Source organism: Nicotiana sylvestris, chromosome 4 (genome assembly GCF_000393655.2).
Source record: "Nicotiana sylvestris chromosome 4, ASM39365v2, whole genome shotgun sequence".
Taxonomy (NCBI): domain Eukaryota; kingdom Viridiplantae; phylum Streptophyta; class Magnoliopsida; order Solanales; family Solanaceae; genus Nicotiana; species Nicotiana sylvestris.
The window spans coordinates 52,075,212-52,147,300 of NC_091060.1; the positions used below are offsets into that span (position 1 = coordinate 52,075,212).

A 72,089-nucleotide genomic window follows, 5' to 3' on the forward strand; every position below is an offset into this window, starting at 1 on the left:
GGGCATAGTCAAAAGTAATGTAGCATTAGGGGAACAGGAAGATGATAACACAAACAACTGTACTGAGGCACTGAACCAGCACCTTTCCAAAGATTAGTTTTCACAACTAGTTCAATTGATTAAACAGGTTAAAATTGGGGATACAAGAAGTCAAAATTCAAAGATCAATGCCAATGCGGTTGCTGGTACTATTATCAAATATTCTAGAATATGTTTTTCAGTTTTTAATTCAAATACATGGATTATAGATTCAGGTACTTCAGAACATATGTGTTTTGACTCAAATGTTTTTGTTTCTCTAACCCATCTTCTTGTTCCTTTACATATAAATCTTCCTAATTCTTTCAAGGTAACAGTCACTCACATAGGTAGAGTCTCTATTCTTCCTTATTATGTCTTAGAGAATGTAGTTCATGCACTGATGCTACTTCTAATGTAAATCTATGGCATTCTACATTAGGCCATTTACCTTTTCAATCAATGAAGTATTTTGGTTTTGTCTCTTTTCCTCCTAATTCTAAACATTTCTATGATATATGTCCTAAAGCTAAGCTAACTAGAAATCCTTTTTCATTAAGTCAAATCAAGTCAAAGAAAGCATTTGAGTTAATTCACGTGGATACATGGGGACCTTACAAAGTTTCCATATATAATGGTTACAAATATTTCTTGACAATAGTGAATGACTACAGCAGGGGTACATGGACTTTCTCAATGAGTACTAAGAGCAATGCATTTGATGCATTAAAGAATTTTCTCACAATGGTTGAGAGATAGTTTGGTGTTAAAGTGCAAAAGCTAAGAACTGACAATGCTTTTGAACTTGGTAAAGGTACACAAGAGTCTGTATTTTTGACTTCCCAAGGGATACTTCATCAAACATCTTGTGTTGCTACCCCTCAACAGAATGAGGTAGTGGAGAGGAAACATAGGCACCTTTTGGAGATTGAAAGAGCTCTCCTTTTTTCAATCAAAGGTTCATATTGCCTATTGGGGTGAATGTTTACTAACTGCAACTTTTTTGATAAACAGGTTACCTTCTAAGGTTCTTAAAGGCAAAACACCCTATTCTATATTATTTCACCAGTCTCCTTCCTATAACACTCTTAGAGTTTTTGGGTGTCTTTGCTATGTTTCTACTCTATCTAATGGAAGAAGTAAATTTGATCCAAGATCAAAGGCTTGTGTGTTTCTGGGTCATCCCCTAGGACAAAAGGATTATAAAGTTTTGAAAATAGATACAAAGAAGGTCATAGTTTCCAGGGATGTGTACTTCTATGAAGACAAATATCCTTTTGCCTCAAATCCTACACCTCCATATCCACATCCCATCCTTTACAATAATCCATCAGAAGATGTCAATTTTCCTACATCTACATCATCTTCTTTAGAACCTCATTCCCATGTATCTTCATCACCAACTCCAAGCACTGAACATTCACCTCTATACCATAGTCCTCCACCTGCAACATTTCAAAGCAACTTTGAGGGTTCTTCGATATCTCAAATTAGATCCAAGTCAGGGTATTTTTTTGAATTCAGCTTTATCTCTAAAACTCATTGCTTTTTGCGATGCTGATTGGGCATCTTGCCCAGAAACCAGACGTTCTGTAAGTGGTTTCTACATCGCCCTTGGAGATTCACCCATTTCATGGAAATCTAAAAAGTAGGCATCTTTATCTTTATCTTCTACTGAGGCAAAATATTGATCCATGCGGAAGGTAGTGACAGAGTTAACATGGTTAACTCGTCTTCTTCAAGATCTATCCATTCAGCCTTCTTTGCATTTACCAGACCTCTCTAACAACAAATTGGCGATTCATATCGCCTGTAATCCCGTCTTCCACGAAAGAACCAAACACGTAGAACTTGATTGCCATTTTGTGCGGCAATAGTTCCTCTCTGGTCTTATTTCTCTATCTTTCGTGCCTTCTCAATCTCAGCTTGCCGATCTTTTGACAAAACCTCTTTCAGGGCCCTCTCATCGATCGATTCTTAGAAAGTTAGGAGTGTCATCTTTCCCCTCCAACTTTGGGGGGGGGGGGGAAGGGTGTTGGAAATCAATCGATCTCACCATTGACAGAAGAAGAAAGAGGAACAAAGGTCAAACAAAAGAAGCAGATAGGTTCGCTCAAAGGGAAATGCTCGGACATAACAAAGCCTTTTGATTTTTTGATCTCATATGAGAGAAGACATGTGTCATCATCTCAGCAACTAAAGGAATTCTAATTGATCAAATTTGAACCGTCTATAGTGGAGCTCAACTCAAGAAGCTTCTCACATGTGTAGGAAAGCTCACACGTACTAAAAATAGTAGAGAATATTATTTGGTTAGTTTGTTAATTTTAGTCTAATGTAAAAGTGACAAGTGTACAGATATTATAGGATTCTTTTATTTTCTATTTTCTTTTTTAATTTTCTTTTACTAGAAATATACTTGTATATGAACTACTCAACCGGGGTAGTTGGGCTGCAGTGCCAGAGACATACTGCGCGTAAATATGAAAGAATAATGAAGAACACATGTAGAAATTTTCTGTATTTTGATTGCTGCATAGAAAAATCGAAATTACAATTACATGTTCGATGTAGGTTGTTTAGTTAGGGCAATAAACATTCACGAAGGATAAAATTCTCAAAAGGCGTTGGTTGGTTTCACCATAAAATTTTACATGGCTGTTCATATTCTTCCATCGTGTTAACTGATGACATGTGTACTTGGAGCTGGATCAGGATTTGATGTTTATTAGTTCTGAATTTATTTTCGAATCTATAACTCGTTTTTGTTATTGAATTCACAATTAGAAGACTTATAAATAAAAAAAGGTCAGCTCGGTGCATAAAGCATCCCACATTCTCGCAGGATCGGGAGAAAAGACGCACCCCAAGGGGTGTGATATAGATAGCCTACCTAATGCAAGTATTAGTGGATGTTTTTGCCGCTCGAATCCATAACCTATAAGTTACGGACAACTTTACGTTGCTCCTTGATTCCCTTTTAGTTAAAAGACTTATAAATATTTAATCGATTTCCTAATATATAAGTCTAAGAAAAAGTCACAGTACAAGTTAGTAAGTACGAGGTTCTTTTCAACCTATAACCAATATTGTAGTTTCTGTGGGAAGAAGCCGATTTCCTGTTGTTGATTCCAAAAGATGGATTAGAAAATAGAAAATGGTCAAGTTGACCCTATACCATCCAAAAGTGAATAATCTTTCTGTTAATTAAACTTACTTTTGGACTAATTTTAGCTTTGCCGTCACAACACGTTCTCATTTTACTGTTAACTCATAACAAGGATAATTCTAAACCATAATCAACGACTAAAAGTTGAGGACAGATAGAGTCACCCATTCACATTAGATACGAGAGACAATGTGCTAACGAAAAGTATAAATATATCAAAAGTATAACGGATAGCAAAGTTGAGCAATTTCGCATAATACATGGGCAAATTTGGGCATTTTCCCTCTAGAAAACTCTTCCAATCTCTTCCCTAACTACCTTGGTTCTAACTTAGACAGTTAGACTCATGCTCTTTCGGCTATGGACTCTCCCTTGGGCTTTCTTCTTGGGCCAGCTATATGAGAATGTAAATTTTGAAGGGTAATTAGTGAACTGCATATGATAAAAGGGTACTTTAGTAGGATGCAGTTAATCATTTTTAATTGTTTTGAAACGAATAAGCAGAATATAGTTTCAACCTTCTCAACTTGGCCTCCACCCCAAATTAATTTGGATAAATTATGTGAATATGTTGTATTTATTCTCTTCAAGCTCAATATTCAGAGAATTCATCATTATTAGATTAACTTTACACTAGTCGACCTACTTAGTCCTTCCTATGTAATTTTTTTCTGGTTTAGAATCAACAAATCTTACGGAATTCCATAATCAGAATTAAGGGGAAATTATGTTCACAATCGAAGATATTGTTTGGCAAATATTTTGATGATGGTAGCACAAGATTAAAGTATAATTTATCTTGCTAATGGGAGTAACTTTACTACAACTTCTTGTGCTAGTATACTTAGTGTATATTAAACGGACCAAGTAAAAAAAAGATATTTTTGTACTGAATAAGTATAAAGCATTTTCTATAATTTATTAAATGAGCTTATACTCCTAATCTTGATATAGTTATTATGATCAATGTGATTTGTTTAATGTTTTGATTTATTAAAAGGCACAACTCTATTCAGAGTTAGTGTATGCCTAATAGATTCGACAATAACGAATAGCGTTTATGAAATAATAATTAGCTCATAGAACCCGTGACTCGGTCTTGAGTTTGATGATACCCCTTTATGTAAGCTTATAAGTTTTCATGTGAAAACTCAGCCGGTGGATTTTGTATCCATCACATGAAATAGTTTAAGCGGAATTATAAAAGATTTAATTAGTTGATTAAATTAAATTATCAGTGATTTAGTTTAATTAACTGGTATTTGTAATTTTAACATGAGGAGTTAAAATAAGTATTAGTGAATTTTTGAAATTCATATTGAGGAGTTCGATTGCAATTTTTTAGTAGAATAAACTGCAATTAATTTTAGTAGAATCTAATTCTTCCGAATTTTCGAATTAATATTATAATTAGTAGCCTCTTATTGTTTATGTGGTCCCTGCTTACCTAGTAAAAACATGGATAGACTTGGGTAAAGTGTGACTTGGGAGAAAAGACACCCTTTTCAGTTAGAGTAGGATTCTACTTGCACTAGCAGAATCCTACACATTTTTGAGCCCCTTTTTGGCTGAATTTCGGGTATATAAGGAAGATATTTTTCACCCAATAACTCACTCTTTAGAATTGTATTGTTTTGCCCGCTCAAACAATTTCGTCGAAGGTCTTACAAGGAGCATGGTAGAAGACTGCATCCCTGGATTCTTGCTCTGTGGAGGACACGTGCAATGTTTTCAAGAGGTTAGTGCTTCTGATCTCCAAATTATATCATTATCTGGTTTACATGTTTGTGATATCTGCATTGGATGCTTGCTTCCGCTGCGCGTGTTCTATCACCTGGGAGTATTTATTATATTTTTAATGAACATATTAATATTAATAAGGTCAATTTCATTGTTAATTAAAGCTAAAATATGAATTTTTTTAATATGTGTAAAAACGGTTAAAAAACCAATTAAAGCGGACCGGAGAAACTAATACGATACCACATAGTCTTGCTTAATATGGCTTCAAATTGACCCAAGACCGTAGAGACGCCAACTAACTTAAGTTTTTCAGGCGTGTAAGTCAAGAGGCATTAATGAAAGAGGAAGAAAATAATTGATAGACAAAAGGTTACTCATAAAATTAGTGTCTTTACATTCACACGGAAATTAGACCTTCTAGAAAATAAAAATAGGCTGAGAAGACGAAGAACGAAAGGTAAAAGTTAAAACACGCAAACGAGAAAAATATGGACCACTCTATATTTGGAAACCGGGCATTTAAAACGAAAAGAATGGGGCTCTATTTTAAGAAAGGTAAGTAGGAATTCGTCCCAGATAAACTACTGATCTAGCTCTTTCGCATCGAGGAAAACCCCTATTTCCTCTTTCAGGTTAGGCGCCCTTTGCTCGAACGAAAGAGGGGTCTTTGCCGGGACCGATGCTAGTAGTTAGATTCAATATTCAAAAAGTCTTAAATAGAAGCCAAATCCAGCCCTGGTACTCTTGAATAAGGCAAGGCTTTTCCCTATTCCCTATCAAAAGCACTTTCAGTAGAAAAATGAATTCGTCTCAAATCAAAAGAAGAAGACTCCGCACCTTCAACTAATTCAAGCAATTCAGTCAGTAGGAAAGTCATATCACTGAACATTGGATTATATACAACCTCGTGAACATTACAACCAATCAATCGAGAGTCTTCTACTACTCCGACTAGAGTCGGCAAATGAGGGGGGCGAATTAAAGTCGAGCCTAAATCAATAAAATGGATCAATAATATAACCCGTTTAAAATTTGTTTGGCCGAAATAAGTTGGTCAAAGATGAGGTCAAAGATGAGGTCAAATAATGAAGAAAGAATTACAAGAAAATACACATCACTTTGCACCATAATAAAAAATGGCTCATATTTTTAAGTTTTACCTCACTTAGCTCATATTGTACATTTTTGAAAATAGTAGCTCTTGCAAATTCAAAATTTGTGTTCTTGCAACCATTGCTTCTAAAAGCGATGGAGTTAAATTTGTGTTCTCACAACCATTGCTTTCACTCTCTCTCATTCTCACTTCTTTTACATATGTTTTAAGGGGACGCTCGCCATTACTGCTTCTCCCCCTATATCACCTGGTTGCAATGTAAAAAAATTAAAGAGTAAAAGTCCACCATTGAAGGCCATTCAAAGCTTTGATTTCGAATAAGACTTTTTGAGTTTGTTAGTTGTTTGGATTGGGTATTGTTCCAATTGATTGAAAATATCAAAAGAAGTTCAAAATTTAAATTTGAAGTGATTTGGAGTAGATTTGAACAAGATTTGAGTTAAATTTCATAAAGGACGCAAGGAAGAAGACGAAGTCAGTTTTTTGTACAATTATGTATAATCTTGTATAATAGTGTATATGAGTGTATAAACACATCTTATATATTATTATACACTTTTATACACCTTTATACAAGCGTCTGTAGACGAACTTCTTCCACGATTTTCAGTTGCAATTCTTGTTCAAAATCAGTCCAAATCTCCATTAAATGACTTCAAATTTTATATACAACCTCCTTATACTATTTCTAACAAGTCTAAATAACACTCCACTCCACTCCAAATTTCTCACAAAATCAAATTCAAAATTTAAACCCACATATTTAAGCTTGTTAAAAATCTAATTCTTACCACCCAAATAAATTTGATTTGTTGAACTAATATTTGAGTCACAGTTACTTATTCGAAAATTAACTTAAAAGCTTGAGCAATCTTTTTAAAAAATTAAGTAGTAATTTTGAGAACCTATTGGAGTTGGATGTTGAATCTTAGCACATTATTGTTGGGCTAGTTGGTTGTAAATTAAAATAGGGGTTTTGACACAGTTACCCACAAAAATAAAATTATTTATTCTTGTCTACCCATTTATTTTTCTACCCATAAACTAATTACATTTCCTACCCATAATAGTTTTTGTGGGGAATTTTTTCTTTATTCTCCAATTCTTTTTTTATTTCTATGCATCTTTTTTTCCTTTTTTTCTTTTTTCCTTTTCCTTTTTCTCGTTTTCTTCTTATTTTTTTCTTTTATCCTTTTCTAATTTTATTTAACTTTTTTTTATTCTTTTCTCTTCATAATCTAATTTTATTTACCGTATTCACAATTTTTTATTATTCTTTTTTATACAATAAGAAAAAATAACTGATATAGTAAATATTTGTTCAATTTTTTAATATAACTAGTACAATATACCTTCTGTTTTTTTTTCTTTCTCATTTATTAAATTCAATTATTAAAGTAAAATAATATTAGTTATCACTTGATCTAATTCACTGAATATCACATTGATTGCTGCTGAGCACCATAAATTACATAATCAGTTTCTAAGAATCAACACGTGATTGCCATGCAAACCTTGATCTACTTCCCTATAAATATCAGTACACACTCTACCATTAAGACAAGAGGGGTTGCTCTGATGGTAAGCAACCTCCACTTCCAACCAAGAGGTTGTGAGTTCGAGTCTCCCCAATAGCAAGGTGAGAAGTTCTTGGAGGGAAGGATGCCGAGGGTCTATTGGAAACAGCCTCTCTACCCCAGGGTATGGGTAAGTCTGTGTACACACTACCCTCCCCAAACCCCACTAAGTGGGATTATACTGGGTTCTTGTTGTTATTGTTGTTATACTCTACCATTAGCAGTAATACAACTAGTTATAGAGAAAGAAAACATAATCTACGGCAACCAAATCTCCATATATACTAGTTAGAATAAAAATGACAATAAAATATTAAAAAATACAACAAAAGTATAAGTAGCAAAAAAGACTTCTAGTACCATGTGATGCCAATATGGTATATATGTATACCAATAGAGCATGTGATTTCTCTAGAATATTGCTACAACTATCTGTGACTATACTACTGTACCAAAACATTAAAGGACACAATAAAAGTATGAGAAAATTACATGCTCGTATTGCAAGCTAATATTCACAAAACAACTTGCTCATTTTGTATACTAAGAGGGTATATAATTGTATGGAGTTGTTACATTAATTGCCTATAACTATAAAATCTATTACATAATACATATAATTTATGTCCATCGGCACACAAAAATTCCAGATTGCAACTCATGTTCATATAAATAATTCCATAATAGAATTCACTTAAGATGCAGCTAAAACAACCAAAACAATGTTCAACTACCATATGATACCAATATGGCATATAGCTATATCAACATGGTATACAGTTTTACTAGTTAATTCCCGATAACTATATGACTATACTACCATTATATAACACACATGCATAAAGAGAAAATAAAAAAATAGTGTACCACATATTAATATAATAAGGTATTTCAAGATATTGTACTATATTACTATTATTAAGAGAAAATCAAATATTGTACCAATTAAATGCAGCTAATACAACCAAAAAATGATTCAACTAGCATATGATACCAATATAGTATATAGCTATACTAATAGGGTATATAGTTGAAATGAATTGTATACTAAAATGGTATATTTGTATACTATTTGACTATACAATAAAAATTCGTCTTCTTCTCTGGTTCAACTATATTTCAACCCAAATTTCTAAAATCTACTACAAAATCTCCACCAAATTGACTAAAACTTTAGCTACAACCTCCAATCAACTTTTCAAACAAACTCATAGACGTTCGGATCAAAACAATTAAAAACTCAAGCAAACCAAGTTGTGAGTTTCAAGCTTCAAGGTCCTTCAATGGTGGATTTAAATTTTTGTACAATAAATCTCCAAAAACCAGCATCAAAGGTACAATCTACACATCAAAGAACAATAACTAACGAAATACTGTTGAAATTTAGATCTGACATTTTGAACTCATTCATATGGAGTTTCAAAAATTGTTTCTTGAATTTACAAATTGTTTCAAAAATTGATCAAAGAATTACAGGGGGTTATCTTAAAGAATCCAAAACTATACTATGGACATTTGTTGGTCATTACAAGGAGAGACTAATTAATCATTACCCCTGAAAGCAATTTGACAGTGCCTGTTGTACCAATACGTCTAGCTGCTAGTGGTATGACTCTTGATGGTGATAAGACTTGGGCAAAAGAAAAGTTATAAGAATCTGTTCCCAGCCGACTCTGCAACCAACTCCTCCCTCCGGAGAAGCCATCAGTCGTGAACTTCAAAAATTGGAGGAAGGTAAAATGAGGAAGAAGAAGAAGAGGAATAAAATAAAGACGGGTAAATAATTTGGGGCGCATGGGTAGGAGTAGTAAATAGTTTAGATCCGGGCATTAAAGAGTAAATAGTTTGAAATTAATGGGTATAAAGTGAGATTTTCTTGGGCTATAAAATTAAAAGGTAGGGAGCTCCGTTGTTCTTATGTAAAAATTTTCCAATAATGAATTATAATTCAAACTTCAATCATTCACTCCTTATTTTTTTAATTTTGCCTTTTGAAAATAGAATATAAAATTCTATGTGTGTTGAGTAAATTATTTCAATTTGAGTTCTTTTATGTTAAGTAATTCCTGATCTCGTAATTTACTTTAATATATTTAAATTTGTGTTGCATTTTTATTAATATTAGTTTGGCCCAATAGCTTGATAGGTTATTTCAAATCCAACCTGTTAGATTAATTCAACAGACGGGGTCATAATTCAAGTTTATATTTAAGCAGGTGTGTACATAGGTCGGGTTAATTCGGATTTTCTAATTACCAAATCAAACAAAACTAATTGTTTCGGGTTATTAAATTTAAAGACCAAACCAAATTAATAAAAGTCGGGCTTTTTTAATCTCGAATTTTTTCGGGTTTTTCGATTTTTTCCATAAAGTCTTCATAGAACAAAACATAGAATTTATGCTCCAAAAATTTCTTTAATCCTAGTAAGACAAAACTATATAAGGTGTTTTCAATAAAATAACATAAGTATGAGATGTGTCATGACATTGTACTAAAATATTCAACAATAAAGATAATAAAATTGCATAAAATAAATTTATTAATAAGCCATAATAAAAATAAATATAATTTAAAATTACTAATAAGTTGCTAAAATAAGTACGACTAATAAGTACTATTATTTACATGATTAAACACTAAAAGAAAAATAAGTTATGTATTTTATCAAAACCATGGAAAAACTAAAAAATAGATATCCTACAGCATTTTCATTTATAATATTGATTTGATTTTGGTTTAGGATTTATTTGAGTTCCTAACATTTATGGACTATAAAATTTATTGGAGCATCCAAAAATTATAAGTCTAAGCTTGAAATAATATGTTAAAAGATAAACAATGAAAAAGCTTAGGAAATATGTATAAACTACACTACAATAAATATTTTTATGTATTAAATATATCTGAAACTTCTATACATACTATGTCGGGTTGCTTTGGTTCGGTTTGACTTTTTTTAGTTAAAACCAAACCAAATCAAATATGGTCGAATTTTTTTTTCCAGCACCAAACAATAGTCGGAATTTTTTTCTTGATTTGACTCGAATTATTAAATTGGTGCGATTTACCGGTTTCATTTGTATACACTACTAATTAAGTGGATTCGACAGATAGCTAAAATGTGTCGGTTTTGTCACCTCTATCCGTAGTCCTTTAATTACAGACTAAACAACATTTAATAACTTTAATCAAAAGCATTTGTCTAAACTAACTTTTATAAATCTTTATCTACATGTTTTACTTATTTAAAGCTCCACTAATTAAAAAGTAAATATAAATTTGCAAAAAGATAATAAGTGATTTTTTATTTTTTAATTACTCAAACATTTCAAACCATATATTTAATGTAAAAAAGTATACCGGGTTTCCTCCCTATAAAAATAGATGGCCTCTTCCCTATTTCCAATTGCAAGTAAAAGATACCTTGGTGTCATTTTCCTGTGAATTCATTTCTTGTGGATATCCATTTCTTTCTACGGCCATATATATACTCAACAAATTTTCTACTCATTCTATTGCCATGGCTAGTGATCAAGATAATGAAATTGTCACTGATCTCTATCCCCATATCCGAGTCTACAAAAACGGCCACGTTGAACGTTTCTACCATTTACACAACATATTCTACGTTCCACCTTCACCAGATCATGATCCAGACACTGGTGTTTCCTCTAAAGACATCACTATCTCTTCTCACGTTTATGCTAGGCTTTATTTACCTAAAAACACAACTTCTTCTGACCAAAAAAAAACTCCCAATCATAGTATTTTATCATGGTGGTGGACTCATTCTTAATTCAGCATTCTTTAATATTTTTCACCGTTTCCTTAATCTCTTGGTTTCTGAATCCAATTCAATTGCTGTTTCTGTTGAATACAGATTAGCACCAGAACATGATGAGACAACAGTTTATGAAGATTCTTGGACTGCTCTTCAATGGGTGGCTAGTGGAAAAGATTCGTGGTTAACAAATTATGGTGATTTTAAAAATATTTATAGTTGGAGAAAGTGGTGGAGCTAATATTGTTTTTAACATGGTTATGAGAGCTGGTAGAGAAAAATTAAATGGTGATGTTAAAATTTGTGGTTCAATTCTTGCTTGTCCTTATTTCTTGATCCCATATGAAAATGTTGATGTGAAGGATTTGATGGCTTATAAATTATGGACAAGTGTTATTTGTCCAAAAATAGAACCTCTTGATTGTCCTATGATTAATCCTCTTTGTAAAACGGCTCCTAGTTTATCGGAACTAGGTTCTTCCAATTTATTTGTGTGTCTTGCTGATAGTATCTCTGTCTTTATAACACACTAGTAAACTTTACCGTGCTTCGTGCGGTCTTGATAGACCACATTTTATTTACCAAAATAATATAGCTCTACTATCCAAATATTAAGGAATCGTTTGGTATGAGGTATAAGAAGGTATAATGGTGATATAAAAATTTAATATCAACTTAATACTCTGTTTGGTTATCAAATCAGGTATAAGTTATCCCGGTGCTAATTTTAACACTGGGATAACTTATACCTTATAGAAGATGAGGTAATTAGCACCAGTATAACTTATATCTTCTTCTTAGAAATTATGCAATTGTCATTCTTAATACAATATACCAAACAATGAATAAACAACAATCACATCATAACTTATCTCAATATAATTTATACCGACATAACTTATACTGGCATAACTTAATCTAAAAACGACTAAAGTGTTCTAAAAATTTCTTTTAGTATACAGATTCAAATAGATCAGGCTTTAAGTTTTAATCCTTTAACACTTAATCTTTATCTAATTTTCATATCTTTGAGTTTCATATCTTTATCTAATTTTTCATCCAATATATATGTGTATAAGTATTCAACTTTTCTTTTCTTTCAATAGAGAGTTAAGTGAGTTCATTCTCTTCATAAGAGAAAATCAATCTCTCTTAAACAAATAAAGGTGCTATTATTTTGTTAATTAATATAGTGTAAACTAAAACTCTTTTTTTCTTTCTTTCTTTGTAATAGTCAATCTCAATTAAGAAAATGAATAAAAACTGATAAAGTTATAGAGTCTAGGAAGAACGAAAAGGAGTTACAGTACAGTGAATTCGAAAAGTTGTAACGCAATCGGGGAAGGTAAGAGAAACAAATTAAGAGGATTATAATTGAAATGTAAATGAAATTTGGGAGTGGAATTTAAGAATGTAGAATTGGTTACGTTCCTGATTCTACAATTAGAAATCAAATGAAATCGAATAGTAATTAATTTTGAAAAAAAAAAAAAGACAAACCAGTGAATACATTTCTAGAATAATAATAATATCCTAATTATAGCGTACTCCATATTTTCACAAGGCAGCCTTCAGTTTTTAGGTGTGTGCAGCGAAGAAAAATACTCATTTTCCAGCAGCAAAAACCATCCCCGTGTTCTTTTCCTTCCCTTTCATTCCACCCCGAAACTTTTTATGGATGTCAATCTTGTAGTAATCTGTAGTCCTCAAATACTATGATCAAAGTAATCTGAGTTTCAATATATTTACACAAGAACAATAAAAGAAAGCTTGCAACATTACAAGTCAATTCTTTCACCATTGATTTTGTTGTCTCTTCTCACATTAAGCATCACTTACTTCCAAATGAAATACTTTTACGATCATTCATCAAAATTTCTCGAAATTAAAGTTGCACTCTCCGGTTTCTAGCCATCTCACCCATTATGCACTTGTCTAGTCCCGATCATCTACGTTGTGCCCATAGTCTTATGTTGGTTTTAGCCAGAAATAACACCAACAAAGCTGATTATTCTAGATCCATATTGCAGATTGCATTAGTTTTCCTAACCCTCCAAGCATGGGATCCATTTCTATACAGGATCGAAGTTGCATCAAGGTGCTACAGACAAAAGAAATTACCAATATAGAAAATACAAACTTAGGTATTTTTGAAAATATACATCCAAAGAGACGCACATTAAATGGAGTGCATTAAAGCCAAAAACTAAGAATATTAGTACGACAAGAAGAAGAAATAGAAGCTTTTACAAGAATATCATCTCACCCACAAAATTCTTTTTTTTTATATAATGACTATAACTTAGAAAAAATACGTATTTTGTTAAAATATTTACACACACATATTGTTCAAATGACAGATAATGAAAGTCTGCCCATGAGCTCTCAACATTTCAACTAATTAGATTTTCGGACATCGAATGAGGTGGACATAAATAAAAAGAAATAGATAATTAATATGGGCATTGCATCACAAGAGAAAACTTTAACTTTCAAAAGCAGGAGTCTTAACAATTTTGTAGAGTATATATCATAGACTGTGAGGATGTGAAAACAAACTGAGCTATGAAAAAAACCATTAAGAGAAGGTGCTTTCTCACTTTTGAAGAAATGGTTATGAAACTCACCAAAAAAAAAAGCTATCTTTCCGAATTATTCAGGGGAAAAAATTTAAATTGAGTCAAAAAAATAAATCACAATTTAGTTCAGTTCTCACCAAAAGAGAGATGCATCTGCTAACGATTATTCTTCCACCTATATTCATGACATATCCGCTCATTCTTAGTAGATCAAAACCCTAACCATAACAAACATAGGGTATAACAAATGATTATATTCAAACAAACCCACAAATTTTAGACAACAAACATTATATGTTCAACAATGATAAAATAGCTAGCGATAAAGTTTTAAGATTTCAATGAAATTCAGTGTGGGTATCAGAATAACTAACCTGTAGGAGAGAGAGCGGAACGTCAACTGGGGTTCTTTTTGTTGCTTTTATTGGTAATATGACGGAGCGTTTTTTTCAGTAAAGGAGCGTTTCAATATGGTGACTTTTGGATTTCCAGATACAGCTTTTGGCTTCTGAAAATTTTGAAACTGTTGCTTTCTCTGTTTCCTTATTATTAGGGGCTGTAATTGAACCTAATATTCAGATTTAATAATAAAATATGTTGAATTAAAATTAGAGGAAAAAGATGAAAAACTGAGAAATTAGATAAATACATTTGCTGGGACATGGGAGCGCCACATCAGATTTCAATTCCCCTGCTTTATATTAATATATAAATTATTGTGGTTGGTGAATAATTGATTTGTTAGGTTGGTTTTCAACTTACAACTAATACTAATGTCTTTGTATCGTTTTAATCTTATTCTAATTAAAGTTTTAGTTTGCTTAATGTTGGTTCAAAACTCTTTTCGTACCATTCTTGTGGGGTTACTTTAAGATATAGTAGAATCAGATCGAAGCAATTAAGAGAATTCCCATTTCATAAAATTGTAATTTGAGAGGTGAGTCAACATTCTTTTCAATCACACTTATAAAACATGTGAAAATAGAGCAAATAAGTCTCTTGTCTTTCAATTAATTCTTTTACTTCTGCTTCCCCTTGAATCTAAAGACAAAATTTGATAGCAAGGAAATATCTCATCTAAGAAACGTAATAAAGAATTCATCATCTGCAAACTATTAAAAGTCTAATCTCAAGAACAAACAAAGTAAATTAAGTTGGATATTAAACGCTAAAATGAACGTGTATAAACAGAAATTCAAAATAGGGTCACTTTTCGGGGAGTGCACGGTTAGCCACTAATAACACATGTATTTACTTTTAAGCCACTGTTTGAAATATCTTTAGTCTTTAGCCACTGCTTTAATAAATTTTAACTGCCTGGACGAAAATACCCTTCTGCTCATGTCCTTAACTTTTGAACTTAACTTCAGGACTACATGTCCTTAACTTTTGAACTTGGAACTCTAAGTTCAGGACTTCAGGACTACATGTCCTTAACTTTTGAACTTGTAACTGTAAGTTCAGGACCAAATGTCCTTAACTTTTTGATGTTTTATTCTTCAATACCACATAAGGGGGGGGGGAGTGATTTGTGTGGTACCCAATTTTCGTTAACTTAATTATAGAAAGACTTGGTTCTTCTATGTGTTCTAGCTACTGCTATTTGCGGAACAATAAGTAAAGAAAATAAAGAACACAGAGATTTTTACGTGGAAAACACCTCGCTCAAAAGGTGAAAAAACCACGACTTACTACTCAGTAGGATTTTCCCAAACTTCCACTAAAATCACTGAGCCAAAAACTGCATTTATAAAAACTCTTTGGTAAACCTAGGATTAACTCTAATCCCGTTGTAGCACACAACCTCAACTGTTGCGACAACTTCAAGTTAACTCTAACTTGAACACTCTAAGTACCTAATACAATTGCTTCTATAAAAGCTGAAAGATACAATGTAAAATCACCTACTACAATTGAACTAGAATAAAAGATAGACACTTGGAATTGATTCTTCTATCTGGTTCAAGTAGCTTCAGGTTTGCACGCTTGAATCACACACGAACTGCTTGCAAAATTGCCTGGCTATTTTGCTCTCAATTCACGTTTAACTTCTGCTTATGTGTGTTGCCTGTAAAAGAGAACAACACTGATATTTAATGGGTTAGTAATTAGAGATTCACTGTGATACAGATGCTACTCTTCCATGGTAGAAGAGTTCTAGTTGATCTCATGCTCTAACACTATCCTCTTCCTAAATTGTGTTCTCTTCACGTAAGAAGTCTTTCTCTCCTTATCCAATATGTAACCTTTTCAATCAGATCAGGAGATATTACTTCTGATAAGTTAGATTTATCTGCTTCACGTGCATCTCACATGTTTGGGTTGATCGTGACTGTGCTTCACAAGATGGACTTGGTCCATGTTTGAGTTCTTTTGTCAGTCTTCAAAATTTCACCTGTACTTGGGCCAACAAATTTCCCTTTTTTTGATGATGACAAACTCTGTGTTTTTCACTTACTTGGATCCTGTAAGAACTAAGCTTAACCATCAATACAAAGTTTAGAAAATTCACTTATCATCAAGGATCAGGTTAATTAGGTTATAAATATCACTTATTCAGAATATGTAAAGCACAATATATCTTCCCCCTTTTGGCATCATCGAAAAGTTGCATACACAGAGTGAGTCCCAGATTTTAATAAGTACTCATGGCCTCTGGGGCATTTGAAAGTACAATCATGGATTAATCATCAGTAATCGAGCAAACATATTTAAACTATGAATGAAATATTAACATTTAACAAGAGCAAAAATAGTAGATATCATTGATAGAAGATATGTTGCTACCACAATCCACAACCAGAAAGCAAAAATATTCAAAACATGAGCAAAAGAAAGAAAAATCCCTAATCCGGGTCACTGAAGGTACTAAACAGGTTCAGGAGATAAAGGCTAGAATTCCTAAGGCTTGGGAGAGCTAGAGGGTTGGTTTTGGGCTTGGAGAAGATTCAGCATATTGTGAAGAATCCCATCATTCTTCTCCTTTTCATTGGTAAGCTCAGTTATGAGAGCATCCCTCTCAGATTCAACCTCTGCCAAACGAGCCTTTAGCCTAGCTATCTCAGCATCCTTGGCTTCACTTTCCTAAACAAGAGCCCTGACTTGACTGTTGATAGGTGTCTTCTTGGATGAACCAGGTTCATTTGGGATGGCATTGACTAAATAGTCACAAGCATGCAGAGTATTAATGCCAAAGTAATCCTTGCTTGTGGCCATTTACCATTTCTTCAGAGGCACATTGCACCTATCCAGAATCGTAGTCAGAATAAAGCCATAGAAGGTGGCATGAGCCTTGGAGCCATTAATAACCCTGTCCAGCAGCTTGACGATGAATGTAAACTAGTTAATTTGCCTTCCACTTTCAAGTCACCCCATCAGAACTAAGTCCATATAATTTGCAATAGGCCTTCTCTCCTGCCTGGGCAGTAGGCACTTGTTGACAAACTCAAAGATGACTTTGTGTTGTGGCTTCATTTCACTCTTTTGCACAAACTTGGCCTCATTCACTTCTTCAACATCACAGAATCTCCTAGTGATTGTAAGGGCAGACGGAAGGGAATCCAGACTTGGTCATCTCTGTCTGGTGTAATCATCATATCCCTCAGCAGGGATGTCTAGAATCTCTCCCAGCGTCTCTGCATCAAATGTCACTTGAACTCCTTTGACTTTGCTTGTAACTCTGTCATCTTTGACTTCAACATTTGCCATGAATTCAATGATTTCATTTCTGGCCAATCTCCCATCCATCTGAAGGACCATGTCCTTCCAGCCCTGAGCAGCTAAGGTGTCATCCAAACGAACCATTCATGGTTCCACCAAATCTTTCAGCAATCTTCCATTCAAAATTTTCCTTTTTCCAAACTTGGCCAGCTTGTCTTGTTCACCATCAGACTCATTTTCTTCTTCACCACTCCATTCCTCATCTTCAGAAATTCTAACTTGTTTGTTTTTTACTGCAGACCTTGTCCTCTTGGCCAATGAAGGTTTAGCAGCCTCAAACATAGAGGAAAACTTCTTGGAATAAGTCTTGGTCTTTTTGGGCTTGGGGGTCTGAACCTCTATTATTGCATAGTCCTCCTGATGAACCTGTTCCATCTCCTCAACATCAATTGCTTCAGAGGACTTTGCAACCTTACCTTTTCCTTTATCCATCCTCTTCTTCTTATTTTTAGCCAAAGCCTGTTGTAGGTCACTCTCACTCTGTTTTACCCTGCTTCTTGTGGCTATTCCCTTTGGAAAAGAAGTTTCAGTAGTTGTTGGGGAGGAAGCCTTTCGTTTCTTGGAAGGTTTAGGAGCACTGGGGGCTTTTAGTGTGGGAGTTCTCCTTTTCTTTGGATCGTAACTTGCACCTACCTTTTTCAGAAGGTCTGTTAGGGTCTCTTCAACTGATAAACCAAGTTCATCTCCCTGTGAGCTTAGATTAACTAGCCCCTTAGCAGCCTCCCCTGAACCGCTCCCCCTGACTTCTTGCCACTTTCTTCAACAGTTTCCTATGCAACCCCACAAATAGCAGGTACAGGCAACTCAGTAGTGGGTGAGGAATCAGCCACTCCTTTCCCTTTTCTCATCACATCACCACATTTACCCTTTCTCTCCTTTTCTTTTTCAAATTTCTTTTTACCTCCACTCCTTCCTAACTTAGGTAATTCCACATCCCTAATAGGCCCAACCAACACAAACTTATTCTCTTAATTTTTAGTCAAAGAAAAACTTTCATTAGAAGGGGAATTTTAAGTCTTCTCAGAGTCAGAAGACCCAGGTCCTTCCCCCTCACTAGTAGATTCGAACGACTCAGAATCAGAGTCGGAATTAGAATCTTGGGCCTGACTTACCTTTAATTTCTCATTCAATTTCTTTGAAAGAGCACCAGATGCCACCGTTTTGCAAGCAAACATTTTTACTCTCCTTAGCCTGGGTTAGGGAGTCGTGCTAGGTGGAGGAGGGGTAGATGAATCAGAGGGAGTAGGATGTGGAGGAGTTCCAGGGTTGTCTTGTGGGTTCGTCATTATAGCTGATTTCTTGAGAGAATTGGTGAGTTAAACCTTTGGAGAAGAAAGTAATTGAAAGTGAAGAAGGTTTTTGACGGTTTTGAATTATGAGGGTGACAGGAAGTAATAATGAGTATTTAAAGGGAAAGACTCATTTAATGGATAACGGTAGCTTTAGCGGTCAATTAGAGGTCTAATCAACCTGAAATTGCAGGTTGAACGAACGATTAGTCTTTCCTAGATTTTAGGCAATATTTGTGGTTAGAACTTAATGAGGACAGAACTGGTTCAAAAACAAACGGATAGGATTTTCTAATGAGTTAAACAGTGGTAGGACTCTGCTCATGATTTAAATATTTATATTTCTAATTATGCAGAATATAGAAAACATACCTTGGCATTCAGATGAACCAATACTGATGAACCAGGTTCTTCATTTAGAATTCTCTTGATCATGCCTCAATTTACCACAATAGAAAAAATTTTGTGAGAGATCAGTGAGTCATATTAACACATGTCACAAGAGTATAATATTTACAGTATGAAGCTGAGTAAAAATTAATCTAGATATTTACACAAGTTCCAAATTTCCTAGCCAATTTTTTTCCATTTTTTTCATATAATTTTGTTTCATTGTGCCTTCTAAACTGGTCCCATTAGGTGATCTTAATCATCTATAATTCTAACCCGTTCCTTTCAAAAAAATTTCTACTCAGTGCTTTAATAAAGATGTCAGCAATTTGTTTATTAGTAGCACAGAATTCTATGGTAATCAATCCTTTCTCATATTTGTCCCTTAAGAAGTGATGTTTAACATATATGTGCTTAGTCCTCTTATGATGAACTGGGTTCTTTGTCATACTTATAGCGCTAGTGTTATCACAAAAGAAAGGAATGCAACTAACTTCAATGCCAAAATCTATCAGCTACTGTTTGATCCACAACAATTGAGCACAACAAGAGGCAGCATCAACATATTCAGCCTCAGCAGTGGATAAGGCCACCGAATTCTACTTTTTAGTGGCCCATGATACAAGACATGATCCAAGAAAATGAGACATACCCGAGGTGCTCTTCCTATCCATAAGAAAACCTTCATAGTCAGCATCAGCATACCCTACTAGATTGAAATTACAACATTTAGGGTACCAAAGACAAAGATCAGTAGTGCCTTTCAAATATCTCAGTATCCTCTTGATAGCAGTCAAGTGAGATTTCTTAGGATTTGCCTGAAAACGAGTACAAAGCCCTACACTGAAAACTATGTCAGGTCTGCTAGCAATAAGATAAATAGTAAACCAATCATACCCCTATACAACTTCTGATCAACAGATGAACCAGGTTCATCTATGTCTAATTTAGTAGTTGTTGCAATGAGTGTGTCTATTTCCTTTGATTCATCCATTTTAAACTTTTTAATCAACTCTTTTGCATATTTCTGCTGATGGATCATGGTTCCATTTGGGTTAAGCTCACCCATCATACTCATTTCAAACTCACTCCCTATTAATTTGGCAAAATCCTTACTTAGTTTGTTAGTGGTTGCTCCAAAAATTATGCCATCAACATATATTTGTACTATAAGAAGATCCTTACCTTTTTCCCTAAAAAAATAGAGTACTGTCAATTTTACCTCTCTTGTAGCCATGTTAAAGCAGGAATTTAGACAGTCGTTCATACCATGCTCTAGGAGCCTGCTTAAGTCCATAGAGATCCTTGTCTAATTTGTACACATGTTTCGTACACTCCTTGCTCTCAAACCCTGGAGGTTGTTTGACAAACACTTCTTCTTTTAGGTAGCCATTCAGGAAGGCACTTTTGACATCCATCTGATGAAGAGTGAATTCCATGTGTGCTGCAAAGGCTATGAGGAGTATTATTGCCTTCAGTCTTGCAACTGGAGCAAAGGTCTCATCATAATCTATGCCCTCCTCTTGGCTATAACCTTGGATCACCAGTCTTGCCTTGTTCCTTGTAACTGTTCCATTTTCATCAAGCTTATTTCTGAAGACCCATTTAGTGCCAATTACTGATCTGTCATTGGGTCTTGGAACTAGATACCAAACTTGACTTCTCTCAAACTGATTGAGTTCATCTTGCATTGCATTTACCCAATATGCATCTTGCAAAGCCTCAACAACATTTTTAGGTTTAATAAGAGATAAGAAAGCATCAAAAGCACACAGATTCTATAATTGTGATCTAGTTTTAACTCCAGATGTTAGATTAGTAATTATGTTCTCCATGGGATGAGAACTTTGCTACTTGTAAGGTTTCACAACTAATTGGTTTCTACTTGATGTTTCTTCCATTTTCTGTTGTCGAGGAACAGGGTCATGGACAGGTTCCATTAGGGGATTGGTTTCAGTTCTTCTTTGTTCAGTTCCCCCAGTCAGGTTGCCCTGGATGGAAGAACCTATTCTAACACCTGTTTCTTCTTTTGGTGCATCTTTAGCTTGAGCTGAAACTTCACTCAATTCTTTTACCAGCCCAATAGCTTCATCTTCATGTTCCTATCTCTCAGAAAGAATGTTAGTTTCATCAAAAACTACATGTATACTTTCTTCTATACACAAAGTTCTTTTGTTTTACACTTTTTAAGCTTTGCTATGTGAAGAATATCCCAAGAATACTCTCTCATCACTTCTGGGATCAAACTTACCTAGGTAGTCCTTTCCATTATTGTGCACAAAGCACTTGCATCCAAATGCCCTAAGATGGGATATATTTGGTTTTCTCCATTTAAGTAACTCATAGGGAGTCTTCTCTACAAGAGGTCTAGTCATGTATCTATTAATGATGTAGCATGCAGTATTTATAGCCTCTGCCCAGAAGCTGTGGGGCAGTTTACTAAAAAGAAGCATAGTCCTAGCCATATCTTCAAGAATCCTATTCTTTCTTTCAACTACTCCATTTTGTTGAGGAGTCCTAGGGACAGAAAAATTATGATCTATACCATGCTCGTCACAAAATTTAGCAAACTTAGCATTTTCAAATTTAGTTCTATGATCAGACTTGATTGATGCAAGTTGATTACCTAGTTGTTTCTGAGTTTTTCTAACAAAGGCAGTAAACATGTCAAATGCTTCATCCTTAGATGTTAAAAATAGTACCCAGGTAAACCTAGAATAATCATCAACAAGTATCATCACATATTTCTTACCACATCTACTCAATGTTCTCATTGGACCACAGAGATCCATATGAACTAGTTCCATTGTCCAGGTTGTGCTTACCATTTTCTTGCTTTTAAGAAATGTTCTTACCTGCTTCCCCCTTGCACAAGCCTCACAAACTTTGTCTTCCTTGAACTTGATGTTAGGTAACCCTATCACCAGGTCCTTAGAGACTAATTTGTTGAGTTGATTCAGACTTGCATGGCCAAGTCTTTTGTGCCACAGGAGGGGATCATTGTCCAACACACTCAAGCAAGTGAGTTCATTTTCTGAAAGAGTGAATAAATCTACAATGTAAATATTGTTAACACTTTTTCCCTACAAAATAATCTTGTCAGTGGTAAGATTAATCACAATGCATTTGGTAGAGGTAAATGCTATAAGGTTACCTCTGTCACACAGTTGTGATACACTGATTAGGCTATATTTCAAGCTATCTATCAAGTAGACATTCTCAATGGAATATGAGTCTGTCTTACCTACCTTTCCAACCCCAATGATCTCACCTTTCTTCCCATTTCCAAAGGAGACATTACCTCCTTTTAGATCCTCAAGTGAAAGGAACTGGTTCTTGCTTCCAGTCATATGCTTTGAGCAGCCACTATCCATGTACCATATTTGGCTACTTCCCTTCACTTAGACCTGCAAAACAAAATTGGGGGTTAGTCTTAGGAACCCACACTAGTTTGGGTCCCTTTATATAGGCAAATGGGTGAATTAAATTCCTTTTGGCCCATCCAGGCAGCCTATTTTTCTCTTGAACGAAGCTTTTGTTCTTTTGAGTGGCCTTTTTTTTGCATTATGTGAGCACGTGATTTTTGCCCTATGAGAATTACTCCCAAAAAAAATCAAAAAAAAAATAATTTTTCCGTTGTTTGCAATTTTGTGGATTTTTGTAATATTTTATGTTATTATTTGCATTTTTTGTCTGTGCATATTTATTTGTTAAATTAATGAAAATACAAAAATATAGCATCTGCACTTTGGATTCTATTTTACATTTTTGGTTAATTTAGTAAAATGTTGTTTAAAAAAAATGAAAAATTCACAAAAATAACGTATTCTTGCATTTTAGGGTTTAATGTCAAACTTTGTGATTTTTCTTATAATTTGGTATTTATTTATTTGCGATGAGTATTATTTAAAGTTAATTTGGTTTTAATTTGGTTTTAGCTAAATTATAATTTAATTTAGGATTTTTTTAGTTTTAATTGTGAAAATAGTTTGGAAATAAATAAGAAAAGGAAAGAGAAGGAAATCAAATATGGGCCAAACTCAATTTAATCCCCAAAGCCCAAATCAAATACACCCAAACCCACCCCAAACCGGCCCAAAACCTGTTCATTACCTGGTCCGCCCCTACCAGAACCAAACGACGTTGTTTGGACTCGCTTTGATTAGGGCCGTTGATCTCCTTTGATCGAACGGTCCCGAGTTTTACCCGTTACCCGCCCCAACCCGTTTCCCCATATCCGGTTTCCATTGAACTCCAAACGACCCCGTTTTCCCCCTTCTTAGTTGATCTGGATCGTCGATCCCCTTTAATCCAATGGCTCTAGTTAACTCCTCATTTCTAATATACCAAACCCCACCCCACGTGTCTCTCTTCAGAGACCTAACACATATACCGCCGCACACCACCCTCTTCCGCCCACCGAAAATCGCTTCAGGGCGGTTCCGGTGGCCCAGTCACCCCCAAAAATACACCCCAGAACCCCCTCGACCTCCTCTTCCCAAATCCCTGCTCCAATTCCTTCGAATACCCCTGGAACTCTTCAAATATTGAATTAAAGGGATGAACCCTAGCGCCGCCCTAACTTTCTCCGGTGGCGGTGCCGCCAATACCCTGCAGCCACCTCACTCCCCTCTTCCCTAATCCACGGTCCGTTACCCTCGGATCAAACCAGAAGTTGTCGAATAATGAATCTAAGTTTTAAACCTAAAACTGTAGAGTCAAGATTCGTTGATGCTTTAAGCTAATTTGGACTTTATCTGCGTGTTCTTGATAAGAACACACAGTTAAAGTCCAAATTTGGTTTAAGAATTGAAGATTCAAAGGTTTTCTTCAGTTACTATTGACCGGTGAGTTTTCTGTCCTATTTTTATATTTATAGTGTATTGGTGTTATTCTGATGTTCGTCTTTCCTCATCTCTTTTTCTTTTCTATGGTCTATTCCAAGTGAAAACTTGACTAATCATTCTGGTATAAACTGTCTTATGTCCGTTGTTTTGTTTTTCAGAATATTGGTGAATTTGTTCCTAGTTTCATTAGGTTTGTGTGATCAGTTTGTTTAAAGACTCTGAAATCATATCTCGTTGTTCACTTAGTCAGAATGATTAGGATTAGTTCAATAGTCTGGTATAACTTCTTGTTTAAATGAGTATAATAATCGACTGACTAGTATAAGTTTAATGCAAGTGGTCATTAATTAAGTCTGCTAACAAATGGTAGTGGCGCGCTACTGAATTAATTAAAAGCACTAGGTTAGTGGAGTGAATTAAAAATGAAAAGGATACTGACAATGGTCAGCTTAATGCCCTTTTAGGAGTTGGAAAGTAAGGTAATATGGGGGGAACATTTCAAAAAGCTGAAACAATGCAATTGTAAAAAAAAAGAGGAGCTGGAAAGGGATAGTTTATGAAGTATATAGCTAGGAACTTTCTGAGAGAAAAATAAAATGAAGACAGACCTAAGAGAGAGAGATAGGCATTGAGAGGGAGATAGGTACTGAATTGAGGGGGGCAAGAGAGAGAGCTTAAGGTTTTTTAAGAGCTGAAATACAGATAAGACAAACGAGTAGATAATACTGTTCCATTGAGTTTCCTATTTTGAATCTTGAAGTTTTCATTACTGCACAGTTTCTGATTCTATGTGAGTTTTAAAAATGGAATGATTTTGGGGAATTGAAAGAGTGGGTTTAAACTTGAGGATTGGTTTCTTCCTGCTGAGCTGATTTCACTGTTATTACTGGCTGAATCTGGTTGGATTTCCGTTGTTGTTCACTGCTGAATCCTCATCTTTTCTTTGTTCTTTCAACATCCAGGTACTTATTTGGATCTTGCTAATATGAGAAGTATATTTGGAAGCCTTGTAATTGGTTTAACTAGTCATAGATGAATGTTCACTGAACAATAGCATATACTTCTTCAAAGATTCACTTGTTTGTTCTTTATTGAAGCAGCCTTAGTTTCTCGAACTTTACTATAATCATCTATGTTTAGATAGTACATTTGAACTATCTATGAACTATTTTTTAGCCATGTACTTAGTTTGGACTGATTGCAGCACAGATTGTTGTATACGCGTAGCATTTTCTTTGGAGAGATTTTGATTGAATTATTTACAAACTAGTAGGGATAATCAGTCCATAATGAGTTTTCTTAATCTTATCGCACCTAGCAGTAATTATGCTCAGTAGAAATTAGTTGAGATTATTCCTTCAAGACTTGGTTTTAGACGAAAAACATTCAGCGCTAATATTGTAAGTATGAGTACAAATGTGGATGTTACAATGTTTGATCTTTGAATGAATCTTAAAAGGTGATATTAGCGTGATGAATAGCATGTTTAGTAAATCATTTTTAAGATTGACAAGTAGTGTTATAATTTGGATCATATGGTTAGTATGGAGTATAACATTGTTTCAATAATCGGTAACTCGGCTATTCTTGCAATATAACTTTCGAAGTTCAGTTGGTATGTTGTTGTGTGTAGTGTAGTTAGTTGGGTCTTGCCGGGGCCTGACCGTTTGATCTCCTATTACCCTTTCCCAGTGTGAATCCCAAGTGACCCTGCTCAGGATGTGCAATTGGGCTGTTGTCTTTGGCCCAGTTGCACCTAAGTTATCCCATTATCGATGTTATTTTCAGTCTGGTCCTCAGGTTGAGCCCAGCTTTGTTCTTACGCTTGTCCAGGAGCCGGCGTGCAACAATTGGGCCTACAGCCATCTCATGCCCTTTTTAAACAACCAAAGGCCTGGTTTCACTCAATGATAGTCTACTAATTATTAAAATTAGTTTGAACATTAGCCTAAAATAAATTTGAACTCCTTTTAAGCCTTCCTTAATCAATCAGCTACTTTAAAAGAAGATTGGAGGTGGGCCATTCTAAATAATACAAATAGTTTAAAATTTCGAATGTAGTTAAATTAATCCTTTTAATTTAGAATTAAGGTGTGTTATGCCGAACAAAATAAAATAAAAATAATAATAATAATTGCATGGACCTCCTTTAATTAATCTTGTACTGATTCTTAGAATTAGAGGCGTGCCGTTTAGTTAAAATTCCATGGCCCTCGCAAATTGCAAACGCATAGTTACCTTAGGCGCGTTATTTTAATAATTTACTTTCATAAACTCGGGTACGCATTTATGTGACCCAAATCCAAATTTCAATAATGTTAGATAAAATATCTCGAGAGCCTCGGGTGCATTTATGTGGCGTGGTTCGAGACGTATTTTAAACGACGTTGTAATTTTCATTAAAAATTATTAAAGCGGTTAAAAAGATAAATGTACCATAGGCCAAAACATGTATAAAAATCAGATAGTTAAGTCAATTATAACAGTTAAGCGACCGTGCTAGAACCACAGAACTCGGGAATTCCTAACACCTTCTCTCGGGTTAACAGAATTCCTTACTCGGATTTCTGGTTCGCGGATTATTAAACAGGGTCAATCTTTTCCTCGATTCGGGAGTAGAACCGGTGACTTGGGACACCATAAATCTCCCAAGTGGCAACTCTGAATTTTTAATAAAATAATCCCGTTTCGATTGTCACTTTAAGTTGGAAAAAACTCTTTTATACATCCCTTGCGGGGGGTGTAGTAAAAAAGGAGGTGTGACACATTACATTCACTTTTGTAATGACCAGTCTTGCCACAGTGTGTGCAGATTTTGTTTTCAAGAAGTATGATGTATTTGCTTTTGGGATCCACTTAGGTGTTGGGGTCCCATAGCCAAGTCCTCTCTTGTTGCTACTGTGATGCTCCTATAGCCAGGGTAGTGCATCAGAGGACTTATTCTATTTGCAAGTTCTATCTAGTTCATGTTTCACCTTGCCTAGATCTTCTTTTAGGACTTTTATATGCTCATCTTTCTTGTACAACCTTTTTGCGGATAATAGTAGTTATTCAAATGACAAAGAGTTCGCCCAGCCAAACCCCCAAAATGCGCCCCCTAATGCAGTGGAGGCAGTCCTTCCAGAACCCCTGCAGATTTAACCTTATCTATACCCAGAGCTACTTTCCTAGCGGTCCTGCCACCACACCGCAGAACGGGAACTCATGTGGAACCTTTTATTCTGGCGTAACAGTAGTAGAACGTAATAAAATACTACGGCCGCCTAACATAGGGGATGGAGGTACGGTAAACTCGACCATCATCCTTCATCTTTCCTAGATTTTCTTCTAAGGTGAGATGTGTGTGATCAGCTTTCTTCTTATTTGTTCCTAATTTCAATTTTAAATTTTCAGACTTAAGTTCTAAGACACTGGTGTCAAGTTCAAGAACCTAGTTCTTTAACTCAACATTTTTACTGTCACTCTCATTAGCCCTAGATTCTAGATTTTTGCACTTGGCTTTTAAGATCACACACTCCTTAGACAACTGTACTTTCTCAATGTTTATTACCTCAGACTCATCGATGAAGTCTAGCAATAATTCAGATAACCTTTCTTTAGACAAAAATTTAATCTTGTCTTTGAGATGAATTACACTTACCTCTTGTTCATCATCTGATTCTCCAATGGACATAAGTGCTTGTTCATCTTCAGCTTTATCTTCTGAATCCTCATCTGATGTTTCTCCTCAAGCAGCAACCATAGCCTTTGTTGATCTTTTTGGGTTGAACCTGTTCCTTCTTCCTATTCCTTCGTTCATCCCTTTCCTTCTTCCATTCAATTTTCCATAGAGGACAATTTTTGATCATGTGGTCAGTCTTGCCACATTTGTAGCAGCCCTCATTGATCAGTTTTTCAGGAGCCCTTGGTTTGTTGAAGGTTGTACCTCTTGAAGAACCCTTTCCTCTCATCAGGTACTTTTTGAATCCCTTGTGATCATGGCCATTTCATCATCCTTTAGATCTGCACCTTCAACTATTCTGAGAGCCAGACTCCTTTCCTTCTTGGGTGCATCCATTTTCATGGTTTGCCTTCTCAGTTCATAGGTAGTAAGATTTCTAATCAATTCATCCAACTTGAGAGTAGCAATGTTCTTTGATTCCTGAATAGCAGTAATTTTACTTTTCCAAGTTACTGGTAAGACCCTTGTCAAGATTTTCTCAACCTTATATTCTTTAAGGATAATTCTCCCAAGAGATTTAAGTTCATTTGTTAGTGTTGTGAACCTTGTGTACATCTCCTGGATAGTTTCTCCTTCCTTCATGGTGAAATTCTCATATTGAGAATATAGTAGTGTTTCTCTTGATCTCTTTACTTGAGGAGTTCCTTCATGAGACACTAGTAAAGTGTCCCATATCTCCATAGCAGTGGTACAGCTTTGAATCCTATTGTACTCGTCTGGACCTAGTCCACTCACAAGCCATTTCTTGGCCTTGGCATTCTTTTTCCATTTCTTCAAATCTTTAGTAGTGCAGTCAGTTCTTGGTTTTGGCACGTCCACTCCTTCAGCATTCTTCTTTGTAGTAGCCAGGGGACCATCTGTTACTATGTCCCAGAGTTCATAGTCTTCTCCTATGATGTGGTCTCTCATCTTGTTCTTCCACCAAGAATAGTACTGACCATTAAAGAGTGGGGGCCTAGCAGTGGATTGCCCTTCCTAGTTTTTAGGTGGTGCAGTCATCTTGATCTATTCCTAAGGTGTTAGCCTCTTTAAGGATAACCCGCTCTGATACCAATTGATGTTTTATACTTCAATATCACACAAGAGGGGGGGGGGTGATTTGTGTGATACCCAATTTTCGCTTAACTTGATTATAGAAAAACCTGGTTTTTCTATGTGTTCCAACTACTGCTGTTTACGGAATAATAAGTAAAGAAAATAAAGAACACAGAAATTTTTATGTGGAAAATACCTGGCTCAAAAGGTGAAAAAACCATGACCTACTACTCAATAGGATTTTCCCAAACTTCTACTAAAATCACTAAGCCAAAAACTGTATTTACAAAAACTCTTTTGTAAACCTAGGATTAATTCTAATCCTGTTGTAGCATACAACCTCAACTATTGCGACAACTTCAAGTTAACTCTAACTTGAATACTCTAAGTACCTAATGCAATTGCTTCTATAAAAGCTGAAAGGTACAATGTAAAATCACCTGCTACAATTGAACTAGAATAAAAGATAGACACTTGGAACTGATTCTTCTATCTGGTTCAAATAGCTTCAGGTTTGCACGCTTGAATCACACATGAACTACTTGCAAAATTGCCTAGATATTTTGCTCTCAATTCACGTTTAACTTCTGCTTATGTGTGTTGCCTGTAAAAGAGAACAACACTTATATTTAATGGGTTAGTAATTAGAGATTGACTGGGATACAGATGTTACTCTTCTATGGTAGAAGAGTTCTAGTTGATCTCATACTCTAACACTATCCTCTTCCTAAACTGTGTTCTCTTCATGTAAGGAGTCTTTATCTCCTTATCCAATATGCAACCTTTTCGATCAGATCGGGAGATATTACTTCTGATAAGTTAGATTTATCTCTTTCATGTGCATCTCACATGTTTGAGTTGATCATGACTGTGCTTCACAAGATAGACCTGGTCCATGTCAGAGTTCTTTTGTCAGTCTTCAAAACTTCACATTTACTTGGGCCAACACTTTTGAGCTTGTTAGTCTATGTTCAGGACCTATTGTCCTTAATTTTTGATCTTCTTAACCTAAGTTCAGGATCTATTGTCCTTAAGTTTTGAGCTTGTTAGTCTAAGTTTAGGACTTCAGGACCTATTATCCTTAACTTTTGAACTTGTAACCGTAAGTCCAGGACCTATTGTCCTTAACTTTTGGGATTCTTAGCCTAAGTTCATGACCTATTGTCCTTAACTTTTGAGCTTGTTGGTCTAAGTTCATGACTTCAGGACCTATTGTCCTTAACTTTTGAACTTGTAACTCTAAGTTCAGGACCTATTATCCTTAACTTTTGGGATTCTTAGCCTAAGTTCAAGACCTATTATCCTTAACTTTTGAGCTTGTTAGTCTAAGTTCAAGATTTCAGGACCTATTGTCCTTAACTTTTAAACTTGTAACTGTAAATTCAGGACCTATTGTCCTTAACTTTTGAGCTTGTTAGTCTAAGTTCAGGACCAAGTGTCCTTAATTTTTGAACTTGTAATTCTAAGTTCAGGACCAAGTATCCCTAACTTTTGAACTTGTAACTCGAAGTTCAGGACCAAGTGTCCTTAACTTTTGAGCAGTAGTACCTAGGGATTTTATCTTTTAAAAGTAAAAGAAAAAAAGACAACCCCATCCAAAAACTTTTTTTTTCTAGTACCCGTATAAAAACTAATCTTCTCATCAAGGACATGACAGAATGTGCCCTATTAATGAAAACTCAACACCAGTACAATTAAGTGTATACGCACACATGCTCTGAATTTTGCTTATATAAACAATAGCTTGAAGATAATCAATACAATAAAGTTTGAGTTCAAGAGCACAACTAATTATCAACAACAAAAAAGAAGAGAAAAGTGTTTTTTCTTGTCTTGAGAACTGAGAATTTCAACTTTGAGAAAAGCTTTCAAATTTTGTTGCCGCCGACGAAGCCATCTCAATCGGAGTTCTGAGTTCAGAGAGAAGCGAGGGTTTGAGAAGAAAAGCAATGGAAGAAAGGGTAAAAATGTCTTTTCATATTAATTTTAATAGAGTAGTGTCTATTTTCGTTCAACATTAAAATTGCTGGATAAAAAATAAATATCATCTTCAATAATGGCTACCACACGCCATTTTTACTCATTTTTTCCTATACAAATTTTTTTAATCATGATCTCTAATCTGCGTAAGCAGGTACACAATTCTTGTCCCTAAATTTAATCCTACGGTCTAGATTCTTCTAGGAAAGATTCTTTAATTTCTTTATATTTCACAAAAAAGATGACCAAATCTCCTATAGACCTCTATTTTTGTTGCAATAGACGAGAGGTAGCTACTAAACACTCTTTTTAACTTTAACTTCAAAATTCTTTATTTTTCTTCAAATTTTAATCAAGTCATGTCCAAACACATTAGCGCTTAATAAAGATATCTCATGTTCTATACTAGTCACGGTAGCTTTCATTTTCTGAAGAATAGATCAAAGAAAATAGTTGAAGATCAGGATTTAATAATGGCACCTACCTTTTCTGTCGGTTTCATGTTGCATCATTCTGCAACGTTGCCACCACCATTACTACATATCTAAGTACTAAATGAGTATTGCCCGTGCATAGCACAGGCCCAACATTTTGAATTCTAATGTCATTTTGTTTATGCTAATATTGCATTCACGTAGCGACCCTACAAAATTATAAGGGGTCGTTTGGTAGGGTGCATAAGAATAATACTGAATAGGGTGTATTAGTAATGTTGGTATTAGTTATGTTTGTATTAGTTATGCTGATATTATTTATGCTGACATATTTCTTATTTATTGTTTGGTTTGATGTATTAAAGCATTGCACAATTTCTAAAAGAATTGTTTGTTTACAAAAATGCCCTCAAAACCAGTCCATCACTCTAACTTTTTAAAAGAAACATATGTTGAGAAATGTTTTTATATGAAAAAGTTTAAAAAAATTATTTGATTTGTCTACCTATATTGTAATATAGAACTAAATATTTGTTTATAAAAAGAAAATCTGCTAAGTATTTATTATTTACTAGGGAATAATTTTATTTTTCACAATTTGGATTATTTAAACTTGCATTAATATAATAACAAGCATATTTTAATAAAGCATAAATTTTGAAGGACAATTTTGTCTTTAACTAAGCTAACACATGCATTAAAATCCATTGCATTGCTAATACCATGGTTTTCTATGCATTAGTTATGCATAGGATAATACCAAATAGAATGTATAACTAATGTTTGCATAACTAATGAATAGATTCAAAATATCTACCAAACAAAGTATTATTAATACACAAAGCTAATGCATGCATTATTTTATCTAATGCATCCTACCAAACGACCCCTAAAGGTTTAGAAGGTATAAGTTCACAACCACCAGAAGCACAGTTCCAACCTTAGAAAATAGTGACAAACATAGAACATATATTGCTCCCAGACTTATCAAAACTAAGCAAGAATTTTCTTTTCTTCCACTTCCTTTAAATATACATACAAAATCAAACTCAAGCATATGATGTAGATTCTTCTTGTTTATTGTCCCCCATATTTGACACAAATATTATTTAATAGCTGACGACACAAATCAAGATTATTTCCTTTCTGATGTAGAAGATCAGACTAAGCTGCAACTACAGAGCATACTCAGACAGAACCTTGACTCAGTTACCAAGATAAATCTTTTCTGATGTGGAAGATCAGACTATGCTGCAACCACAGAGCATACTTAGACAGTACCTTGGCTCTGATACCAATTGTTGCGGAAGCCAAATGTATAGAGTGTGAATAAGTCACAACTACTATACCAAAAATTATGACAGCCACCAAATAATAAATAAGACAATAAAGCAATAATAAAGGGAACACCAGAATTTACGAGGTTCGGCTAATTTTGCCTACTCCTCGGACACAACCAATATTTTATTCCACTCCAAAAATACAAGTGAAATAATACTAAAGAGAGAAGATACAAATGCCTTAAACAGATGAGAAGGCAAATGAGAGGTGTGTTTCAATCCTAAACATTAGGCCTTCTTTTATAGGGGAAAAATCCCCCCAAACTTAACTCCCAACCAATGTGGGACTTTGGCATTTTGCCAAACTTCAACAAATCTCCACCTTGGCAAAATTCCACATTTTCAATTCTCTCTCAATAACAAATTTTGGTTGTGTCTTCATCTTCAATCTTCAGTGTTCAACAATGTTGATCAAATCCAAACAATGTTGAAACTTGACCGCAGTCACCACCTTTGTCAGCATATCAGCAGGATTCTCTGTAGTATGAATTTTCTTCACCGTGACTCCACCTTCTTCTATGATTTCTCGTACGAAATGATACCGAACATCAATGTGCTTCGTCCTTGCATGATAAACTTGGTTCTTCGCTAATTGAATAGCACTTTGACTATCACAAAAAATTGTGATACCTTTTTGTTCAACACCAAGCTCCTTTAGCAATCCTTGAAGCCAAATTGCCTCTTTCACAGCATCTGTAATAGCCATGTACTCTGCCTCTGTTGTAGACAAAGCAACTGTTGACTGCAAAGTAGACTTCCAACTAACTGGTGCCTTTGCAAAAGTAAACACATAACCAGTAGTTGATCTTCGTTTGTCCATATCACCCGCAAAATCTGAGTCACAATATCCAACTACAAACTGATTGTCTTCCTGCTCAAAAACTAACCCGACATCTACAGTATTATGAATATACCGTAGAATCCACTTCACAGCTTGCCAATGCTCCTTCCCTGGATTGTGCATATATCTGCTAATAACTCCAACAGCTTGTGAAATGTCAGGCCTTGTGCAAACCATTGCATACATCAAGCTACCAACAACATTTGCGTATGGTACCTTTGACATATACTCTCGTTCAGCTTCATCCATTGGCGACATAGTAGTACTTAGCTTAAAATGGGAAGCAAGTGGAGTACTAACTGGCTTAGTCTTGTCATCTATGCCAAAACGTTGAAGTACTCTCTTCAAATATTCCTTTTGAGATAAACAGAGTTTCTTTGAACGTCTATCTCTAATTATCTCCATGCCAAGAATTTTCTTTGCCTCACCCAAATCCTTCATCTCGAACTCCTTCTTCAGTTGAATCTTCAACTTATCAATTTCTTCCGAATTCTTGGAAGCTATCAACATATCATCAACATATAGGAGAAGATATACAAAGGAACCATCTTTAAGCTTGTGCAAATACACACAATGATCGTATTTGCTTCTCTTGTACCCTTGCCGCAACATAAACTCGTCAAATCGCTTGTACCATTGTCTAGAAGATTGTTTCAATCCGTACAACGATTTTTCAAGTTTGCACACCATATTTTCTTTTCCAGCAACTTTGAATCCTTCTGGCTGAGTCATGTAGATTTCCTCCTCCAAGTTTCCATGTAAAAACGCAGTTTTTACATCCATCTGAACTAGTTCCAAATCCAATTGTGCTACCAAAGCCAACATAATTCTAATGGAGGAATGTTTTACAACTGGAGAAAACACTTCATTGTAATCAATTCCCTCCTTTTGAGCATATCCTTTGGCCACCAATCTTGCTTTGTAGCGAACATCTAATTGGTTAGGAAATCCTTCTTTCTTTGCAAATACCCATTTGCACCCAATTGCTTTCTTTCCCTTCGGGAGATTGGCCAATCTCCATGTATGATTCTGATGAAGGGACTGTATTTCATCATTCATGGAAATCCTCCACTTATCTTCTTCTGAACTTTGGACAGCGTCTTTATAAGTAGTAGGAACATCATCAGCTACAATTGAGGTTGCACAAGCAACCGTCTCTATGAGACGAACAAGTTTCGTTATTGTTCTTTTTGGCCTGCTGGTTGCTATTGATTCAAGTTGTTGTTGAGATTCCTGAGTTGGAATCTCCTCTACTGGCTCTCCTTCCAGAGGGTAATCTTCATTTGTTTCCTCCTCTGCTTCTTGTGTAGGAAAAATAAATTTTCCCTCAAACTCCACCTGCTTAGAAGCACCTTCATTTTGTTTGGTATCTTCTGTTACCTTATTTACCATAGCAAATTCATCAAAGGTAACATCTCTGCTGAATATTACTTTCTTTGTCATAGGACACCATAAGCGATATCCTTTGACTCCAGAAGTAATTCCCATAAAAATAGCCTTCTTTGCCCTTGGATCCAATTTTGACTCCGTCACATGATAATATGCAGTTGAGCCAAACACGTGCAAAGAGTTATAATCTACAGCAGGTTTTCCGTACCATTTTTCAAATGGTGTTTTGCCATCAATAGCAGCAGATGGTAGACGATTAATGAGGTGGCATGCATATGTAATTGCCTCAGCCCAAAATTCTTTGCCCAAGCCAGCATTGGACAACATACACCGTACCTTCTCCAGCAAGGTCCGGTTCATACGTTCTGCCACTCCATTCTGTTGTGGTGTATGTCTAACAGTGAAGTGTCGGATGATGCCATCATTTTCACAGACCTTATTGAAATGATCATTTTTGTATTCACCTCCATTGTCTGTGCGAATACACTTGATTCTCCTGCCTGTCTGATTTTCCACCATCGTCTTCCATTTGAGAAAAATTCCCAACACTTCATCTTTGCTCTTCATTGTATACACCCATACTCTTCGGGAAAAATCATCAACAAAGGTTACAAAATAGTGCTTCCCACCCAATGAAGGTGTTTTGGAAGGACCCCAAACATCAGAGTGTACATAATCCAAAATGCCTTTAGTATTATGGATCGCTGTACCAAATTTAACCCTTGTCTGTTTCCCTTTAACACAATGCTCACAAAACTCCAAGTTGCAAGCCTTTACTCCTTTTAACAATCCTTGATCTGATAGAGTTTTCAAGGATTTTCCTCCAGCATGTCCCAAGCGCATGTGCCATAGCTTGGTTGCTTCTGCCTCTTTGTCGTCACTGGATGTTACTGTCGCTGTCCCAATAACTGTACTGCCACGATAGCGGTACATATTATTATTCTTCCGATTAGCCTTCATTACCACTAGTGCACCGGAGCATACTCTCATCACTCCATTTTCTGCAATGATTTTGAACCCTTTTGATTCTAGGGCTCCCACAGAGATGAGATTCTTCTTCAAATCCGGTACATATCGAACATCTATCAATGTTCTGATCATTCCATCATGGTTCCTTAATCGTATTGAACCAATGCCATATGAGGTAAGAGGGCTGTTATCCGCTGTGTGGATGACTCCATATTCTCCTTCTTGAAATTCCACGAACCAGTCCCTGTTGGGACACATATGATAGCTACAAGCCGAGTCCATCAACCATATGTCTGATGATGTTGATGACTCTGTTGTAACTAATGAGAAGTCTGAATCATCACAATCAGCTACATTTGAATCCATAATAGCCTTTCCATTGTTATGTTTGGCCTTATTCTTCAACTTCGGACAGTCTTTCTTCCAGTGCCCTTTTTCTCGACAAAAGGCACATTCATCTTTGCTGGGTCTGGATCTTGACTTGGATCTTCCCTTCTTTGTCCTCGTTTGATTTTGAGGACGACCCCTCACAAACAGTGCTTCTCCTTCTCCGCCCTTCTGTTTTTCTCGCTTTCTTTGTTCATAGCTGTACAAAGCTGAACAAACTTCTCTGAGAGAAATTTCGTCATTTCCATGGAGTAGAGTAGTTTCAAGGTGCTCGTACTCATCAGGAAGTGACGCCAACAACATTAAGGCCAAGTCACCATCATCATAAGTTGTATCCATATTTTGCAAATCTGTGACCAACTTATTGAAACTGGTGATATGTTCATTCATCGTGGTACCAGGAACATAGGTGAAGTGAAACAGTCTCTTCTTCATGTACAATTTATTTTGACTGTTTTTCTTCAAAAATTTATCCTCCAGTGCTTTCCATAATTTACTTGCAGAAGTTTCCTTTGTGTATGGATATTTCTGCTCTCTAGCAAGGTAGGATCGAATGGTACCGCAAGCAACACGGTTGATAATTCTCCAATCTTCTTCTCCAATAACATCTGGTTTCTTTTCTTCAATGGCCAGATCTAACCCTTGTTGAAAAAGGACATCTAGAACCTCGCCTTGCCACATCCCAAAATGTCCGGACCCGTCAAAAATTTCTACCGCAAATTTCGCATTTGACACAATTCTTGTCATAAGCGAAGATGCCAATGATGACGTATTGTTGACACTTGATGTAGATTCTTCTTGTTTATTGTCCCCCATATTTGACACAAATATTATTTAATAGCTGACGACACAAATCAAGATTATTTCCTTTCTGATGTAGAAGATCAGACTAAGCTGCAACTACAGAGCATACTCAGACAGAACCTTGACTCAGTTACCAAGATAAATCTTTTCTGATGTGGAAGATCAGACTATGCTGCAACCACAGAGCATACTTAGACAGTACCTTGGCTCTGATACCAATTGTTGCGGAAGCCAAATGTATAGAGTGTGAATAAGTCACAACTACTATACCAAAAATTATGACAGCCACCAAATAATAAATAAGACAATAAAGCAATAATAAAGGGAACACCAGAATTTACGAGGTTCGGCTAATTTTGCCTACTCCTCGGACACAACCAATATTTTATTCCACTCCAAAAATACAAGTGAAATAATACTAAAGAGAGAAGATACAAATGCCTTAAACAGATGAGAAGGCAAATGAGAGGTGTGTTTCAATCCTAAACATTAGGCCTTCTTTTATAGGGGAAAAATCCCCCCAAACTTAACTCCCAACCAATGTGGGACTTTGGCATTTTGCCAAACTTCAACAATCATGACATAAAGAGATGCGTGCAATCTCCGCAAACAAAATACTCTAAAGTATTATACCCAAGAGTCGAGTTATGGACCTTTAGAGAAGAGGGCACAAAGTAAGTAAAGGCCAAGTTATTGTTACTACAATCTAAAGATGCATCGAAAATATAACCTTTTATCAAAGCAGTACAGGATCTTCCTACCCTTAAGATTTAACCACTTAACAATTAACAAAAAATCGAAAAAATGTTAAGCCTTATGTTTTCTTCGGTAAGCTAATGCTGACAAATATATGAAATGCAAATGATGTCCAGAAAAGTTGGTCAATACATTTTACTTGCCCCAATTAAAAGAAAAAAATACATTAACATCATATCACTATTAAATGACACAAAAAGTCCATTAGTTATAAAGAAAAAGCGGTGAAATAAATTAAAAGCACAAAAGCAAGCACACCAATTGATGTAAGAAACTAAATGCAAAGAGAGCTAGGCCATACCATCAATAATCAAAATGGTAAACATAAACATGGAGAAACACAACTTATACCCAAAAAGGAAGCGGAGAACAACATATTGAGGGCTTGACAGACAGAAAGAAGGGTACCAAGACAAATAGCTCACAACCTTTGCTAATTGAAGTGATAGAGAAGGACATTTGAGTACTCTTCCATGACCTTGAAGATAATCCATTTTTTAGGTTCTCTGTAATAGTTTTAATTTGCAAAAGTTGGAAGTAATCATCATGGAAGAATATTTTTAATACATATTGTATCTATGTTAAAACATAGTGTATGTATTAATGCAATAATATTTCTCATTGATAAATACACAAACCTGATAACCCATGTTCATTTGTGAACTGAACTAAGTGGAGAACAAACCAATTATCAAGAAGTGACTAATTAAGTGTGCAAAATGGCAAGATCCATCCATCACTTGTATTTTCCGGACAAAATATCTAAATAAATTAAAAACTTAAAGAATATTCTAATAAAATTACATAAAAGTGAAGACCAATAAGAAAGTATGGGTGAAGATAAAATATGTTGATCTAGTACCTAACTACATGGACATATCAATAGATAATAAGATCGATTAGGCTTAAAGATGTGAGAATGAGAATTCCCAAGAAGACAAACAACTATAATACCAAATGGCTTATTATAGTATACAAGAATTTAATGGGAGTTTTGTTAGAATCAAAAATCAACATGAGAGTACAGATTTTCAATTAGAGTTCATGAGAAAGAAGAAAAGGGGAAAAAAAACGTTTTTCAGAGAAGAAGTGTTCTTGTTATCTTTACAAAAATGGAAAATGAAGGAATGCTCTAGAATGTTAATTAGCCCCTATTTATATTGTGGGCCTGTATAGTGTAAGAAAAATGAAAAATGAAAAATGAAACACTACTAGAATTCCGAAACAAAGCGACCAAACTTTAGCGACCAAAGTTGGTCGCTAAATTGGCGAAAATAATAAAATAATTATTTGATATACATTAGCGACCAAGGTTGGTCACTACTTGGTCGCTAATTTTGTCAAAATATTAACCGGACTGGTCAAACTTGCTTGGTCAAAGGTATACTGAGATTAGCGACCAACGTTGGTCGCTACGGGGGTACCCACTTATATAATTATAATAATTATAATATTAATTTTAAAAAAATTATAAAATATAAATAAATATAACTTAAATTAGCGACCAAAGTTGGTCGCTAATTAAGGGGTAAGCAGATAGCGACCAACTTTGGTCGCTAAAATGGGACCCAATTATAAAATTTTAATAATTATATTTTTATTTAAAAAAATTTATAAAATATAAAAAAAATATAATTCAAATTTAGCGACCAAAGTTGGTCGCTTACGAAAATAGAGACCAACTTTGGTCGCTAATCTGGGATCGAGTTCTAACGTTTAACAATTATATTATTATTTTAAATATTATATAAAATATAAATAAATTTGATTTAAATTTAGCGACCAACTTTGGTCGCTAATTTAAATTTATGTATATTTAGCGACCAAAGTTGGTCTCTTTTCAGGTCAACAATGGTCAAAATTAAAAACACTTTTGTATTTACTATCTAATTAATATAAATGTAACCCGCTAACACTTTTGTAATACAAAGGATGAATAGACTAAAATATACTTTAACATGCTATATATGCAGTTAAGCAGTACTACGAAGCGTGCGTGTGTGTCTATATATATATCTATATATATATATACTATATACTCCAATATATACAGGGACGGGTTCTTTTAGGTATTAAAACGTTTCGACTTATATCAATTAATATATATATATATATATATATATAAGCTATATTCAATATAATATTAGGTATGTATATATAAGAACATGAAGCGACTCGGAACACAGGGACGGGTTCTTTTAGGTTTTGATACACTTGTAAATTGATTCATCGACTTATAACCTACTCATATGCATGTATATATATTAACAATAAATGAAAACGTCTCGACTTATATCAATTAATATATGTATATAATATATATATATATATAGCTTATATACTCGCTTACGAAAATAGAGACCAACTTTGGTCGCTAATCTGGGATCGAGTTCTAACGTTTAACAATTATATTATTATTTTAAATATTATATAAAATATAAATAAATTTGATTTAAATTTAGCGACCAACTTTGGTCGCTAATTTAAATTTATGTATATTTAGCGACCAAAGTTGGTCTCTTTTCAGGTCAACAATGGTCAAAATTAAAAATCACTTTTGTATTTACTATCTAATTAATATAAATGTAACCCGCTAACACTTTTGTAATACAAAGGATGAATAGACTAAAATATACTTTAACATGCTATATATGCAGTTAAGCAGTACTACGAAGCGTGCGTGTGTGTCTATATATATATATCTATATATATATATATATATATATACTATATACTCCAATATATACAGGGACGAGTTCTTTTAGGTATTAAAACGTTTCGACTTATATCAATTAATATATATATATATATATATATATATATATATATATATATATATATATATATATATATATATCAATATAATATTAGGTATGTATATATAAGAACATGAAGTGGCTCGGAACACAGGGACGGGTTCTTTTAGGTTTTGATACACTTGTAAATTGATTCATCGACTTATAACCTACTCATATGCATGTATATATATTAACAATAAATGAAAACGTCTCGACTTATATCAATTAATATATGTATATAATATATATATATATATATATATATAGCTATATTCGATATAATATTAGCTAATGCACTAATACTTAGTGCATAGTATAGTATAGTATAGTATAGTATAGTATAGTATAGTATAGTATAGTATAGTATAGTATAGTATAGTATAGTATAGTATAGTATAGTATAGTATAGTATAGTATATATACTAAGTGTATTATATATCAAGGTATATTCGATATATATAGTATAATATAGTATATATATATATAAGAATATGAAGCGCTCGTAACACAGGGACGAGTTCTTTTAGGTATTGATACACTTGTAAATTGATTCATTGACTTATAACCTACTCATATGCATATATATATATATATATATAAGCTATATTCGATATAATATTAGCTAATGCACTAATACTTAGTGCATAGTATAATATAGTATATATATACTAAGTGTATAGTATAGTGTATTATATAATACACTATACTATATATATAGTATAGTGTGTATATATATATATATATATATATATATATATATATATATATATAAAGAAGCTATATTCGATATAATATTAGCTAATGCACTAATTGCATAGTATAGTATATACTAAGTATATTATATATCAAGGTATATTCGATATATATAGTATAATATAGTATATAGTGTATATATATATAAGAACATGAAGCGCTCGGAACACAGGGACGGGTTCTTTTAAGTATTGATACACTTGTAAATTGATTCATCGACTTATAACCTACTCATATGCATGTATATATATATTAACAATAAATTAAAACGTCTTGACTTATATCAATCAATATATATATATAATATCTTTTTTAAATATTATAGATAAAATTATATATGTATATATGTATATATATATATATATATATATATATATATATATATATATAGCTTAAATTGAATTAAAATCCTAAATTTATACTACATATGTACATAATTTTAAATTGAATTTTAGAAATAGCAACCAACTTTGGTCGCTATTTTGGTCAAAATGTCAAAACTTCTTTTGCTACCAAAATAGCGACCAAAGTTGGTCGCTATTTTTAATTCCAGTGTCAAAATCGGGTTTCCCCTCCCATTCTTTCAAAAAAATCCCCAAAATCTCTCTTTTCTCTCTCACACTCAACAGGTTTCTTTCTCCTTTCTTTGTTTTTTTCGAAATACAACGATTTTGTTTAATTTATCCATGTTAGGGTTCAAAGTTATATATTATTTGTTTAACCATGTTAGGGTTCAAAGTTAATTTCTCCATATTAGGGTTTAATTTCTTCATGTTAGGGTTCAAAGTTAGCTCAACCATATTAGGGTTCAAAGTTATATATTATTTGCATTTTTTAGGGTTCTTATTAATACATATAGTCCAAAATATTTAGTTTTACCTACTAATTTGGAGAAGAAATTGTTTGAAGAGAAGAAACCCTAAGAGTTGCACCTTTAGGATTATGTATTGGAATTTTAGTTTATAAATTAAAATTTTAGGATATGACTTGAACTTTTGTGGATATGAGTTGAACCTTTAGGATATGAATTGAACCTTTAAGATATGAATTGAAATTTTTGGTTTATGTATTGGAAGTTTAGTTTATAAATTAAAATTTTAGGATATGAATTGAACTTTTGTGGATATGAGTTGAACCTTTAGGATATGAATTGAACCTTTAGGATATTAGTTTATGTATTGGAATTTTAGTTTATAAATTGAAATTTTAGGATATGACTTGAACTTTTGTGGATATGAGTTGAACCTTTAGGATATGAATTGAACATTTAGGATATGAATTGGACTTTTAGTTTATGTATTGGAATTTTAGTTTATAAATTGAAATTTTAGGATATGACTTGAACTTTTGTGGATATGAGTTGAACCTTTAGGATATGAATTGAACCTTTAGGATATTAGTTTATGTATTGGAATTTTAGTTTATAAATTGAAATTTTAGGATATGACTTGAACTTTTGTGGATATGAGTTGAACTTTTAGGATATGAATTGAACCTTTAGGATATTTGTTTATGTATTGGAATTTTAGTTTATAAATTGAAATTTTAGGATATGACTTGAACTTTTGTGGATATGCGTTGAACCTTTAGGATATGAATTGAACCTTTAGGATATGAATTGAAATTTTTGGTTTATGTATTGGAATTTTAGTTTATAAATTGAAATTTTAGGATATGACTTGAACTTTTGTGGATATGAGTTGAACCTTTAGGATATGAATTGAAATTTTTGTGTATGAATTGAACTTTTAGGATATGACTTGAACTTTTGTGGATATGAGTTGAACCTTTAGGATATGAATTGAACCTTTAGGATATTAGTTTATGTATTGGAATTTTAGTTTATAAATTGAAATTTTAGGATATGACTTGAACTTTTGTGGATATGAGTTGAACCTTTAGGATATGAATTGAACATTTAGGATATGAATTGGACTTTTAGTTTATGTATTGGAATTTTAGTTTATAAATTGAAATTTTAGGATATGACTTGAACTTTTGTGGATATGAGTTGAACCTTTAGGATATGAATTGAACCTTTAGGATATGAATTGGACTTTTAGTTTATATATTGGAATTTTAGTTTATAAATTAAAATTTTAGGATATGACTTGAACTTTTGTGGATATGAGTTGAACCTTTAGGATATGAATTGAACATTTAGGATATGAATTGGACTTTTAGTTTATGTATTGGAATTTTAGTTTATAAATTGAAATTTTAGGATATGACTTGAACTTTTGTGGATATGAGTTGAACCTTTAGGATATGAATTGAACCTTTAGGATATGAATTGGACTTTTAGTTTATATATTGGAATTTTAGTTTATAAATTAAAATTTTAGGATATGACTTGAACTTTTGTGGATATGAGTTGAACCTTTAGGATATGAATTGAACCTTTAGGATATTAGTTTATGTATTGGAATTTTAGTTTATAAATTGAAATTTTAGGATATGACTTGAACTTTTGTGGATATGAGTTGAACCTTTAGGATATGAATTGAACATTTAGGATATGAATTGGACTTTTAGTTTATGTTTTGGAATTTTAGTTTATAAATTGAAATTTTAGGATATGACTTGAACTTTTATGGATATGAGTTGAACCTTTAGTATATGAATTGAACTTTTAGGATATGAATTGGACTTTTAGTTTATGTATTGGAATTTTAGTTTATAAATTGGAATTTTAGGATATGACTTGAACTTTTGTGGATATGAGTTGAACCTTTAGGATATGAATTGAATCTTTAGGATATGAATTGGACTTTTAGTTTATGTATTGGAATTTTAGTTTATAAATTAAAATTTTAGGATATGACTTGAACTTTTGTGGATATGAGTTGAACCATTAGGATATGAATTGAACATTTAGGATATGAATTGGACTTTTAGTTTATAAATTGAAATTTTAGGATATGACTTGAACTTTTGTGGATATGAGTTGAACCTTTAGGATATGAATTGAACCTTTAGGATATTTGTTTATGTATTGGAATTTTAGTTTATAAATTGAAATTTTAGGATATGACTTGAACTTTTGTGGATATGAGTTGAACCTTTAGGATATGAATTGAACCTTTAGGATATTAGTTTATGTATTGGAATTTTAGTTTATAAATTGAAATTTTAGGATATGACTTGAACTTTTGTGGATATGAGTTGAACCTTTAGGATATGAATTGAACATTTAGGATATGAATTGGACTTTTAGTTTATGTTTTGAAATTTTAGTTTATAAATTGAAATTTTAGGATATGACTTGAACTTTTATGGATATGAGTTGAACCTTTAGAATATGAATTGAACATTTAGGATATGAATTGGACTTTTAGTTTATGTATTGGAATTTTAGTTTATAAATTGGAATTTTAGGATATGACTTGAACTTTTGTGGATATGAGTTGAACCTTTAGGATATGAATTGAATCTTTAGGATATGAATTGGACTTTTAGTTTATGTATTGGAATTTTAGTTTATAAATTAAAATTTTAGGATATGACTTGAACTTTTGTGGATATGAGTTGAACCTTTAGGATATGAATTGAACATTTAGGATATGAATTGGACTTTTAGTTTATGTTTTGGAATTTTAGTTTATAAATTGAAATTTTAGGATATGACTTGAACTTTTATGGATATGAATTGAACCTTTAGGATATTTGTTTATGTATTGGAATTTTAGTTTATAAATTGAAATTTTAGGATATGACTTGAACTTTTGTGGATATGAGTTGAACCTTTAGGATATGAATTGAACATTTAGGATATGAATTGGACTTTTAGTTTATGTTTTGGAATTTTAGTTTATAAATTGAAATTTTAGGATATGACTTGAACTTTTATGGATATGAATTGAACCTTTAGGATATTTGTTTATGTATTTGAATTTTAGTTTATAAATTGAAATTTTAGGATATGACTTGGAACTTTTGTGGATATGAGTTGAACATTTAGGATATGAATTGAACCTTTAGGATATTAGTTTATGTATTGGAATTTTAGTTTATAAATTGAAATTTTAGGATATGACTTGAACTTTTGTGGATATGAGTTGAACCTTTAGGATATGAATTGAACATTTAGGATATGAATTGGACTTTTAGTTTATGTTTTGAAATTTTAGTTTATAAATTGAAATTTTAGGATATGACTTGAACTTTTATGGATATGAGTTGAACCTTTAGAATATGAATTGAACATTTAGGATATGAATTGGACTTTTAGTTTATGTATTGGAATTTTAGTTTATAAATTGGAATTTTAGGATATGACTTGAACTTTTGTGGATATGAGTTGAACCTTTAGGATATGAATTGAATCTTTAGGATATGAATTGGACTTTTAGTTTATGTATTGGAATTTTAGTTTATAAATTAAAATTTTAGGATATGACTTGAACTTTTGTGGATATGAGTTGAACCTTTAGGATATGAATTGAACATTTAGGATATGAATTGGACTTTTAGTTTATGTTTTGGAATTTTAGTTTATAAACTTGAACTTTTGTGGATATGAGTTGAACCTTTAGGATATGAATTGAACCTTTAGGATATTTGTTTATGTATTGGAATTTTAGTTTATAAATTGAAATTTTAGGATATGACTTGAACTTTTGTGGATATGAGTTGAACCTTTAGGATATGAATTGAACCTTTAGGATATTAGTTTATGTATTGGAATTTTAGTTTATAAATTGAAATTTTAGGATATGACTTGAACTTTTGTGGATATGAGTTGAACCTTTAGGATATGAATTGAACCTTTAGGATATTAGTTTATGTATTGGAATTTTAGTTTATAAATTGAAATTTTAGGATATGACTTGAACTTTTGTGGATATGCGTTGAACCTTTAGGATATGAATTGAACCTTTAGGATATGAATTGAACTTTTAGTTTATGTATTGGAATTTTAGTTTATAAATTGAAATTTTAGGATATGACTTGAACTTTTGTGGATATGAGTTGAACCTTTAGGATATGAATTGAACATTTAGGATATGAATTGGACTTTTAGTTTATGTATTGGAATTTTAGTTTATAAATTGAAATTTTAGGATATGACTTGAACTTTTATGGATATGAGTTGAACCTTTAGGATATGAATTGAACCTTTAGGATATGAATTGGACTTTTAGTTTATGTATTGGAATTTTAGTTTATAAATTGAAATTTTAGACATGCAATGCAACTTCCACCAAGAATAACTTAGACACAGTACCTGGCATAGTGTGCCTTTAATTGTTGTTCTCATTAGCGATAGTGTTGATGATAAGGCAATGTCATGTGTTTCAAACAGTGATGGTGTAGGTAGGAATTTAACATTTCCTAAATTGATAAAAGAAAAGGTTATAGAGGAATTCTCTACTTCATTTTCCAAGAGGAAGTAGAGAATTCCTCTATAACCTCTTTTTTTATCTGCTTAGGAAATGTTAAATTCTTACCTACACCATCACTGTTTGAAACACATGCCATTGCCTTCTCATCATCATTGTCGCTAATGAGAACAACAATTGATCAAAGACACACCCTGTCGGGTACTGTATCCAAGTTACTCTCTGTATCTAAGTTCATCCCGAGTAATAGTACCACGAGGATAATCACCAAAGCCACCAGACAACTTTATGATGCCAATGAAGTAAGATGAGTTATTCAATGAGACTCGTATTGTAAAGAAGAAGAAAGAGACTGATCTAGAAAGGTGGGTCGAGGGTCGAGCCTCGACTATACATGTAAGTTTTTTACTTTTCATTAAGTATTTTGATTTACTTTTATATAAATTTTGAAATACTAATTCAATATAATTTTTCTTATAGGTTCGCTTCACAGCTGATGTGGGGGAATTCATACGCAGTCAGCCACCTAATGAGTCGGGCGAGGCAATCCAACTTTCGGATGAGGATGCTGAAAGAACACTCATTGAGTACTTTATATACTTTGAACTAGACAATAGAACCAGTTTTCGAATGGCCTTGTAATAAGCGTTAACTTAGTTTTGTTAGCTTAATGTGTTAGTTCTATTGAACTTTATACTTTGTTGCTTTTTATTGTTGTTGTTGTTGTTGTTGTTTATTGTTGTTGTTGTTGTTGGCATAAAATGCATGTTTAGGATTTTTGGTAAGCTGACAGGTGGTGTTGCTGCCAAACCAGGCATTTTCTGGCAAAAATATACCAAGAAAAGCGACCAACTTTGGTCGCTAATTGGTCGCTTTTCCCTTAAAAAAAAACAATTTTTTGGGCAATAGCGACCAACCTTGGTCGCTATTTAACCCAGATTTCTCAAAAGCGACCAACCTTGGTCGCTATTCTATTTAAAAAAAAATAATTTCTGGAAATATAGCGACCAAAGTTGGTCACTTATAATTAAAAAAAAATATTTCTTGAAGTTAGCGACCAACTATGGTCGCTTATTTTGAAAAAAAAAATAAAAAAAAAAATAAAAAAGCGACCAATCTTGGTCTCTATTTTCCAGATTTTAAAATATAATATTTGGATTAGAGACCAAAGTTGGTCGCTTTTTATGATTAATAATAAATAAATAAATAACGTATTTTACATTTAGAGACCAACTTTGGTCGCCAAAATTATATTATTAAAATAATAAAGCGACCAAAGTTGGTCGCTATAGTCTTTACCCGGAATATTTGGTCCTTTTACCTTAGAGACCAAAGTTGGTCGCTAATTAGCGACCAACTTTGGTCCCTAAAATAAAGGGACCAGCAATATTGCGACCAAGCATGTTTGGTCGCTTTTTGGTCGCTTTTAGGCCTATAAGCGACCAACTTTGGTCGCTTTTTACCGGATTTCTAGTAGTAAAAGTTGTTACAAAATAAATAGTTGTTACAAAATAAATACGGGCTAGGCCCAATCGTTCCAGCTGGCCTAGTCCAATCATTAGGTCCAACTTCAACCCTCAAGTTGGAGGGTGAAGACACGCCCAACTTGCTAATCAATGCATGATGGTGTAGACATATCAAAAGTTTAGTAAAGATGTCAGCTAGTTGAGAGCTAGTAGAAACATGGGACAATGAGATAAGAGCATCTGTCAACTTTGTTCGAATGAAATGGCAGTCGACTTCGATGTGCTCGGTACGTTCATGGAACACCGGGTTCTTGACGATATGAATAACAACATGATTGTCGCACAAGATAGGAATTGGGAGAACAACAGAGAGATCCAAATCAGATAACAGGCGAACTAACCAGGCTAACTCAGCTACCACTCTACTTATGGCTCTATATTTAGCCTCAGCTGATGACAAAGAAACAATGTGCTGCTTTTTAGACTTCCAACTGATGAGGCTACCACCCAATTGAATGCAAAAACCAGAAACTGAGCGCCTAGACTCGGGGCAAGCTTCCCAATCACTGTCACAACTGGCCATCAAAGACAAAACAATAGAATTATTCAACAAGACCCCAAAATCAGAAGTCCCCTTTAAGTATCTCAAGATATGTAATGTTGCAGCCATATGTGGAATTCTAGGTCTCTGTAAAAATTGACTCAAATATTGGACAACAAAACATAAATCTGGTCTTGTGTGAGTCAAAAAATTTATTTTACCAACTAGGCTCCTATAACTTTCACGATGAGGCAGTAGGTCCCCAACATCAGAGTGTAACTTTTGGGTTATGTCCAAAGGACTAACAACAGGAGAAACATCAGCACACTTGTATTCTGATAGCAAATCAGAGATAAATTTCTTTTGAAACAAAAGGATACCTGATTGAAAATAACAAACCTCAATACATGAAATAGTTAAGCAACCCCAAGTCCTTAATTTTGAACTGAGCATCCAAGAAAGCTTTAAGAGCAGAAATTTCTTTCAAGTCATCCCAGTGACAATGATGTCATCTACATAAACAGCTATAAGGGTAGTAAAAGAGTCAATTTTCTTAACGAACAAAGAATATACATTCAATGAGTGATTATACCCCCTAGAGTAGTGTGCATGAGATAGCTTCACGTACCATTGTCTAGAAGCCTGTCTCAAACCATAAAGAGACTTTTACAATTTGCAAACCAAAGTAGGAGACTTAGAAGAAATAGAAGAAGCAGAAGATGTAGAAGTAACAGAAAGACCTTGAGGAAGTTTCATATAAACCTCTTCATCCAGATCCCCATGCAAAAATACATTATTAACATCCAACTGAAACAAGGGCCACTGTTTTTTGAGAGCTACAACAATCACACATCTAATAGTACACATTTTAACAACGGGAGAGAAAGTTTCATTAAAAGCAATACCTTCCACCTGAGTATCACCTCTAACCACCAATCTAGCTTTGTATCTCTCCACACTATCATCAGCTTTGTATTTAATTTTATACACCCACTTGTATCCTATAGGCTTTTTCCAGTAGGTAGTTCAACAATTTTCCAAGTTTGGTTTGCATCTAGGGCCTCAAATTCTTTCCTTATTGGCCTTTTGCCAAGCAGGAATAACAGCAGCCTGAGTGTAAGAATGGGGTTCTACTGCATTAGACATGAGTGAAGAGGAAGAACAGGAAGCAGAAGGGAGCTGGACTACATAATCCTTCAAGTGAGAAGGGAGCTGATGGGTTATGGAACTTTTTCTAACTGTAGGACCAGGAAGAACTACTGATTCAATAGGAACAGTAGGATGAATCGGAGTAGGAACATCCAGATTGTGGACAGAGTTAGGAACATCAAAAGTGTCAGGTATTGGAGAAGCAGGGAGAGGGAGATCTGGAGGGATAGAAGAAGCAGTAACAACATCAACATTAGAATCATAAAAAATAGGCATTGAAGGAGGAAGATGTGAAGGAGCAGAAAATGGCAAAGTATAAGGAAAAACACATTCATGAAAGATAATATCCCTAGAGTAGAGAACATATTTAGTGGTGAGATTATAAAGTTTGTACCCCTTTTTAGCAAATGGTAGCCAATAAACACACAAGGAGATATTTTTTGTTGGAACTTATCTCTATGACACTTGGGAACACTAACATAGCAGAGGCATCCAAAAGGTTTTAAATGAGAATAGGAGGGAGCAACCCCATAAAGTAGTTCAAATGGAGTCTTATTAGACAAAACTTTAGAGGGAAATCTATTAATAAGATAGGTTGTTGTTAAAACACAATCTCCCTAGAACTTGGTAGGAAGATTGGATTGAAACAACAAAACTCTTGAAATTTCTAGTAAATGTCTACGTTTCCTCTCTACCACACCATTCTGTTGTGGTGTGTGTGGGCAACTTGTTTGATGTATGATACCATTATCAGAAAAAAATTGAATGGTTGTATTGGAAGAACCAAGCTCCATGGCATTATCACTCCTAACCTTTTGGACAGAAAGGTGAAACTGTGTCTTGACCATGACTACAAATGCTTTAAGTAAAGTAAAGGCATAGCTCTTGGAGTGTAAAAGATGTGTCCATGTTGTTCTGCTATAATCATCAACTAAATCAACATGAGAGTACAGGTTTTCAGTTAGGTTTATGAGAAAGAAGAAAAGGGAAAAAATCATTTTTCAGAGAAGAAGTGTTCTTGTTATCTTTACAAAAATGAAAAATGAAGGAATGCTCTAGAATATTAATTAGCCCCTATTTATATTGTGGGCATGTACAGTGTAAGAAAAAAAAATGAAAGCTATTACAAAATAAATATAGGCTAGGCCCAATCGTTCCAGCTGGCCCAGTCCAATCATCAGGTAACTCCAACAAGTTTCGCATCTACTGATTCCAAATTTTGACTACACCTACAACTCCAAGTAAAAGAAGTAACGGAAAGCAGATGACAAAATTACATAAACACAATGCTATAAATACTGCAAATAAACTAAAAGACACAAATAACTATGAAATATTTTATTGGGAAGCACCATTGGGAATCTTGGCAGCGCTTTAGTAGCAGATTGAGCTCATCCCAAGCTTCAATCCAAGTGAAACTTGGATTCAGCGGATGCAAAACTTCCATTAATACATATATTATTAGCAAATGCCAAACAAGTAGGGAATAAAAATAAATAAATTAAGCTACTTCCTTGGCTCAGATCTCTTATACTTGCCTTTACATCTCTATCCATCTTGTCTGCTTCTCAAAGTTGTGGGATATCTGTGCTATTTTCTCGTCCTTTTTTTGGACCATTACTATCTTGCAACTTCATACAATCTCTATTAATCCTCGGTAATCTATTTCCTACTCCTCCATTCCTTTACTTTCAAATCCCACTAACAATAATGAGTCATCATAGAAAGCAGTCCCTTTACAGGCCCTTTAACAGACCTTCCCTATTCCATAAGTTTTTAGCCAGATAAACGAATATAATCCTTCGCAAATCATCTTAGGCCTTATTAAACCTTCCTAACACATGATATAATGAATAAAATCTATCAATAGAAAATCACATACACAATTTTTTTCCAATAGCTATTCGACTTAATTCATCCAACTTTTGTCAATCTCAACCCATATACCAATTTTAGTGCTTTATCAAAATTGGGTTATCATGAATTCTTACTTTATTTTCCTTGGCTATGTAGAGCGAGGTGTGTGTGAAGAGGCAGTTATGAAGAACCTGAAAACATACTCGCGATTCATAATTTGTGGAAGTATAATATATACAAAACAAAGTAAAGAAAAGGAAGAACAATATGAATTAGGAGTAAAATTAAATATCCATTTTGTTTTTACGTTAGCAGAATAATAAATGTCAACACCTTAAGAAGAAGAAGAAATATAGCCAAATTAGCGAGAAGAAGGCAATATCAATGAAATTGGACGGAGAATAACCCTTAAAATGGTGATTCCGCATCATCCGGTTGGAAAACACGAAATCCAAAGAAATTTATCCATGAAATTAAAAACAGCTACACAGATCTAAAAGAAGCAAAAAAAGAAAGAAGACAAAGTAAAAACAAAGAAGATGTGAGCAAATATTGAGAGAATTATGTTATTGAAATCTGTATTGCTATAAAATAAATAATAAACTTTCTAAAAAGCAGAAACAGAAAGTTAGTAGAACTAGAACGTTAAAATATATTCTAGAAATAGTATAGTAACTTCGAAATAAATTCTGAAAAACAGTATAGGAACAAATCGAGCCCACTGAATACACAGTGTATCCTTAACGAAATTACCCCCCCAAGTACCCGAGATTCTGAAATATATCCTCTCAGGATAGAAAGATTTAACTCACCAACATATTGGTACCAAAAACGCAAATGAACAGCAAACCACTCGAAGACTATAAAACGCACTGGAATTTTTGTGCAGAAGAAGAAGAAGATTATCAGAAAATTTCGTAAGTAAATATTCTAGGATTTGAAGGAATATTTATAGCCAATTTAGTACTCTTTCTGAAAAGGCTGTTGGAACAGGTTTGACACTGTTTCAGAATAGCCATAGCTATTGGAAATATTGCGGGAAAATTAAACGGATTTAAAATAATTCGGAAAAGAAAAAATTGGACCGGGTCGGAGTATTGGGTGAATTGAATTTTTGTTAATTAATTAAATATTTAAAAAGAATTTTATCCAAAAAGATTAATCAATCAATCTTTGACCAAAGCCGAAGCCGAGCGAGCGACGACGACGACGACGTGAGACTTGCCTTCTTCTTAGCTCTTTAAGAGCTAAAAGATGAGCTTTTCTATATATACATAAAGATTTTCTTTCCTTCTACCAATGAGGGACAAAGTGCATTAGTAAAGTGAACTCATTCAAAATTTCACTTCCCTCCATTTGTTTTCCCACCATTTTCCATCGCTCTTCTTTTGTTATTTGTCACACCTTCTTTTTATACCCCGAGTGTATAAGAGAGTTTTTCCACTTTAAGTGACATTATTCGAAATGAGATTATTTATTTATTAGAGTCGCCACTTGGGATAGTTTATTTGGTGTCCCAAGTCACCGGTTTATTTTAAATCCCAAATCGAGGAAATTCGACTTTCATTTTAAAGTCTGCGAACCAGAAATTCTAAGTAAGAAATTCTATTAACCCGAGAGAAGGTGTTAGGCATTCCCAGGTTCTGTGGTTCTAGCACAGTCGCTCAAACTATTAATATTGGCCTATTATCTGATTTACTACATGTTTTTAATCTATTGTGCATTTTTAGATTATTAATCGCTTTTAATTATTTTTAAAACTCTTTTAGGAATATTCAACGTTATTTAAAACATGTATTGAACCACACCACATGAAATGCACCCGCGATTCACGACACATTCTATTTAACGTTATTAGGAATTGAAATTGGGTCACATGAAATGCATACCCGAATTTAGTAATTAAAAGAAAGTCAATTTAAAGAACACGCCTAAAGCAACTACGAAAGTTCAAATTAATAACGACATTTGCAAGGGCCATGGAAAATTCAATTGATGGCACACCCCAATTTTAAAGAGTTAGTATTAATTATATGAGGGCCATGGACTTAGGGGTTTTATTTGGCATGGCACGCCTCGAATTATTCTATAAGATTTCTTGATCTAATCTTTGAGGGCCATAAATTATAGGTTTGGCTAATATAGTGCACCTCAATCTAAAAAATAATTACTTTAAAACAACGCAACTTGAAGCCATTATTTGCACAACTACTAATTACAAGGGCGTGCTGGGCCTTTAAGCATCTGGGCCAAGCTTGTCGTACACACAATTTGTAGCAGCTCGTTAAATGGGGACCTGGACTCGAACACAATTCCAAAGAACTGTAAGTCCATAAATCTCCCCATTTCGAAGTGGCCCCAAAGTCTAGGACCAAAGGAAACCCAAACCTCATGAAAAGCAAAGGCTGAAGAGTGTGGGACTCGAGATCGAGTCCACACAGAACGTAAGCAATATTTGAAACTCAAGGATACCAACTGAGCCTAATTGGCTTTCATCAATACACAACAACATGATATAAGAGAAAAAGAAAAACTTTAAGTGTTACTAAACCGTATTACACACCTAAGAGCAAAATTGTTTTGAATTCAATTGCACTAATGACATGAAAACAAAGTTGTACAACATTCACACTTAATTCAATCCCAAGCTAGCTTATAAATAATTGTAAAAGTTAAACCTCAATTAAACCGTTCTTTAATACAAACAGTAGCAAAAATCCCACGATATTAACATGTAACTACCTTGAATCTAAAAATCACATCAACTTTCAGCAGAATCAGACGAAAACCATAAGAAATTCACTTTATACCACATCAACAACATGAGAAGGCTAATAGAATACACATAAGATTAAACTATTACAAAATATGAAAGAAATGGAAGATCAGGGAAGTAAGATTCAATAAAACAACTTGTATTCATCATGTTTCCACATTCGAATTGCATGTTTACACTTCATATGCTATCCATAGCTCAAAAATACCTGGAAGTCAAGAGAAAATAATAAGAGTGAGGAATTAGCAACAGCAGTAGATCAACTCAATAACTCAGCAAACCCAGCTTCTTTCAAACCAATTTAAAACCCAGATGAGCACAGTTCTTTGGAGCTTTTTAAAATTCCGACTAACAAAGGAAATCAAAGAGCAAAAAACCAAGGAAGTTTCAGGCATTTTTTTAGTATTTTCAGAGTCTAAAAGCTCAGCTGTTTCTAAGTTTTTCAGTCTTATAATCTCTGCTCATTTTTATTGAAAACAAGCTTATATAGAAGGTCCTAGGGCAGCAGAATTAGTTTTAAGTTTTACCAATTACCCCTTCCCTGATTTTTCATTCTTTCATTTTAAACCCCAAAATTAGAGTCTGCTTGCTAAAACAAATCCAACCCCACCTTCCTAGAAATTTCCCCAAGCAGTTAAGAAAGATTCCCCTTGCCTAATTTCCTAAACTACCCTTTAACCCTCTATTATTTACCCTCATAACCTAAACCAATGCAGATCACCTGCTACTCATATCTGGGCCCAAGCGGGTGGGCTTCCAATGCCCAGGTTTGCCTTACCATAAACCCCAAAAAAAGGGTCTCAAATTCAGTAAAGCAAGAACAGATCAAACAAAACCGAAAATGCATCAAATTAACCATAACATGGACTTAACCCATTAGAACCTAAAAATGGTGAACTCACATCACTGAATAATTGAAACTATGACTGGCTAAATAGGGAAAGAGAAAAGAAGAAAGGGAGCATGATAATACAGTAAAACATATGGGCGTATTGGTGCTGTTTAATCAACAGAACTTCAAATTAAACAAAGAAGACAAGAAGAAATTGACCTACTAATTTGAACAAACCATAGCATAAATAAATGAACGAGTGAATGGTAAAAAAATGAAATCAAAATTGGGAAGCAAACAAAGTTAAAGAAGAAATGGACATACAATCAACAGGAAAAAACATGTACTGTTTTACCGGAAACACATGAGTGAGCATTGCTTGACAAATTTGCCGGTCTTTGGTCTTGCATGGGGCTGGTGGGTTTCGAAACGAGTAGAAATCCATGCTAATCGCTCATCCTCAAGGAGAATAGTTGACTGGCATAGGTTTCGACCCATTATCGGCCCAGAAAACGGCTTGATCTCTGACAAGGAGAGTAAGATTAGGGTTCAGGTTTTGGCGTCAGATTTGGGATTTGGAGGCAAGGGTGGGGATTTTTGGGGTATTCATGTTAGATTCATGTTACATGGGGTGTGGGGATTGTAGAGGAACAATTTGGGGTTGATTGGGTGGTCTGCCGCCGGTAAAAATGGTGGAGGAATTTAGGGTGGCGGGTCTAGGGTTTTACAAAGAGACAATGGGTGAGGAAGTGAAGTGAAGTGAAGACTTTAGGTTATTCGGACAGTTTTATTTAAAATGGGGGAAGTGTTCACAGCCGTTGGATGAGATGAAACCGAAGGCCAGGATTAACTTAAAGCCCTTGAACTCAAAACGACGTAGTTTTGTTCCTATACTACGTCGTTTCGAGGGTCTCGAGGCTGAAGGCTTGGACTGGGTGTGGGACTGGGTTTTGGACCTGGAATTCATTTGGGCCTGGTTGAATTGTCTTTAACAACCCTTTTAATTCTCTTTTCCTTTTTTTAATTTCCAATTTTCCTTTTCCTTTTCAAAGTAATTTAAAACCTAAATTAACTCTTAAACCAAATTAATTTATCAAATTAAGCTAATTACTCATCATAGTATTTACATAAATTAATTAACTCCTAAATTAAAAGAAGAATTACAAAATTTAAAATTAAAAAGTTAGAGAATGCAAAGTGAGTTATTGTTTTTTGTGATTTTTCATTTTTATAAAACAACTAATTTACTCATTAACCTAAAAATATAAAAATAAATCCTAAATGCAAATTCAGAGTATTTTTGTATTTTCATGATTTAACTAAAAATTAAACATGCACAGAAAAATACAAATAATTAAGAAAATTCTACAAAAATTCCTAAAATGGCAAATAATTAAAAGAACAAATCTATTTCCTTGGGATTCTGTAGGAGTATTTCATGTAGGGCAAAAACCACATGCTCAGAGCTACCCCTCTTTGCTCGGAGACATGATGGGTTTTCGGGCAAAGATAAAATGAACAATTATGAGGGATTTTTGCCCGTTTGAAACTCCATGAGAAACATTTTTGGAAAGAGCCTGACCGAACCTTGCTTCAGAGGTTGCCTACATATCCTTGGCTATAAAGGAATTAGGTCAGTGTAGTTTTGGAAGTTTTGGTAGCTGGGACTACCGGAAAACTGTGATTTTACTGATGTTGCTGTTGTTTCTGCTTGCTGAACCCCTTATTACAACAAGACGAAATAAAAGAAGCTAGACTAAACTATGATCCATGAATTATAAGAATCCTATCTATATCTTCAAATTCGATCTTGCAGTTTCTGTTGTTTTGTTGACTTGTACTCTCCAGGTGAAATTCCTTTGCTGCTGACTTGAATTGTATTCTGAGGTGCTTTCCCTTTGTTCTCCAGGTGGTCTCCTGATTACCAACATTTGAATTGCTTTTCTCTTTGTTCTCCAGGTGGGCTCCTGATTACCGACACTTGAATTTCTTCTCCCCTTTGTTCTCTAGGTGGGCTCCTGATTACCAACAATTGAATTGCTTCTCCCCTTTGTTCTCCAGGTGGGATCCTGATTACCAACACTTGAATTGCTTTTCCATTTGTTCGTCAGGTGGGCTCATGATTATCGACACTTGAATTGCTTCTCTCCTTTATTCTCCAGGTGGGCTCCTGATTACCAACACTTGTATCGCTTTCCCTTCGTTCTCCAGGTGGGCTCCTGATTACCAATACTACACTTGAATTGCTTCTCCCTTTGTTCTCCAGGTGGGCTCCTGATTACCAACACTTGAATTGCTTTTCCCTTTGTTTTTCAGGTGGGCGCCTGATTGCTGAACTCGACCCGCTTTCCTTTGAAACTGCTTTCCCTTGAAACTTGAATTGTCTTCCCTTGTTTCTCCAGGTGGTGCCTAATTGCTGAACCTGAATTGTCCTCTTCTTGAAACTGCTTTCCTTTTGAATTGTCTTCCCTTGTTTCTCCAGGTGGGTGCCTGATTGCTTGAGCTTTAATTGTCTTCTATTCTTGAAACTTGTGTTGTCTTCCCTGGTTCTTCAGATGGGCGCCTGATTACAACAAATAGACAAAACAAAAGAAATTCTTCTACCCCAGTTTGATATTGGGAACATCTGTGAGTGTTAACCGATTCTTGTTATCAAAATAAATTCTAAGCTAGATTCCCTTATCCTGAAAATTTCAAACCAAGTCTCATCTCAAAAGTGAAAAACTTTAAATGCTAGATTGTACTTCCCCAAAGTAGAACTTTATGCTAAATCTTGTTATCTATGAAGGTCTTGAAGACCTGCTAAGTGATTTCCGAAAGCTCCCACTATGACTAAAAAGCTCCCAATAGGCCACGTAGCAGCTTAAGCTTATATTATAATAAAGTAAGTAGGAAGGAGCGAAAGCTACTCGACCAGACGGGAGAGGCGACCAAAGGAAGCTGGTTCACCTTCTCTCCTCCGTTACAACATAGGTCGTTCCAATCCCGGATGAAAATATTCCTAAACTGAAGTCAAGGAGGAAAGTTCCATCGTGTCCTTCATTTAACTAGGTCCCATTATCCAGGAAGGTCCTGAGTTTTTTTAAAAAAAAATTAAATCCCATTATCCAGGAGGGTCCTGAGGATTTATGATCGAACATGTCCGGTACTTACTTTCCTCATGGAGGGTTTCTCCGAAACAAACAAAATTTTCTGCCCTTGTTTCAGATCAAAGAAAAATCTTGTCAGTTTAAAAAATATGGTGGTTAGTTTGTGGCATTCTTGCTGAAGGTGGCCTCTCCGCTGCCGTGCTTTGCTTTGACTGGTCGCCTTGAACTGGCCAAGAACCGTTCAACTTTCTGACTGACTCTCAAGCGCAGGACCTTGGATGACCCGAGTGCTCTACACCCAAATAGTTGTTTTACATTTCTGACCCTTCTACCTAAACCTCTGTATCTCCCACAAAATTACTAAACCATTCGACCAATGGCATTTTCACTGGCACCTTATTTCCCCCTTTACATCTTGCTAACTTTGGTATGCTTTGGCCGCACTTTGCTTTGTGTAGTTGGAAGTTGGTAGTAAGCTTTGAAATCCTTTCTTACTTGCTTAAACAAGGCTGACATTGGAAAAACCTTAGAGAAATAAACCCAAAAGAAATGAAATGCAATGACTTTGAGAGTTAGGAATAAAAGAAAATCTAAAACTGTATGACTGTATCAGAGGGGAAAAGGAAAAAAGACTTATTTGAGTAGAACAACTGGCACCAATGATCATGACATGCAATTCGAATTAATCGGCTCAGCCTATTCAACCAATCTTCTTTTCAATTATCATACCTTATGCCCTAGGATCTCCATAACCCAATTTCTTCGGTTCGTGGTGCCTTGAAGGGTTTTCACCAACAGACCTCTCTCATTTAATCATCTCTCAACTCACCGTAGCCTTACGGTGCCCATGAGGTTTTCACCAATAAGACTCTCTCATTTTTTAATTTCTCTCAGCTTTCCATCACCTTACGGTGCCCGTGAGGATTTTCACCAATAAGACTCTCTCATTTTTTATTTTCTTGCTCAGAACAGAGTGTTGCCCCTGATATGAATCACCTTTACTTGCTCGACTTGGCATCTCTTGAAGACTGATCAGAAGGTCTTTCGTTGGACCGTAATGTGGGCTTTTGGATAGGGTTAGAAAGAAAGGATATCAAAAGGCTCGAAACAACTTGAATGGGTTTAAAAATTACAACACTTGGAATCGGATTTCTTACAATAACCACAACTTTCTGCCACAGTTTTTTTGCTTAGGGACTTTTGGATTTCTATTTTGATGGGACCGAACCGTGAGGCTGCCTACATATCCTTAAAAGAAATCAGGTCGAACGTAGTTCATGTCATAGGAATGGCTTTGTTTTTGTTACTACTCTTTTCTTTTCCTTTTTTCCTTTTTCTCACTTTTCTTTCTTTTCATTGTTTTCCATTTTTTCCCTTTTCTTTTCTCTTCTCTTTTCTTCTTTACTTCTTTACTTACCTTTTGCGTTCGTATTTCTGAATTTCCTTACTGATTTCAAAAGAGGGGTATGAAAGGAAATAAATAAGGCTCAAAGGGGGTAACAAAGGATAAAGTATATAGATAGCAGAACAAAATGCCTTCATCATTCCAATCTTTAAAACATGCCAAGTACAAACAAACATAATTTAAACTAAAGAAATCATACATAATGTCTTTTGACTGCATCAAAATTGATAGCCATGTCTACACATTTGCCTTCTATATCTGTTAAATACAAAGCACTATTGGATAACACTCTCGTTACGATGAACGACCCTTACCAGTTTACGACGAACTTGCCTTTTGCTTCAGCATGATGTGGAAGGATGCGTTTCAGTACTTGTTGACCCACTTCAAATTTCCACGGACGCACCTTCTTGTTGTATGCTCTCGCCATTCTCTTTTGATACAACTGGCCATGACACACTGCTGCCAATCTTTTCTCGTCAATCAGACTCAACTACTCTAAACGGGTTTTGACCCACTCATCATCATCAATCTTGGCTTCAGCAACAATCCGAAGGGATGAAATTTCAACTTCCGCAGGTATCACTGCCTTAGTTCCATATACCAACAAATAATGAGTTGCCCGAACTGAAGTGCGAATAGTTGTGCGATAACCCAACAACGCGAAGGGCAACTTCTCATGCCATTGCCTGGAACCTTGTATCATTTTCCGAAGTATCTTATTTATGTTTTTGTTGGATGTCTCAACTGCTCCATTCACCTTGGGGCGGTATGGGGTGGAATTATGATGTGTGATTTTAAACTGTTGACACACTTCCTTTACCAGATGACTGTTAAGATTAGCACCATTATTTATGATGATCACCTTTGGGATTCTAAACCGACAAATGATATTTGAATGAATAAAATCGACCAGTGCCTTCTTGGTCACAAATTTGAAAGTTTTAGCTTCAACCCACTTAGCGAAACAGTCAATGACCACCAGAATGAACCTGTGTCCATTGGATGCTGCTGGCTCAATTGGTCTGATGACATCCATACCCCAAGCAACAAAAGGCCATGGTGCGAATATTGTGTGTAATTCAGATGGCGGAGAATGAATCAAATCTCCGTACACTTGACATTGATGACACTTGCGCATAAAACTGATACAATCTCGCTCCATGGTGAGCCAATAATAACCTGCTTGGAGAATTTTCTTTGCCAGAACATACCCACTCATGTGCGGTCCGCAGGCTCCGGAATGCACTTCGGTCATGATAGCCGTGGCCTATCTAGCATCTATGCATCTTAACAATCCAAGATCTGGAGTCCTTTTGCACAAAACTCCTCTACTGAAGAAAAATCCACTTGCCAATCGACGAATTATTCTCTTTTGGTCCCCTGTGGTATATGCTGGATATACCCCCATTTTGATGTACTCCCTGATATCATGGAACCAAAGTTCACCGTTAAGTTCTTCTTCTACCATGTTATAGTAAGCATGATGATCGCGGACCTGAATATGCAAAGGGTCAACATAAGCCTTATCTGGATGATGTAACATCGACACCAGAGTAGCCTCGGTAACCTCATTATGGATCCTTAGAATGTGCCTGAATTCTATATATCGAAACCGTTGACAAAGATCATGCAGACATTGTCGATATGGTATAAGTTTTAAATCCCATGTCTCCTATTCTCATTGAATCTGGTGCACCAGAAGGTCCGAGTCTCCCAAGACCAAGACTTCCTAGATTCCCATATCTACAGCTAGTCTTAAACCCAAAATGCATGCCTCATACTCAGCCATGTTGTTGGTATAATAGAAACGAAGCTGAGCCGTAACAGGGTAGTGATGCCCTGTTTCAGAAATGAGTACAGCTCTTATCCCAACGCCTTTCATGTTAGCAGCCCCATCAAAAAAGAGTTTCCAACCGGGCTTTTCCTCTTTCTCGACCTCGTCAATGTGCATTACCTCTTCATCAGGAAAATTAGTCTTCAAAGGTTCATATTCTTCGTCCACCAGGTTCTCGACCAAGTGAAACACCAAAGCTTGGGCTTTCATCTCCGTCCGAGTCACATATACGATGTCAAACTCCATGAGCAAGATCTTCCACTTTGTGAGCCTTCCTGTGGGCATGGGATTCTGAAAGATATACTTCAAAGGATCCAGACGAGAGATGAGGTAAGTAGTGTAGGATGACAATTAATGCTTCAACTTCTGTGCTACCCAAGTCAGGGCGCAACATGTCCTTCCAAGGGGAGTATACTTAACCTCATAAGATGTGAACTTCTTGCTGAGATAGTAGATGGATTTCTCTTTCCTTCCAGTGATGTCATGCTGACCCAGCACATAACCAAATGAGTTATCCAGGACTATCGTGTAAAGAATCAAAAGTCTCCCTGGTTCTGGTGGGACCAACACAGGTGGGTTTTATAAATACCCCTTTATCTTATAGAATGCTTCCTAAGACTTATCAGTCCACTTGACCACAACATCCTTCTTTAGCAACTTAAAGATGGGCTCACAAGTTGTCGTGAGCTGAGCAATAAACCTGCTGATGTAGTTCAACCTCCCTAGTAGACTCATCACCTCGGTCTTGTTCTTTGGCGGTGGTAACTCTTGGATAGCTTTGATCTTTGACGGATCCAATTCAATGCCCCGCTGACTGACTATGAACTCCAACAGTTTCCCCGATGGAACACCAAATGCGCACTTTGCAGGATTGAGCTTAATATTGTACATGCGGAGCCTCTAAAAAAACTTTCTCAAATCTCTAACGTGGTCAAACTGCTTCTTGGACTTTATGATCACATCATCCATGTAAACCTCAATCTCCTTGTGTATAATGTCATGGAATATGGTTGTCATTTCCCTCATATAAGTTGCCCCAGCATTTTTCAAACCAAAAGGCATGACCCGGTAGCAATATGTTTCCCACGGCGTGATGAATGCCTTCTTTTCTACATCTTCCTCATCCATTAAAATCTGATGATACCCCGCATAACAGTTTACAAAAGACCCAATCTTGTGCTTGGCATAATTATCAATCAAAATGTGGATATTTGGCAATGGGAAGTTGTCCTTTGGACTTGCCTTGTTGAGATCACAGTAATCAACACACACTCTAGTCTTACCATCCTTCTTTGGCACAGGCACAACGTTGGCTAGCCACGTGGGATACCGCGTGACCCGAATAACCTTTGCATCAAGCTGATTTGTGACCTCTTCTTTAATCTTCACACTCATGTCAGTTTTGAATTTTCTCAACTTTTGCTTAACGGGAGGGAATGCTGGATCAATTGGCAATTTGTGGACCACCAAATCGATACTCAAGCCTGGCATGTCATCATACGACCATGCAAAAATATCCTTATACTCAAACAATGCTTTAATTATTTCTTCCCTGATTTGTGGTTCAAGATGGACACTTATCTTAGTTTCTCTGACATTATCTGGATCCCCTAGATTGATTGCTTCCGTTTCATTCAGATTAGGCTTGGGTTTTTCTTCAAAATGACTTAGTTCCTTACTAATCTCTTCAAAGGCCTCATCCTCATCATATTCTGATTCATCATAACACTGCATTTCTTGGATTACTATTTCCGAATTAGATTGACTTTTAAGACTGGGCCGAAGATTCCTCATGCATGTCATGTCATTGAAACCAGCATAAAAAGTACTGTACATAGAAGAAAAGAAAAACAAAAAATAAAACTATCAGGAATGATGAAAAAGGAAAATTGCATTTCATTTAAATAAAGGATAACAAGGTTTGTACATCAACAAGCAGAAATTAAAAGTCTGGGTCACAACCCTTGAATGACCCGAATAGAAAGGAAAACAAAACAAACTACCAAGACTCCTTCTGAGTAGGGAGAGGAGTAGCCTTCAAATTTTTAAGCTTTACATTCGGCCCGACGAACTGCACGTCCGCTTTGCTAGAACCTTCTCCGACTTTCACCATGTTCACATCATCAAACAATCTCTGGAACCTTTCAATTAACTCCTCATCAATGTTAACCACAGAACTTTGAATTGTCGTCACTGGGCATTTCCTAGCGCCGGGCTTGACAAAAGACATAAAGAGATGCGGAACAAGCTTTGGAAGTGCCCACACCTTTTGTTTCAACCTTTTAGCTCTTCTCACGTCTGTCGGTGTAGGTTTTAATCCCAGACCAAATGTACCCAAATTCTTAGGGAGGGACATTGGTTGTATGATACCCTGCAGAGATGCACCCAGACCTTTATTGGGCACAAATCCATTTTTCAGCATTTCAAAGGCCACCATGACTGATGCGGAGGTTATCTTTGGGGTTGGAACACATTTTCCTTCTAGAACCTTCTCCACCGGCACTTTTTCAAAAACTTGATAGACCCAAGGCCCTTTGTCATCTTCAACCTCAATGAACGGGACAGAGGCATTACTGTGAGCACACAAGTTATCTTTACCATGTACGACGATCTCTTGTCTATCCCATTTGAACTTGACCATCTGATGTAGAGTGGACAGGACTGCTTTGGCGGCATGAATCCAAGGTCGACTTAATAGAAAATTATAAGAGACGCCTACGTCCAGCACCTGGAACTCCATGGTTAATTCCACCGGTCCTATTGTCAACCTAAGCACTATCACCAACTGAATCTTTCCCTCCACGGTCCTATTGTGAATCCTCTCATAATCCACTTTCAGCTTGTTCAGAGTAGAGAGAGGTCAGATGTTTGCACTGGAACCATTGTCAACTAATACCCTAGAAATCATAGAATCTTCACACTTCACCATAAGATATAGAGCTCTATTATGTTCAATACATTGCACATGTAACTCATCATCAGAGAAGGTGACCCTGTTCACCTCAAATATTTTGTTGGCGATCTTTTCTAGATGGGTTACTGAAATTTTGTCGGGAACATGAGCCTCATTCAAAATTTTCATCAAGGCCCGACGATGCTCGTCTGAGTGGATTAACAATGACAACAATGAAATCTGAGCGGGCATCTTTCTCAACTGCTCCACGATGGAATAATCTTGTACCTTCATTCTCCTTAGAAACTCCTCCGCCTCTTCTTCAGTCACTGCTTTCTTCACTAGCATTGGGTTATCTCTGGATGTTTTAGCTTTCCTTAACTCTTCTGGGGTAAAGCATTGCCCCGAATGAGTTAATCCCTAGGCCTCATTGACTTCTTCTTTCACTTCCTTTCCCTTATAGATTACTATCACCCGTTCATAGTTCCATGGGATGGCCTTGGTGCTGATTACCAACAACTGGATTACAGGCTTGATAATGACAGGATCTGTAAGGGCACCCTCCACAATTATGATAGGCTTGTTGGCCACTCCTGGCACAACCATTTTTAACTTTTCTTGCTTCGCTACAACATCACTTAGGGATCCTTTCTTGACTACCACAGATGGTTCACCGTTCGCCATGCTCAACTTGTTCACTGATCCTTCAGTTGTTGGTTTTTTGACTGGCTTGACCTCACTGGACCGAATCATCATGATGGTCTGTGAAGGCTTCTTGGGTTCCCCCCTTTATGTACTATCTCAATCATGTTTGTTTCCTGATGGGTTGGCAATGGGTTCTGGTTGATGTTGGGTGCCTCTGGAGTCTGGACTTCAATATTTACAGCTCACGGAGTAATCAAGATTCTTTGGAGAAGGGTTTGGCAATTTTGATTCAATTGGCCTCAACATATCCAACTGCCTCAATCTATGGAATAAACTGGTATAAGACTCACCCAATGGGGTGAAGGTTTTCTTCCATTGCAACCTCTCATTTTTGAATACTGGATTGGATTGGAAACTTGGGTCAGTAGGGTTTCGATAGGCTCGTGGGGGTGGGTAATCATTTTGTGGAGCTGGGTAAGTGTTTTGAGGGGCTGGGGCACGCCATTGCGCGTAGGCAGGAGCTCAAGTATATATCTGGGCGTGGTGGACAGAAATATAAGGGTCTGGTGATGGGAAGTAATGTTGGGGTGGATTATATGGGGTTTGGGTATAGGTTCGGTGGTGGGGTCGAGGCTGGGTATATTGGTATGATGGGTCCCTGGGTCCAAACCATGATCCTAAATCAATTGTTGCCACATATTCTTTCTTTTTCTTCCCAATCACTCTACCAGTACTGTTCTGAATGGCTTGGGTAGTTGCCTTGATAGCCGAATAACTCATGATTTTGCTTGATTTAAGATCTTCTTCCACTATGCCACCCATCTTCACTACCTCGTTGAAAGACTTGCCTATGACCGATATCAGATGGCCAAAGTAAGTAGGCTCCAGAGCCTGCAGGAAGTACTCCACCATTTCGCTTTCCTCCATCGGGGGGTTAACTCTTGTTGCCTATTCTCTCCAGCGAAAACCATATTCTCTGAAACTTTCACTAGGCTTCTTCTTAATCTTAGTTAGAGACAATCGATCTGGAACAATCTCGATGTTGTATTGGAAATGATGAGCGAATGATTGGGCCAAGTCATCCCATGTGTACCATCTGCCATGATCTTGACAAGTGTACCACTCCAACGCCGAGCCACTCAGACTCTGGCTAAAGCATGCCATTAATAGCTCATCTTTCCCAGTAGCTCATCTCATTTTACTACATAATCCCCTTAAGTGAGCCATCGGGTCTCTGTGCCCGTCATACAAATCAAACTTCGGCATCTTAAATCCCACAGGCAACTGAACATCAAGAAATAGACATAAATCCTTGTAGGATACGCTCACCTGGCCTCCCAATCCCTACATGCTTCTGAATGACTCTTCCAAACTTCTAACCTTCCTGAACATCTCCTCCTGCTCTGGTTTCTTAGGTGGTTTCTCAGTCTCGATAGGAAGGTCGAAACGAGGAATGTAGAAGTAAGGTTTCGGGGCCTTGAAAGTAGTCTCCGGGGGATAGTATTGGTTATCTTGGGTCTGGAATAAAGGCTCACTGGAGGATCGGTGGAGTGTAGCGGGTGGGGGTGCCACAAAAACAGGGGTGGCTGGTGGAGGAGGGTATGGAACTGGTTTGGTTGGTAAAGCTTGTGGTGTTTGGGAAGTGGTGCCCTGGTAGTGGTGGTAAATGGGGAAGCCTGGAGATAAATTAGTAGTGGGAGGTTCTTGAGATTGAGTCAGCGGCGGGACGAAAGAAGGGTTAGCGGGGTAGGATGGTGGTGGATGCCCTTTTACCCATGCCTGGTACATCTCTGCCATCTGGTGTTTCAACTTATACAACTCCTCTTTCAGGTTAACATCAGACTCCTCCCCCTCTCTTGACGGATCAATAACACTTGCATCCAGTTCTTGGTTTAGCCATGATCAACTTGTCTTTTACCTGGTGTTGTACGGGTGAGTTGCCAGAATGCCAAACAAACTAACCACTTACCTGAACTTGATGACAACAAGCAAACTTGTTAGTGATTAAGGGCTTAACAGATAGGCAACCGCACGTTGGGGATGCAATGCACCTAAGCAGTTAACCATTTCTATTGTGCATTTGAACGGCTGCTTGCGTAATCCTGGCTTTCACTAATTTCTGATTTCTTTTTCTCTCCTTTTTTCATTCCTGCTTTTCTTTTCTTGAGTCTGCTTTTATTCTCTTATTCTCTCACTATTGCTCTCTTATTTTTCACAATTTTTCTTTCCCACAACTTTTCTTGTTTTTCTTTCTCTCTCTTTTTCTTTTCTTTTTTTCTTTTGTTTTTCATTTCAAGGTTATGATCGAATCCTATGGGGATTTCCTACGTATCATGACACCGTATGAATCAGATCTTTGTGTAGTTCTGGGGGATAAGTGTAAAAATAAATATAAAAAAATATTTTGGGGTTTTCAAATTTTTTTCATAAAATAAAAACGGCTTGATTACAATGACTCATCCTATCATAAAAACTAACAGACTCGGAAAAAGGGGGACTAACAGACTCCAACAGAAAGATGAAAATACAAACTCAAAAGCAGACTAATAGACTCCAATAAAGAAAAATGAAAATATAGACTCGAATGAAAATCATGAATACATCAATGCCTCAACTGCTCCAGTTGCCCGCGGGATATCAGTCGGTCTCGCCACAGGCCTATGCGTAAGATCCACTTGAAGGCGCTCCAGGTCACTCATTATTTGGCGAGCAAAGGTCATTACCGTAGCAAAGAAGGTGGTTCTAGTCATGTCTTCACATTCATGGTACTTCATGACGATGTAATCAGCAATGGCTCTAACCCTCTCCCTGATAATACCCTTTTCTTGGAGAAAACGCCTTATTTGCTGAGACCTAGCTTCTAGCACCTGGGTATCATGAAGGTTTTGACCTTGCAACTATTACATATATTCCTCTAACTGGGCCATTAATGCATAGCAATGTTCCCTTTCTGCTTTAAAGTTCTTAGCTTGTTTGGCCATCTCATTTTTGAGGGTAGTTAGTTGTTTCTTCAACTTGGTGGCTTCTCCCTCATATTTCTTTTTTGGTTGCCGGACAAACTCTGCTCGTCCCTCTGCATTTTTCGTTAACTATGCCCAGGCCCTTGCCAAATTACCCTCGGATTTTTCCAGATCATCCTCACACTCAGCTATTTTCCTCTTGAGACCACTTATGATCTTTCATCCTTTCGGCTCCTTTCCTGATTCTCAACAGCTATTTTCATTTTTTGGATTTGTGTTCGAAGGGCCTTGTTTTATTAAGCCAATTTCTTCTTCTCCCCTTCGTCGGCAGCGGCCTGTACACTTTTGTCTAATTTAAGATCCTGAATCTGTCCCTCCAATTTGCTTATGGTGGTTCTGTATCTTGCCTCTTTTTCCAACCAATCTCATTGCTCCTGCGCTCCATCAGTAAATTGTTAGACATGGGGCCTTTTTGCGGGCCGTTCGGGCTCTAGATGGACTTGAGACCTCTTACCGTACCAAGTTGTGTAACTATGCTCCAACTCTCCTCTGGATAGGTCTCGTACCTGAGTCTTTGGCTCTAAGAACCTATATTAATGCCAAATCCGACGCACCCTTTCTTCTGGGAAAGCAGCTTTTGGTTCCAGTTCGATGACCTGCCGACTCAAATCCTCATTATATGGTATAGTCTGGGACCTGCCTAACTGACGTAGAACTCTGTGCGGGACATAAGGCTGAATGCTCCGGTGACCCATCAATAGAAGAAAACGCACCTCGACCGACATATAAATGACTTCGCTGACCGAGAACCACCAGAATGTCCATTCAATCGTGTTTGGAGTCAGGGAGCTCAAGTGTACAAACCATGCTTCTGTACCCTCCAGAAACTCATAGCTCTCCACCCGTTGTTCCTGTTTTTCAATGCATTGAAGACCGGTCATACCAAGGTTCATCTACCCCCGGCAGTGACACAGGTGTTCCTCCATCCAGAGTTGTAGAAGCATATTGCATCCCTCAAAAAACTTTCCTCCTTCTCGGCAAACAGTCAAGGCTCGACAGATTTCTGCCAAAATCATCGGTACAATAATGTCATTTGCCTTTTTAGTCATGAAGTCGACTATTACCACAAGCCCAATTCTATGTTTCCATCCTTTCTTGGACAAATCAAAACACCCAAGAATGCCACTATAAAAGCCAATCCCCGCCGAGCTTCCCACTTATCTTTGTTTCTTGAATGAGTGAGACCGGTATCTGGAATCTCAAAACCACGGGATTCCCGTAACGTCGGTACAAGAAATAGAATGTGCAAAATCCTTTAGCCAAGTTTCCGTCTTGAACTTCCCGACTGATGCTTAGAAGATCCAGAAACTTATGAGGAGTCACTATTCTAGGCGCCACCGGGTATTGATTTCTGAGATTCCCACGAAAACTAGTGTAGCCCGCTATTTCCTCAGGCGTATGAGTTAGCTCAAAATCGGAAAAATGGAACATTATGTACTGGGTCCCAAAAGGGTATTAGAGCCTCAATTATATCCTTCCTCGGCTTAATATTCAGAAGACCAACAAGACCGCCCAAAGCTTTTATCACAGTTTTCTACTGACTTCCCCCAAATCACTCCACCATATATGTAGTTCTAACGGGATTTCCTCGAGGTCTGTGAAAGGTTCTTTTTCAATCGTGCTCATCCTATACATTTATTTTAAAGTGATTCGTTAAAAGACTGTGATTTACTTTGACTCAAGAGAAAAACACCAATTTTCACAAAATTAAAAAAAAATATTTTTACGAATACAGCCCTTCAGCAACTCAAGAAAGAAAATTTTAAAGCTGTGTTTGTTAACGAATCAGGATTTGAAAAAGGCCCCTAAGTGGCTATTCCTGCAAAAATAGCCTTCCGGCGCCCTTTTCGGGCATTTTGGCTATTTTGGACAAGAACAGTGTCGCCTAATTTATTTATGACAAAATAGTGACACCTCATATTTTGGGTTATTTTTGCAAAATGGATTGGGACCCGATGAGGGTTGCCTACGTATCCCACATCCGGTGAGAATCAAACTCACGTAGTTTGGTCAATTTTGACCCAACAGAAAACACAAACTTTTTGAAATAGCTTTTTTTCCCTTTTTTTCTGAAAATTTCGGCAGAGTTTCGGGGTATTTTGGATACCAGGTTTTTCACAGGCTGGTAATTTCCTCACCTCAATTTGGTTTTTCTCAATTTTCTCTGCCTTATTCTAGAAACTGGTCAACATGCAATCAGAGTCAAATAAATGCGCAAGTAGCAAGTAAAATGCATCAGGATGGTCTTTTGAATTTGGGTGAACCTGTCTTAGATGGACCCAACCCATGTGCTGAGTCCCCAAAGTCAAATGCACGTGATGCAAATAAGCGTTCTTACTAGGGATCCGACATGAGGCTATGTTATACTATGTTTAAAACATGGGTTTATTTGTTCTAGACCTGGCATATTCGAGCGGATAGCTCGAGCCAGGGGGGGGGAGGGCAGCGTACAGGGAATACAAAAGCTTCACCGGCTTTGCAACTTGTCCGAACCTCGTTCTAAAATTGGCATATGACTCTAACAGAAGAGAAGTTACACGAAGGGCACACTTTCCAGATGATTTAGAAGACTCAGAGAGAGGAGGGTTTCATATTAATTTATATATAGTTCAACAATATCAAAGCAGTAAAAAGTAACATTTAGCACATTAGGCCCAGACATGTAAATAAAACCAGATAATAAATAAATCCAAATATAAAAACTATTATAAGATCAAATTCTTGAACCCTGAACCAGAGGTTCTGGGTTCTTGTCCCCAGTAGAGTCGCCAGAGCTGTCACACCTCCTTTTTATACCCCGAGTGTATAAGGGATTTTTTTTCACTTTAAGTGACATTATTCGAAATGGAATTATTTATTTATTAGAGTCACCACTTGGGATAGTTTATTTGGTGTCCCAAATCACCGGTTTATTTTAAATCCCAAATCGAGGAAATTCGACTTTCATTTTAAAGTCTGCGAACCAAAAATTCTATGTAAGGAATTCTATTAACCCGAGAGAAGGTGTTAGGCATTCCCAGGTTTCGTGGTTCTAGCACGGTCACTTAAGCTATTAATATTGGCCTATTATCTGATTTACTACATGTTTTAAATCTATTGTGCATTTTTATCCTATTAATCGCTTTTAATTATTTTTAAAACGCTTTTAGGAATATTCAACGTTATTTAAAACATGCCTTGAACCACGCCACATGAAATGCACCCGCGATTAGCGACACGTTCTATTTAACGTTGTTAGAAATTGAAATTGGGTCACATGAAATGTACACCTGAATTTAGTAATTAAAAGAAAGTCAATTTAAAGAACGCACCTAAAGCAACTACGGAAGTTCAAATTAATAACGACATTTGCGAGGGCCATGGAAAATTCAATTGATGGAACACCCCGATTTTAAAGAGTTAGTATTAATTATATGAGGGCCATGGACTTAAGGGTTTTATTTGGCATGACACGCCTCGAATTATTCTATAAGATTCTTGACCTAATCTTTGAGGGCCATAAATTATAGGTTTGGCTAATACGGTGCACCTCAATCTAATTAAAAGAATTACTTTAAAACAACGCAACTTGAAGCCATTGTTTGCACAACTACTAATTACAGGGGCGTGCTGGGCCTTTAGGCATTTGGGCCAAGCTTGTTGTACACACAATTTGCAGCAGCCCATTAAATGGGGACCTGGACTCGAACACAAGCCAAAAGAACTATTAGGCCATAAATCTCCCCATATCGAAGTGGCCCTAAGGTCTAGGCCCAAAGGAAACCCAAACCTCAAGAAAACCAAAGGCTGAAGAGTGTGAGA

At 35.5% G+C, this 72,089-nt stretch overlaps 3 protein-coding genes and 1 pseudogene across 3 annotated transcripts in view; 2 read left to right on the forward strand and 2 right to left on the reverse strand.

The window, feature by feature from the left end:
* Positions 1-777, forward strand: part of LOC138889537 (uncharacterized) — a 1,812-nt gene extending 1,035 nt beyond the window's left edge. Inside the window, exons 4-6 of the mRNA XM_070172859.1 lie at positions 1-67; positions 128-254; positions 461-777. The exon at positions 1-67 is cut by the window's left edge and continues 80 nt beyond it. Coding sequence (XP_070028960.1) covers positions 1-67; positions 128-254; positions 461-777 — 511 coding nt within the window. The remainder of the gene's footprint in view (positions 68-127; positions 255-460) is intronic.
* A 10,279-nt stretch (positions 778-11,056) lies between these two features.
* Positions 11,057-11,937, forward strand: LOC104222234 (catharanthine synthase-like; annotated as a pseudogene).
* Positions 11,938-17,787: 5,850 nt separating this feature from the next.
* LOC138889538 (uncharacterized) lies at positions 17,788-28,505 on the reverse strand. Its single transcript, XM_070172860.1, has 6 exons — positions 28,187-28,505; positions 27,870-27,943; positions 21,251-21,484; positions 21,033-21,160; positions 18,501-18,639; positions 17,788-18,390 (listed from the first exon to the last, which is right to left on the reverse strand). Exons 1-6 carry the CDS (start codon positions 28,503-28,505, stop codon positions 17,788-17,790), a joined length of 1,497 nt encoding a protein of 498 aa, XP_070028961.1.
* A 37,951-nt stretch (positions 28,506-66,456) lies between these two features.
* On the reverse strand, positions 66,457-67,065 carry LOC138889539 (leucine-rich repeat extensin-like protein 1). Its single transcript, XM_070172861.1, has 2 exons — positions 66,649-67,065; positions 66,457-66,552 (listed from the first exon to the last, which is right to left on the reverse strand). The coding sequence occupies exons 1-2, from the start codon at positions 67,063-67,065 to the stop codon at positions 66,457-66,459; spliced, it is 513 nt and encodes a 170-aa protein (XP_070028962.1).
* Positions 67,066-72,089: the final 5,024 nt, after the last annotated feature.

What these genes read in the sequence shown, in the direction of transcription:
- LOC138889538 (XM_070172860.1), bottom strand. Translation starts at nt 28,505, where the DNA reads ATGTACACAAGGTTCACAACACTAACAAATGAACTTAAATCTCTTGGG. An exon ending in CAAGTAGAAACCAATTAGTT is followed by an intron (nt 21,161 to 21,250) that starts GTGAAACCTTAC and finishes TCACAATTATAG; the next exon opens with AATCTGTGTGCTTTTGATGC. An exon ending in CACCCACTACTGAGTTGCCT is followed by an intron (nt 18,391 to 18,500) that starts GTACCTGCTATT and finishes CTAAGCTCACAG; the next exon opens with GGAGATGAACTTGGTTTATC.
- LOC138889539 (XM_070172861.1), bottom strand. Translation starts at nt 67,065, where the DNA reads ATGGCAGAGATGTACCAGGCATGGGTAAAAGGGCATCCACCACCATCC. An exon ending in AGGAGGAGATGTTCAGGAAG is followed by an intron (nt 66,553 to 66,648) that starts GTTAGAAGTTTG and finishes CTTGATGTTCAG; the next exon opens with TTGCCTGTGGGATTTAAGAT.